Here is a 64,609-nt window from a genome sequence, read left to right on the forward strand (position 1 = left end):
GTCTATACCTACTCTGTAAAGTGTCCTGAGATAACTTTTGTTATGATTCGACACTATAAATATAATTGAATTGAATTGAATTGAATTGAATTGAATTGAATTGAATAATCCAAAATATCATCAGTAACTAAATTGCTATTTTACTAATGCATAACAACAAATATTTAGGAGACAGGGTCGGAATCACCAGAATAATGACATCATCTATTCTTTCATCATATGGGCAAATGTACTGGCACATAACATTGTAAAAAATAAAATAGTTGACATTACTCATTTGTGTTAAAGAATAACTACTTTGTTCCCGCTCCTTCAGACTCTGGATGGCTTTGTGTTTGTTGTTGCCTCGGATGGAAAAATCATGTACATCTCTGAAACAGCATCAGTCCACCTCGGCCTGTCCCAGGTAAGACCCTTCTCCTTGACCTCACTCGTTCTATTAGAAATAAAGTGTAGCATGTAACATACGACATGTGATAGACAAATGGAATAGCCTTTCATTTCTGCAAGGATCCAATACATTTAACTTTTGGTTGGTTAGTTGGGATGTAGCTGATCGCTACACGACTCAGGATGTTCATGAGCAAATGCTGTAAATGTGTGTGCTGCAGGTGGAGCTAACAGGAAACAGTATATTTGAGTACATCCACCCGTCAGACCATGATGAGATGACAGCAGTGCTGGGTCTATGCCAGCCCCCACACCATCACTTCTCCCCAGGTACTTAAAGATCCTCAATCTCCTTGAAACAAGCTTATAGACAGATCTTTGTTTGCCAATTTCCCATGTTTCCTCGGTTAATGCAAACTAAACTGCTAAACTACTTTATATGCTATTGTATGTGTAGGGTTAGCTGTTGACTTGATACATTCAGTTTAATACACATTTCCACAGTGCTAATTATATCATTGTTACAGTCATATGGAACTTTTTTCTTTCTTCTAGCCTCCTTGTTATTTTCACAGTTTTGCCACCACCGCTAATGAAAACATGTTACTCAACAGCTTCTCTGGAGAGATATTTAGTCTTAATGAAGCTTTGTGTTCTGTGACGAATAAGAACTTTGAGGGCTTTTGTTTTGGCATACGCTGCTTCAGTTTCTACAGCTCTTTTTAAAAATGTGTTGAGTCTTGCTAGCTTACATACAGCATTATAAAACTTTTCAAACAATATTCTTGGATAAGTACACAGAGTGAGTGGCCTTTAAATGATGCTTCAGAGGCCTGGAAATGATCCTGGTCAGCTTTTGCTATGGTGCTGGAGTAGAGTTTCTGGCTGATTGTTCAACCTCAGGAGGAGGAATACTGACTCAGACACTGAAGCAGTTTTTTACAGCTTTACGTGTGTACTTGTGACTCATTTGTAGGTTACTTTGGACAAAAGTGTCTGCCAAAGAAATTAATATAAATGCAAATGTGCAAGGGTAAAGAGATGTTTCGAATTGTGTCCAACTAAGTAATATAGCTTTATGAAAGCATTAAGGCTGTATTCAACAGAACACACTGTTCTGGTAGTGCTACTAGTTTGGGCTTGGCTTGTGGTGGCAGCAGGGTGAGCAGAAGTGTCTCTATTGGTCCCCCCTTACTACACTGGTACAAGACAATATACTAGAACATGTGAGTAACGCTTCTGTAATGTGTGTTTGTGTGACAGAGTACGAAATAGAGCGCTCCTTCTTCTTGAGGATGAAGTGTGTTCTTGCTAAGCGAAATGCAGGACTTACATGTGGGGGATATAAGGTAGGTGCAGCCACTGGACTGTCATTTACTCCAACACACATGCAAAGACTCCATTTATGGTAATTTAAGGGTCTGGAAGTGATTTCATTTTATAAAGTAATACATTAACAAGTCATTCGTCATTGGATGGCTACAAATGTTGGACATTCAGAAGTATTCAGTTGAACCTCAATGAAACTAGAGCTGCTGTCAGACCTTTGTCCCATCACTTTAATGAATAGAGCCCCTCATAAGCATTGCAAGCAAGCAGTACAAATACGTATGATTTGAAGAGCTCTTTTCCAAAACGAGATAAAAGCCAAATAAAAAAAAAAAAGGGTTTGTCATGCCACTTTGCTGTATACAGAACCTATTCACTGCTTCATCAATGTTTCATGCCAAATCGCTATATTTCCCTGTTTAAAATGGTCCGCAAGATGCAGTTCCTCTCCAAACCGCGACCAGCACCAAACCTATTTTTAGCCTAAACGCGATATGTCCTCTCGACCAATCAGAATTCAGTGAGCATTCTATGCGATCCAACATGGCGGCGCTCTGAAGCGGGAGAGTTTTTTGTTTTGTCCGTCCGTTCAACATGTTCAGACCATTTTGACAAGATAAATTGAATATTAACCAAATGTGTGGGTCTGGGTAAAAAATGTAATTTTCCTGAAAACTATTAAAATGGATTTATAGCGTTTTGGAAAAGAGCTCCTCATTTGTACTGTGCAACAGGTGAAACAGCAGTGACTGACTAGAAAGACAGAGAGAGCACTCCTGAAGGAAGAATGTGCGTCATCCTGCGGTCTTTCTGCTTCATCATGTCAGGGAAAAAACCTTAACCACAAAACCTAGGCGTTTGCAAAGACATGCCTATTTTGGTTTGAGTCTGCTGTGATGCTGCCACCAAGGACAGCAGAGCTACACTACGGCTGAAGCTATATTGTATTGGGGCATCTAGAAAGGTTAAAATTCCTGAGGTTGTTAAATGAGATTGTGATCATAGTTGGATAATGTGGCAGTAGCTGCACAGTCCAGGGACCACTGTTAGTAGTAGTTGCATGTTGCAGGGACCAGTGAGCAACCATAGTTCAAATCCATGTGTGCTGTTGAACAAAGTGCAGTTTGTTTATCAGAAAATACCAGGCTGTGTTTCAACTTTCATTCGGAATTCCTTTAAATGTGTAGTGACATTGGTTTCATGCTGTTTCCAGGTCATCCACTGCAGCGGCTACCTGAAAGTGCGTCAGTACATGATGGACATGGCACTGTATGAATCCAGTTATCAGACTGTGGGTCTGGTTGCAGTCGGTCACTCCCTGCCCCCCAGTGGGATCACAGAGATCAAACTCCACAGCAACATGTTCATGTTCCGGGCCAGTCTGGACCTTAAGCTAATTTTCTTGGACACAAGGTAGGAAAGATGCTTAACTGAGTAGGTGGACAGAGAGATTACTCCCATCATATCATGATATTTGTTGATCACTGTATGGACTTAAAATCATAAAACAATCACATCAACAGAAAAAAACATTGTAATTGCAAATACACCCAACACATACATGCGATAAAATGTTCTAAGTACAAAGAAATATATACGCAATGTGAAATAGTTAGCGGTTTTAAAATGTGTGGACTGCTGGATTGTTAACTAAACATTATGATGCACATGAATGCATATGATGCACATGAGTTGTCCAAATCAGCCCCTGACTGTTAGCTTGTTCCCTCTCTCCTGTGTGCTGGAGCCAGGGTGGCAGAGCTGACAGGCTATGAGCCTCAGGACCTGATAGAGAAGACTCTCTACCACCACATCCACACCTGTGACGTTTTCCATCTACGCTATGCTCACCATTTATGTGAGTCATCAAAATCCTTAGTCACACTTGGGTGGGAGGGTATGTAAAAGTTATGTGACGAATAAAAACCAATGATGAATGAACATTGCAATGGCCCAGAAAAACTGCAAGTTTGAACCTCATAACATGACTCACAGGGTCTGCTTGTAGAAAATGGTGGTGGTGGTAAATAGCATCACCGAGGAGTGGACCAGACATTCTCTCTCCCATTCAGCAGTACCAGTGAGCCGAAAGATGATGTAAGCCACCCTGGATTGCTCAAATGGGAAGGAGGAAGGTTGGAGCTAAAACATACTTGGTTAGGAGAGGCCGACAAGCCCATGGTGCTCTGGAGTAGCGTTTAGGTGTAGAGAGCTTGGGCCTGTACTGTCATGGAGAGCTACTGAATCTGTTCATGAATGGACTGTTCCGACAGTTCTTGGCATATCGAGACTGAATCAGCTGGGTTCATACTGGCCAGATTGTACTGTAATGTAAAAAGCAATCTTGAAGCCAAAATCATGACTCATAGGCTAGGATAAAAGTTCAAGTTTACTTGAACAAAAACTAAGGAAGGGTCAAAATCAGGTAGGCATGCAGAACAGGCAAACTTGTCCAGAAAGTCCATTAGGCAGAAAATCAACCATCTCTGGATCAGGCAGTGGGTCAAGCAGGCACAATAAAGACTGGAACAATAGGGTAGACACATCTGGCAATGACAAAACAAAAATGGGCTGGTATATGTACTGTAAGACTAATGGAAAGGAAATGGGGAACTGATGAGAAAGTGGGCGGGGATGGTCAGGTGATGGAAATGGCGAGAAAAAACAGGTTACTGCAGAGCAGGAGGGAGCAGCAGGATCTGAAATGACAGCAGAGTTAGTATATTGCAGGGAAAATACAGCAGGCAACAGAATGAATACACAGCTGGCTCAAATTGTGACGGACTAAGTATGTCTGCAAGGTGTCTTAATGTAGAGTTTTGTGAACATTTCAGGGAGAACGTGAGAAAGTAGATTCAAAAATAGTTAAATTCTGCTGTCGTCATGGCACATGTCTGTGAATGCAATACTTTATATTTAAAACACTGTGATTATTGGCTGCATTGCAATGTGTCTAAATGGCTATTATTGTCAATTTAAAAAAAAAAAATGAAATGGCATTGTGAAAACAATGTGACTCATTGTTTAGCTGTCGAGTCCACAACTTCACAGTCTTGATTCACTCTCATTGCTTCGAAGTTGTTTTCAGTTGCAACAGGCAGTGTTTTTCAGAGAAAAAGTTCACTACCTGCTCAGCACCAACCAGCTGACACATTTAGAGACACGCTAGGGAGCATAATGGAGCATTTAGAAGCTAAAGAGCTAGGTATTTCCTTCAGGATTTTGTAGAGACCCAAACAGAGCTAAAAGACAGTGAACAGTGGCCAGAAACACAAATGAATGATAATGCTATTCCATAACTATTGGATGTGTAAGTAAGCAACTGTTGGCTCTCAAGTTCATCATATAATCTAAAAAGATAGTATGTTAATGTTTTGTTCACTGCAGGTTTAAAGTTACAGTCTGTTGAGAAATGTTTCTTTTGCTTCTTTGAATGACTGATGCATAATGCTGATTATAAAAAGAGGCCCTTCCCGTGTGACTCAAAGGAGCTGGTGTCAGTTTTGTCCATTTTTCTCTTTGATCCTGATCTTTGTGTTCCCTGTAGTACTGGTGAAAGGTCAGGTCACCACTAAGTACTACCGCATGTTATCAAAGCACGGAGGCTGGGTGTGGGTGCAGAGCTACGCCACCATCGTCCACAACAGCCGCTCCTCCAGACCTCACTGTATTGTCAGTGTGAACTATGTCCTCACGTGAGTAGACGCCTTTCACCTGTAATTCTACATGTAAAATCTCCAGTTAAACCAGTGCAAAGATAAACAGTGCCTGCCTGTTTGTATACAGTGACATAGAGTTTAAGGAGATGCAGTTATCTGAGGACCAGAGCCGAGCCTCGAAGCCTGGTGTCAGTCTTACTTCCACTCAGGACCACCGCAAACAACTCAGAACCAAAGCTGTCAAGATGAAGACCAAACTTAGAGCTGCTCCCTACCCTGAGGTGGGACTTCCACTTGGCCTACTGAATAAACAAAAGGTGAATGTTTTCACACACTTATGATGGGAAATGTTTTGTGCTCCCATCTTGAAGAAAATTATTTATTGTTAAGCATGTAATTCAGATCTTGAGGATTTTACGTACTGCTGGAAAAAACTTGTATATCTTCGTTTCGTGTTTGTTTATGATTGGCAGCAGGCTGCTAGCCTCTTCCAGCCAGACCATTCAAGCTGCTCCCCACAGAGGGGGCTGTGGAAGGAGAGATCCCCCTACACACTGACCTCTTGCAGGGAGAAGAGCTCAAGCTTGAGCCCGGAAGCAGGCCAGGTGTCCTGCAGCCCCACTTACAACCTGACCCTGCACTACCCCTACAATCACCGGCATCTGGATGCTGAGAGTCAGCTGCCTAGCTCAGGTCCATCATCTCAGCTGGCCCAGCAGATCATTGGCTCCCTGCACAGCAGAGGGCCTGTTGGGTGGAACATCAGCAGCCCCCCAGAACCCAACAAATACACAGGTACCCTCTTTATATAACAAAGTTTAAGTTACCACAGTTACACCTCATTTAAGTGCAATTGTACATTCTGTAGATGTGTTTCCTGCGTTAATTACAATTTGTTTAAGCTTGGCCCTCAATATGGAAAACAGCTCTGGTATTTCCATTACGCAAAGGTGGTGATACTTTTGACCTAAACTAGAGGTGTAGCTTACGGTATAAACGGTATAAACGGTATAAACGGTATAAACGGTAGGAATTTGCGCTACGGTATTTTGCGCTACGGTATTTTGACTCTACCGCGTAACCAGCAGAGCAGCTCTGACGTAACCACACAAAGCGTGCAGATCCGGCCCGTGAGAAAGTATTTACTGGCCCTATAAGTAGAAGCCTATTTGAAATAGTAATTCATGGCCGTAGTTGCCGATGTTGACTGCTGTCCTCTTTCACATCTAAGTGCACAGTCTCAGCTTGTCAAATACCGGCACACTGGGAACATCACAGCGCTCCCGCTATGCTCTTCTTTGTGTGTTTTTGCATCACTCCTTTTCACACCTGTTGTTGTTTTGCAATTGTTTCCCTCTATGGTTAAATCCATGGTTAAATTACCAACACAATGTCTCTTTCTACTTTAAAGAAACGATAGGTTGACACAGAAAAAACGTCAATTCGACAGTGAATAGACAGAGCGTTTTTTATTTATAACTGTCACTGTGAAGCCTGTGTGTTTACTCTGCACGAATGGACAGTACATTGATGTGAAGCAAAAATCTAAATTGGTAAAGTAACTAGTAACTGAAGTTATCAGTTAAATGTAGTGGAGTAAAAAGTAGAATGTATCCACTGAATTATAGTAGAGTACAAATAAAAAAGTAGCATGAAAAGAAAAGTAAAAAAGAAGAGCCCAGTTATTCAGAAGCATTTCTATAGAAATTTTAAGGAAAATGAATAAACCGTGATGTTATACTATTATCGTCTATGCTTCAACTTATACTGTGATTAAACATTTTAGACCATACCGTACAGCCCAAATCTAAACAACTAGACTCTGAACTACATGCCTTTCCAGAGGAAAGTAATGTCCTTCAGCCACAGCAGTCAGATAGTTAGACCTACTCAACGTACCAATGCTGAAACTGTTGTGGGTGACATTGGTAACTCACCTCATAGCATGCCATCTTTTTAGATCTCTCCAAGGCTTTATACCTTACTGTTAATCCATACTGTCCTCAGCTAAATCAACAGTATGGTCAATTGTGCAAGCCTCATAACAACCATAGACTGCATAAAATACGGACCTATCTCTGTGATGTCACCCATAGGTTTCAGAAGAGCCATTATAAAGCTCAATATGTGTGGCTTCGCTCGTGCTCCCAGCTAATCCAAAAATGGGCAAAGAAGTGGAGCGTGGGTGGAGCAGAGGTGGGCCACATGAAGCCTACCGTCTCTGCTACCCACCTGTCACTCAAAGCAGCCAGCCCATAATTATGATAGAATTAAAACTTTAAGTCTTAATCTAATTTAAACAGGTGAGTTATTAAAAATGCATCCTCCCTGTACAATAGTCATGAAAAGAAATTAGCTCTAGAGACCAAAACCTCCTCTGCTGTAAAGTTGGGCATTTTACCATGTTGGTCTATGGGGATTGACTTGCCTTTGGAACCAGACTCAAGTGACCATTCCAGGAACTGCAGTGTTTTTTTTTAAGCAACTTCTGCCGGTTGCTGCTTTATAACAACCCATTTTTTTGTTTGATGTAAGGCGTTGGCCTCTAGTGGCTGTAGTAATTATCACAGGAGCAAACAAGGGACTAATTCTGAGCCATAGATTGGCTTAGAATTAGTCCCTTGTTTACTTCTGTGATAATTATCCTTTTCCTAACCCAACCCAAGAAGTTTTGTTGCCTAAACTTAAGTAGTTCTGTTTCGCAATGTTAACCACTTGCTTAAAACTGTGTCAGTTTCACAACGTTAACCAGAATGTTCAAGTGATACAGTCGTGATTAAAATGGCCACTTGGTCATGTGTTACAGTCACATGTCTAAAACCGTGCGGCTGTTTCCCAACGGTTAATGCAACAGTCATATATTTCGTTTTGGGAGTTTACGGCAATCAGCCTAGTCTGTCGTTTAGCCCGTAAGAACCGAGACCTATTTCCCCTTAAAGGACAATTATGGGGGGAATAATACAGACTTAATTTTGACGGCATATCAGCGTCTCTGGGGGTCTATGGGGCAGTGGTCTGGCCCGGACGCTCTGCTTCTGTATGATGACTGGATGAGCTGTCTGAGGCAGAATCTTTTTTTGATTGACAGCTGAATGAGCGAATCAGCCATCTTGAAGAATAAACATCAGCGGAGCATTTTCCAAGTTTGTTCTGAACTGATCCGGAGACTTTACCGATCCCCAGAGACTTTGTCTTTGTTAAAAACGACTATCGTTGTGTTTGGAGACTCTGTTCTGCGGTTTCTTTCCCCAACGAACAGCAGCAGCTGTGGAGCTTCTCCCCCCGTCAGGATCACTCAAACTCTCAGGCGGTCACACTTCACAGTAGCCTGGCGCAGCAGCTCCAGCTGGGCCAAGGCCGTTTAAGCAGCCTAGCTCTGCTGCCATTGAGAGGACACTGGTCAAGTCCCTGGAAAAAGACGCCTAGTTGGTACGACACGGTCACAGATCATTTTCTTGAAAAGGAACGAAGGGTAGAATTTACATATAAATAACCAAACACATTTAGGATGTAGGCCGGAAAAATGAGCTGGTGCCACTGAGAGGATTGTCTATTTTATAATAATCATTCTAAAATATTATATTGCAAATTCAACTTTATTAAGCTTCACTCAACTTCTGTTCTTTGTCCTGTCATCAGCATCGTCTGTCGATTATTACCTTTACATGCACTCTAGTCCCTTTCACTCTTACTTACTAAGTGTGGATCTGTTGCAGGTAGGTCTGGATACAATTTAGACAGACAAAATCAATGGAATTACATCTCACATCAACAACTTAAAGCTGGCAACTAAACATTGTTGCTAACAAGAAGCACGTAAGCCATATTTCAATGCCATATTTTATTGTTTAGGGCATTCTGGAAAGCCACATAACGTACATGACTGTGGTTTTCAGATCTGTTTGCTTGGGTGGGTGTTTACACTTAGCCTTAGTGTCAGGGGTGGAATGCTAACTCAATGTGGATGTCAAGCCCCAACACAGACAATAATAATGAGTCGTCTGTTTATACATAGTTTGGCAGACAAGGACATGGACATGGATACAGACATCATTACACAACTTAAAAGATATATCTGTTCGGATATCTGTAGACAAGATTCATCAACACGGTGTCTGCCATTTTATTCAAAAACATCTCTGAACACTGTGTGCTCCTGATGCTGCCACCTCTCTCTTTCAGCAGAAATTCTGCTGTAATTTCCGCTTCTGAATATTGTTTTCCTCATCAGGCCCCATGCTGGCAGCTGACCGTAGGTACCCTGATGAGATCTACCATGATTGCCCCGGCAACACGAACCCACATTCTACCAGCAGGCTGAAGGAAGAACCCTACGAACATTACACACTGGTCCACGGGGAGGTGTCTGAGGTTCGTCCACATCCCCGTCCTCATGCCATCAAAGACAGTAAGCCTTTAAGCCAGGAGGTCCAACTTAACACAAGAGGTGCTGAGGGATCTCGAGGTGACCGGGGCATTGCCTGCCCTTTGCTCAGCGGCCTGGTACTGGGTAAGGCTGAGCAGGGTGGTTCGCTGCACAGTGTTGGCCAGCCTCTCCCTGTACAGATGGCGCTGGAGCAGAGGAGGAGGCTCTGTATGATGGAGGCGCCCTACAGCCACCCAGGTGCAGGATATCCGCAACCTGCTGACAGCCACCAGCAACACGGAGCTGCTGCGGAGCTGCAGCCCAGGTCTGCTGAAGAGGACAGGAGAATGTTGATAGGGATGGGGGTTGGGGTGGGACTTCCAGCACAATCTCCATACATGTCTCTGAACTTTCATAAGGTCTTGGGTAAACACAATTCTTTTAAAGCCCCCACTTTTACCACACTGAGCCATATAACAGACAGCCACAGTTACCACGGTAAAGAGACGGCCTCTTACAGCTGTAACAGCCAGAGCCCCAGCTCCGGCTCGTCACCTGAGAGCCACAGAGAGATCCCACATTACATCGGCACATCCGTAATCATCACAAACGAGAGGTGACCCAGGATCTCAAGAGACTCTTAAGCCATGACTCTGCCTGCCAGGGTCATTTATCTTCGATACATCCATTTTACACTCCTGTACAATAGTTTGACATGCAATAGGACGTTACAGCTGTAAGCTTTTCCCCCCCATGTTGTCCATCTTATAAAAGATCAACCTGGACATGTTTTATCGAATATATATGCAATACAGCTTTTGCAGGATTTTTACTCACATTTTATAATAATATTATTATTATTATTATTATTATTATTATTATTATTATTATTATTATTATTCAACCCAAACTTAGGGCCTAAACATTATATATCATTTGAACCTGATTTTGTTCTCAAAGAAAAAGCATTTTTTTAATTGTAATTTTTCTATACATGGAAACACCTTGTCTAACTTGGTAGTGAAAATCTGAAGTGTTTATATTGAGTAAGTGTGTGAGGATCTCAGACAGGCTGTGCATTCGGAAAACACACCTTTCATGGAATGTAAAGAGTATCGACAATTTTGTGAGGTGGAAAGATTTGGATGATCAATTCATGATCATTTCTTAAAGAACCATATCATTTCTGGCAAACAGCAACAAATGTGCACCTCCTGAGCTACACCCAGTGTGGTGTAGCTGTGTACACGATAATGTGCAGCCTCAGCATGAGCAGCAACAAGCCTCCATTTCAGCAGCTCTTGAGAGAAAAATCTCATTTTAACAGGCATAAATGATGAATTCAGGAAGGATTTTTTTAAATGCACTATTTATTCAACATTATATATTTATTGCATAACTTGCATTAACACTCAAAATATGGTGCAATAGAGTGGGCAGCCTCGAGTGTGTTTAGCATAACGTAAGCTAGCAGCCCCTAGAGCAGGGTTGTCAAGAACCAGCCCACCAAAGGGTCCAATCAGGCCCACTGGAGAACTTTGAGAAGTCTGAAAATCGCATTGAAGTCATTGATTCCATTTTTTAATGTTCCTTTTTGTCCACTGTTGGCAATGCTGTCCTAATCAGAGTGGCAGGTCCTATGCTGTTAACAGCATTATAGATCCTACATAACTACAGGCTACACACTGTCAAGCCTAGGCTACGGTTCATGCAGGAGCCACCGGTGGAAAACATGTTTGTCCAACAGGAGAAAAGTGGTTACAGAATATCTTGTTTCCAAGAAAATTTGACTGGTTCTGTTTCTTCACAGAGGTAAATGGGAAGCCAGTGTGCTCGGTGTGTTCAGACCTTTGAGTCCTCCAGAAATACTCTGCACTACGATCAGACTCGTTTCTTTTTCAACCCTGACAAGAAAACAGTTGAAAACTGACACATTGTTGAAATTGCACTTATTTTTCTTAAGATATCTCACTCTGTTTTGTAAATGTTCATCAATTGTGGACATTTTTTAGAATGTACTTGTACTTCTTCACGCTAAAAGAAAAGGGACAAATTTGGGGTTGTTGTTATTTATCCATTGTTATGTAATTGTTCTGCTGGTCTAGCCCACATGAGATCAAATTGGGCTGTATGTGTCCCATGAACTAAAGGGAGTTTGACAACCCTGCCATAGAGGAGGAAATATTCTGTGACTGATTGGCATATGGATGTTGGGATTGGTATCATGGAAACATGTCTTTCACTACTAAAATAAAGCTTATTTTAAAGGGAAATGATGGTTTATTACAAACTGGGTTTTAGTTCTATAGCTTTGGCCATGAGTTCTACAACACTGCACTCACCAAGCAGAGTTCTGCAAACACATCACTAAAAAGAAATCAGATGAGGGTCAAGAAACACAAGGTTTTGGCTGACATGAGGTGTCCATGTTTGTTCAAATTTTTAGTCACTTGTGGCGAATAAGGTGCAAAGACAGATTCAGTGTAATGCCACTTTCAGAAAAATGTGGCAGTCGTAACCATGACTCAAACATAGACGCATTTACATAAAAAAACTATTTTAAAAAATCCAAGATTTAACACTTCTTTTTTTGTTTTGGAAGCTCTTAATCGAACGATCATTTTATTTTCATGTTTTGCAGCTGTGAGCAGCTCCTCCATCTCCTTTCTGCTTTGCTTTGGACAATACTGGATATTAAGAGCACACTCAAATTCAGGTGTGGAGGTCACATGAGTTGAATGAAGATCAACTGTGTGTGCATAATCGTGTTGACACCTTGAATCCATACGTTTTAGGTTAAATACAGGTGGAAGGTTCAACAGCTGTTTTCAATTTCTTAGCAAGAAACTTAATAAAATACTAAATATTGACCTAAAGTGTGCAAATTATCATACAATCAATTATTTATTTTAATTTCATAATCGTTCCTAAAGTGTAATTCTGGCGTGAAATCATCCCAGGCTTTTTCAGCCATTACACTGATCAAATAAGCCACCGCGCCATTTTTTTCATGTATAAACTATTAACGGAGAAATCCCGGACAGTCGCTTACAGCCGGACGTGGCTAACACTGATTAGCTTGGGGCAGTACGGTGAAGGCATTAAAACGTCTTTTTTAACCACTAATACTGCTCAAAATGACAGCAAACCTCTGCCGCAGCATGAGAAGAGTCCCTACACACAAAACAAAGCACCAATGGGCTCCGTCCTTTGGGATTGACTTTATTAATCCACTTGAATGGACTTTACAGGGGCCAGTAGGTAAGTCTTTAAAACAGTCTTTTAATAAACTCTGGGTGCACTAACTACGTTGTTGGTGCTTTGTTTTCTGTGTAGGGACTCTTCTCATGCTGCTGCAGAGGTTTGCTGTTATTTTGAGCAATATTAGTGGTTAAAAAAGACATTTAAATGCCTTCACTGTACTGCCCCGAGCTAATCAGTGTTAGACATCCCGGATTTCCTTCTTTAATAGTTGTTACACGAAAAAAACTCTCATGGTGGCTTATTTGATGTATGTAAGTGCCGAAAAAGACCATGGGATGATTTTGCAATCCAAATTATAAATCCAAGATTCAGTTTTGCAAAATAATAACAAGTGGTTGAATACTTTTCCTGTAATAAATATCTGGATGATCTTAAAAACTGGTTTCACATGCACAAACATATACTTACATTATGCTAGATCAGTCACTGTGAGGTCATTGTAATTTAAGACAAAAACCTCCAAACTAACCGTAAACCGTGATGACTTCCATATTGCCGTGTTATGTCTGAGGTACAGGGAAGAGGAGGAGGACTGAGGTTGTAATGAAGCACAGGGCTCCGTCCACTTTCAGCAGTTTGCATGTTTCCTTTGACATTTTCACTTCATCTGTGGAGGATGAGCCAGGAGGCCCAGGTGCTGAAGACAAATGAACTGTCATCAAGTAGCTGTGGGACAGACCTCAGAGAAATAATACCCCTCCCACACACACACACACACACACACACACACACACACACACACACACACACACACACACACACACACACACACACACACACACACACACACACACACACACACACACACACACACCACCACCACCACCACCGCACATACAAACACAAACAGCATGGTGTAAAGTTGCAGCAGAAAATAAATGAAATGAAAAATGAAAACCTCTCCTCCGCAGTTTGCACTGTTTGACATAGGCACTCTATGGGTAAGGTTGCTTACTTGGTGTGATTATTTTTCCTTAATGTATTTGCCATTTGGAAAAATAATGCTTCTAAAATGTGTTAATAATTGAATATGAAGTTACTGGAGTGATGTTTGTGAGGAGGAATTCTGATGCATTTAGATGAAGCATCTCTTATTCACCCATTCACACACTCACTCATTAATGGCAGTGGGCTTAACCACTGTGAACACTCTAGGGTTCATTGTCTTGCTCAAGGACACTTTGATACATGAACAGGAGGAAGCAGATTCAAACCACCGACCCCCGTCCCATATACTATTTGTTGCATTAACCATTTAGGGGTTATTTATGCCAAAATCTATATGTGTGTGTTTCTGGTGATGTCCTCAATTTTCATTTTTCACCATTATCCCATCAGGCACTTGTACATGTAGGAAGCATCAATCTCTTATGGTCAAACTGCAATAACATCATTTCCTGAGCACACGCTTGGGATAATGTGATAAGTGTGTGTAATTGCATTTCAAGGATGCTTCATAAAAATGGATAATCTGATCAAATGTTGAGTGAATATCTGCCTTTTTGTCCATAATCAAACAGGTTATTTACCTTTTATGCAATCTGTTTACATTTTTGGACATATAATGGAACATCTAAGGTCATTTAAGTTACAGGCTGTATTTGATAATTAACATCATTTCCATCTCAACCATCACATTATGGTCTGCACGATCCACATCCAGTTAAAGTGTAACCAAACCACATGCAATGATTCCAGATTGCTCCTTTATTTGCATTTCAAGTGTTTTATATACTGTGCTGAAATAAAAAGAAACCTTCCCAGAACCCACCTCAGAAAAAAGCCAAAGCCGAAAACATGAACAAGATATTGGCAAACCTAGTTCAGCCTTTAATACTTCAAATGTATGTATAATGTATTTAATAGTTTGTCAGAAAATTTAATTCTGTCGGGTTGTTATGTTGTCTTTTTATTTCCTTTTTCTTAGAACAGCTGAAGAGTGACAGAAACAAGGGGAGAGAGGGGGGATGACACACAGAAAGGGCTGAGCATATATGGGGCGCACACTCAACACAATGAGCTAGAGGTCGCCCCAACTTTGGGTATTTGTTAACAATAAACAGAGCATATATCTTCAGAAAAAAACTTAAAATTCAATTCAGTTGGAAAGTCTTTTTCCTGTCACTTTAGGTCTGCTCTGATTGGTCAGCATTTCCAGGTCTTCCACATCTGTGCTCTGGATGTCTCTGCACCATCATTGCAGCCGGGGAATGACACCCTGCAGCAGCGACACATATAGTTGTGCCCTAATAGCGTATGGAAGTCCTGATGGCTCGTTTAAAGGCACAGTTTCATACTTTTGATGCTTCATGGAGATATCACTTTTCACAATATGAGACCTTTAAACTAATTTACTGAAATATGATACGAAATTTGATGTGAAATAAGAGGTGGTGTGGTGGTTAGCGCTGTCTCCTCACAGCAAGAGGGTTCCTGGTTAAAATCCCGACTGGGGCCCGTCTGTGTGGAGTTTGCATTTTAATTAATTGATGACTCTAAATTGCCCGCAGGCGTGAATGGTTGTTTGTCTCTATAGACTGGTGTCCTGTCCAGGGTGTACCCCGCCTCACGCCCGATTGGCTCCAGCCTCCCCGCGACCCCGGTTGAGGATGGATGGATGATGTGAAATACCACCAATACCAACTGTAATGGAACGTAAAACACCGTAGTACTATGACAAAATTAATGAAAAACAATGAAAATTAATATATAACAAAAACATAGAAATGGGTCAAAATCAGCCACCTTCAACACTTCAACAAAAATAAAATAAAAACCTTCTCAAATATACACCACTGCAGTGGAATCTCTGACTTTGTGTGTCTCTGTACCTGAACACAGCTCATACAGGTAAGGTTTTGGTTATGTCTGTGTATCACTGCCGTTTTGCTGCCATTACAGGCGAGGTGGGTGTAGTCTAGGGTTTTTATGACAGGAGACTTTAGTTCGAGGCTGTTTTGTCCGGCAGATTGTACTGAAAGCTCTTGCCTGTAGCTCTGGCTGTGATGCATGTGATGTAGGGATAAGAGCTGCCCTCCTCCTTGCACCAGTGTTCAGATAGTATCCAGTGTTGCAGCTGTTAAACACTGAGGTCAAGCACATTTCAGGCATTTGTAATAGAACTGTTCAGGGGCTGAGAGAGTTCCAGGTAAAGAGGACAATGTAGGATTGTAGTAAAAGCTTCAAGAAGGCCAGTGTTCTAATCTAATCTGACACACAGAGTGGTGAAAAGTATCCAAGTAAATCTACTCAAATGCTACTTGAGTATTTCCATTTTATGCTACTTTCATACTTCTACTCCATTTCAGTTCAGAGGGAAATCTCATCATTTTACCGCACTATATTTGTTTCACAGCCAAAACTACTGGTAACTTTTCAGATTAAGATTTTTACATTAAGGAACATTTGATATGTTTATACAAAACAAATATTAATTAATGATTAATAATAATGATTAAAACAGTGGTTTCCAACATTTTTGGGTTGAGATTCTTTATAAAAAGGGAGAGTCTATGAGTTGATAGCAGTTTTACCAAAGAAATGTTTCCCCTCCAAACGTTTCAGATGGTTTAATATAAATAAAAGTTTGAGGCCCAAATAAGTCAATATCCTTTATTTCGTAAAACAGTAAATACTTACATTTATGAGGCAAAATCATGTTTTTTCATGTTGTAGTGTTATATTAGTATTAATAATCTAATCAGTCACTTAATTTTTTACTTTAGATCATTCTCTACTTTAGTAGGATTTTAAAAGCAGAAGTTATAGTTTTAAAAACAAGCATTTTTACATAAAGGATGGGCGTACTTCATCGCTGTTGGAGGGCAGATGCCAACAGATGAGGACAGTGGAAAGAGAGAGTGTGGTGTGAGGTGTGAGGTGTAAGGCTCCGTTGTTGGCAGTTGAGGGATCCAGTGTATGTTACAGCCTGTTCAGTCCACGAGACCTAACAACAAATCATTTTAACAGGACTGCTTGTGCCATGGCTACATGTGTTATACATCAAATACTGGCCAGGCATTAAAGTGTTTTAATTATGTTACTACGACATGTTAAGTTATTATATTTTCATAAGAACAGTTACCACTGAATTCATAGTGTAAAAAACCTAAAAAAAAAGAACTTGTGACATTAAGTGCAACAGTTATTTTACTGGCTAAACATTTTAATAGAAGATGGGCATATTATCCGTTTTATTTATGTATCTATTACGTCACACACTCTTATTTCATTATCTTAAGTTATTACATTATGAATTTCTTAAAATCCTTTTGATTTCAACCACGGGCATACGAGATGTCTCTTCATCGGCCAGGCAGGCTGTAATGAAATGAGCACATCACTCTCCAGAGACATTCTTGTGACCGTAATTAGAAAACAGGAGAAACACAGAAATGTGTACAGTGATATGCTTAATGTGAAAATGCATAAAGTGCTGTGTTCAGTATCAGATTAAAGTGACTGGACCTGCTAGAGAGCCTGCTTTAATGGTCTATTTGAAACATTCGTACATTTCCCTTTATGGACAGATTTAACTCATTCTAGTTGGTTCGTCTCTCAGCCCTTGAAGCCTTTTAACAACGTAGAATTAACTTTAAAACATGAAATGGACTGTGTCTTCACTCTCACCTCAATCACATAAAAAGTGTTTTCTCTTCAGGGAGACGTGACCAGTAAACCCACCTACTGCCCCATGAGGAGCAGTGATAAACACGCTCCTGTCTCAGCTTTGTTTGGAACGTGTTGCATCCATCAAATTCAAAAAAAAAATGTTTGCAAAAAAACAATAAGATTTATCAGTTTGAACATTAAATATCTTGTCTGTGTAGTGTATTCAATTGAATGTAGGTTGAAAAGGGTTTGCAAATCATTGTATTCTGTTTTTTTTAAACATTTTACACAACATTTGAATTGGGGTTGTATATACATTGCTGTTTTTTCAGGTTTCTCTTTCAGTAAAAATGGCAGAATTTTACATAAACCTTACTGTTCAATTTTTAAAGGCGCCGTTCGACTTTAGATTTTATTGTATTGTAGATACGAGGTCCCATTAGTGAGTGATGAACTTGTTCTAGACTTTGCAGCAGGTGTTCCTCTCTCCCAGATACTGCTGTATCTTTTTGACAATCAGGATGTTGTAGACCGCTGTGACCAGGTAAGTGAACAGAAGCTGGTTACTTCAAAGACATGAACAACATATTTTGGTCAAAATCTTTATTTTGCTAAAATTAGCAACAGTGTGACAGTGAAACCAGGTTAGCTGTTTTAATGAGGGGTACAAGATGTATTGTTCCCACAAAGTAGTACAGCTGGTTCCCTAATGGTTTGAACAGATGGTCCCGAATCAGCAGGTCGTAATTAAACTCATGTATGTGCCAGTGACCCATCAGTGACGGAGATGTTACAATCACTTCATGTCTTCCAACAAATGAGCCCAACTGCTTCAAATGTATGTCAGGTTAACATAAAGAGGCAAAAATACTCCCGCTTTAAACTAGCAACATATTTAGTGATGTATTAATCAATTAGAAAACCCAGATACAGGCATATATTTACATAGAATCTTCTGTCAGTCTAAATAACTCAGTTATTGGTTCAGTCTGCTGAAAGAGATGATGATTCTGTATTGTGCTCAGTTTGCCCCTAATGCTGCTTAATGACCACCAGGTTCTTCAGCATGTCGAAGGAGTTCCCATCGGGCTCCAGTGAGACCACGCCCTGCTCCTTGTTGTGCACTTGGAGGAAGCCGTTTTGGTCCAGCCCCACCACCTCAGCCTCCAGTCCGTCCTCGCTCCAGAGATGCACCCTAGTCCCGCTGAGGTCAGAGCACAGAGAGCCACTGTCACAGTTCTGTTTCATGGTTCATGAATTTACAAAACACTAAGACTACCCACAAGCTCCATCGCTTCTTTCCTTAACCCTCATAAACAATAGAAGCCAACTTTTATTCCAACCTCTCCGTACTGCTGACTGACGTGTGTCATGTGTTTCACTGCCTTGACTCCATTTCCTACAGACTGCATAATGTTACCACCACTGACTGACTTTTTTTTTCAACTAAATAAATCATTTACAGGTACAAAAGGACAATCACAGCAGGTCTCTTCTCAGTCACTTTCTGAAATTCTCAACTGTGCTTAGAAGTCTCTCCCTCTAAGTGAGTCGTGTCTAGTTGGAAACCCTAGATTTTGGGAACCCTAAACTTGTGAGACACGCTTCCTGACCACCTACACTAACCTTAACCATTCAAGTTCAATACCTAACCTTAACCATCTTGCAAGATTTTAACTAATCTAGGGTTACCATCAAGACACGACCCTCTAGTGTCTGTGTGCAGCTTCGTGCAGAACAATAAAACATCTAATCATCATCTAATGTTAGAACATGTTCTTGTGTAATCAAATCTTCTTAATGCACGGCTTATGGAAATCTAAAACAAAATATGTATATGTGTATGTTTCAGTCATGAATCTGCCAGGAGAGAGTATGTATCTTTGCACACATGTACATTTAACACACGGTTTCCCTCCCAATGGCATGTGTTTCTTTTAGTGTATTTGTATATGCACATTACTTTCTCATATAGTAATCATTTTTAGAAAGCAAGGTATACAGATTTTAAATTTAAGGAAAAGTATCACATCTGTATTTGCATTCAGCAGAGAGTTGAAGGATCGGAATTGGTATAGAATCCGTATTGGAGGGAAACAGTTGCATCTGTATATCCCTTGTATTGATAGCTAAAACCTTATACATGTACCACCTGAATCAAGTTTCTGATTCTAAATGAGAAGTAAAACCTGAGCACGAAACCCAGTGGGGGTGTCAGCAGTGCTCACCTGTGAAGCCATCTCTTGTAGTAGGTGGGCAGGACAGCGTCTGGGCCCCCTTGTTGGAAGCTGCCGATGAGGCCCTCCAGGCAGCTGACGGTCCGAGCGATGAGCTGGGCACAGCTGAGCGGCTGCAGGCTGCAGTTCTGCTGAATGTTGTACTGCTGGATCAGGTCATTGATGCACACTGTTGGGTTGCTGTTCGTCACATTGAATCCACAGCCTGTAGAACAAACAGCACAAGGCTGTATTTGACTGGTGTCTTGCAAAAGACTTATTATTATAGACAGGTGTCAGCACGCTCAAAAACTGATCGCTTAACTGAAGTGACAAGTTACAAGAACACTTAAAAAAAATCACCTCAAAATGACCATTTCTATATTAATAATTCTCCTTGCCTTGAATTTACAAAGTAAACTTTTGTGGCATAACTCCACAGTCAGTGCGTTTACATGCACAGCAGTAACCTCTTTGTATGCTCTTACCCTGGTTAAGTGAATAACCGGGTTATACCAGTTCTCGCCGTATACATAAGCCTTGAAGAATAGGAAAAACGATGGGAATAGCTCGACCTCTGGTACAGTAGGTGGTGCTCTGCCAACGTACAACGGATGGGAATACGGCTTTTTCGTCATCAAAATCACAACAACTTGGAAAGCGGGGACACACGGATAACTTTTCGACAGAATAACGACAGAAATGGGTCTTAGTAGTAACGTTACTTGCCATGGCAATGTCCTCAGTCGGTTTAAAAGTTAAGCTGTTGTTTTTGACCGTGATGCTTCCTGGTTTATTCTATTTCCAATTTCAACCGGGGTAAGGTGTTTAAATGGCGTTTGAGAAACTGGGGTATCGCCTTAACCCGAATATTATCATGTTTTTACACTGCATGTAAACGCAACAAGTGAATGGAGAATCCAAAAGTGAAGTAAATCATTTAAGAACTGAAGAAATAGAGGTCTACGTTTAACAACAGCAAAACTAATGACTTGTTGTCATAAAGTTGTGCTGTTGTTAAACAAGACCCCTACTTCAGTGAATTAAATTTTCTGCATGAACACTCGCATAATAAATATACAAATGGTCATTTTGTGGGTGGAGTATTTAAAGCCTCCAGTCTCATTGGCTGCGATTAAGGAAAGATTGTTACCTATGAGCAGATGAAAGGTTGAACCCATTACAGTGGAAGTCACCAGCACTCCTCCGAGCTTCATCAGGTTACTGTAATAGATGTCATTGGGCCACTTCACCCTAAGGTCTATATCCTGAAGGTTGATATGTTTAAACATCATCAATCATTAGACATTTTCATTCAATACCCATCACACTTTGTAATGTAATATGATATTTTACTACCACAGACAAATAGCTTAATGATGTTTAGGGTGTATCCAGATGTACAGTATACGGGACAAACAGAGGTTGTGTAGTAGGGCTGCCCCCCCAAAAAAAACACCAGTAGCAGACCAAAATTTTATTGGTCGCAGGAAAAAAACACAAAAACATTTGGAGCCGTTTCTTGTCAAAATGAAGTGAAAATCTATGTGACTGAAGGCGGGAGGGCTTTTAATTTGAAGGGCCAGATACAGAAAGTAGTGACACTCACCCACTGTCAGTTTTTTTTTTTTTTTTTTTTTTTAATACGGCAGGTCCCTTGGCTGTACATCCTGGTTAGACAGTTAATGATTAACAGCCAATCATGTCGGGAAAGCCTTCTAATTGCTCTAAATGACGACCACTGGTTGACCAAGAAGATCCTTGGTCTGGGGCAGCCCTAATGTGTAGGCTTATACAGTCTGACAATATCTGAGTGTTGAGGAAGCTGGTGTAGAGAAGTGTACAGGCTAATACCTGGTATCCAGGAAGTGTGCGAACAGCCTCTACCACCGCCAGAGCAGCCAGATGCTGCAGGAATGGAATCCTCTGTCCGAGCCTGGAGCTCAGCTCAACCTGGACCGTCAGAGTGAACATGGCGCAGCCTGGAGGGCTGAGCCAGGCGTTCCTGCCCCGACCTGCAGCAGCAGCAAACACAATTGACGTACAAGAGGACACATGACATACTTCTGACATATGAAGAGGAATAAAACCAAAACCAAAAATGAATGCAGCGAAAACTTTGTAAATACATTTGAGGTATGTGTTATTAGTGTGCATACAGGTTTACAGTGGGCTGGGGCACTGACCTCTGCCCTGGCTTTGTCGAGTAGCCACAGCTATTAAACCCACATCCTTTGGTAAGTGCAGAGTCAGCCTGAAGGGAGACAAGAATGACAAGACATACGGACATGTTAAAACCTTCTTTAAAGGCCCTTAAAGGTGACTGAAGTTAGCCTTACTCTGTGTGCGTGTGCGTGTGCGTGCCATCATGCCAAAATGTGCTCCTGGAGACACATAATGTAGCAGGCACAACCACAGAGGAGGTTTTGAGTATTTTACCAGGTCAGTCTGCCTGTGGCCAGATTTTGTCACGCGATAACACCTCAACTACATAAGAGTACAGTCACAGAAGGTTACAGGTGTGTAGTTAAGATCTAAATGGATTTCGAGTTCAAAGATGGGTGTAGTCCGAGCACGGGCGCCCGTTAGTATGGGGGTAAGAAGGATCACATATCCAAACTCTACATTCAATAATCTCAATTCAGATCTAAAAATCCAAGTCAAGTAAACAAAATCTGGTCCCTCAAATTTCCCTTTCCACAATATCGTGCTCAAAGGCCAGCTATGTGTGTTTAAGTTAGGGTGATGCAATCAGCTAGATCGTTTCTCAAGAGAAAGACTCTAGAGTTCATATGATTAGTTGATTAATCCATTAGTTCATGAATTGACAATTAATCAGCAGATTTTTGGTAATTGACACCACATTTTTCAAAGATGTTGTTTGGACAAAATAAGATACTTGAGGATATAACCATTGTGCTTTAAAAAAACAAAAAATAATTTGTGACGAATAGAGAGGTGAGCCAGAAGGCAAAGCTCTCGATCTTTCGTTTAATCTTGGTTCCTACCCTCACCTATGGTCATGAAAGCTGGGTCGTGACCGAAAGAACGAGGTCGCGGGTACAAGCGGCCGAAATGTGTTTCCTCAGGAGGGGGGCTGGAGTCTCCCTTAGAGAGAGGGAGAGAAGTTCAGCCATCCGTGAGGAACTCAGAGTAGAGCCGCTGCTCCTAAGTGTTGAAAGGAGCCAGTTGAGGTGGTTTGGGCATCTGGTAAGGATGGCCCCATGGCGCCCTAGGGAGGTGTTCCAGGCACGTCCAGCTAGGAGGAGGCCTCGGGGAAGACCCAGGACTAGGTGGAGAGATTAGATCTCCACACTGGCCTGGGAACGCCTCAGGATCCCCCAGTTAGAGCTGGTTAATGTGGCCCGGGAAAGGGAAGTTTGGGGTCCCCTGCTAGAGCTGCTGCCCCCCCCCCCCCCCCCGCCCCACCCCTGGATAAGCGGTTGTAGATGAGATGAGATGAGACAATTAATAAGGAAAATAATCTCCAGATTAATAGATAATGAAAAGACTAATTAGTTGCAGTCATGACATATCAATCTGAACTTTTTCAACCATTAAAAGAGTGAGTGGTGCTTCATGGTTGAGGAAACCCTCTTTGGCTGAGACTATACAGTTGTACAGAATGGCAACTCATGGCATTCATTTTACTTAACAGACCAAACTTGTCAGCTACAGTAGTCGTCAAAGCCAGCGAAGATGGTCACTGAGTAAAACTTTCACCCTCAGTGTTTCTTAATAAAGTTAATACAACTTGTAGTTTAAAGTGCAGTTGTATCGGCGTGATGATCATCCTGCATGGTTGTAATTATTAGCACAGTGTGTCAGTCAGTATTTCATCAATGCTCATTTGAGAGCTGGGGGCTGAGTTACTACCAGAAACCAAAGAGAAAATGTTTGCACATTCTCTCATCTCCAAATGCAATTAAAGCTGATCCAGTGAGCCAAGGCAACTGCCCTCTATTGGCTAGCGAACAAAGATTGTGAAGCTGCTAAAGCAAGCGAGCAGGGCCTTTCTGCTATTGTGATGCAAAGTTGGTCAGTGGTAAATCAGCTTAAGCATGGTCCCAGTGTGAGGGTGCCTCAACTCTGTCCAGATAGAGCTTTGTAACAGACTTCTCTAAGAACTGTTTATCAAAGGGATAGATGGATAGCTCAATCTAGATTCTGAGCTCAGGGAATCTTGATGTGACGGGCTTTTAAACTTTGGACTGCAGACTAAATTAGCAATGACTTAATAAGGCTTTAGGCAGGTTAAGTACAGATGATTGATTATGGAAAACAAGCAGGAGGGTTGAACATTTGTCTAGTCTGTCTTAATAATAATATTCCTACTACTTTACAATGAAAGTGATGGGAGACAAAACCCACAGGCACCATTCTGAAGCTTATAGGCTACAGCCATCCGAGTAAGACCAAACAATCTTCCAAAGCTACAGCTAGAAATGTTTTACTCTCCTCTCAGCAGGGAAACACTCCAAGGAAAAACAAAGAGGGTATTTTATACTAAAATGACCTTAACTTTGGAAGATACCCACTTGATTTGATTAACGTAGACTGCAGAAGCCCATTAGGAAGAGATGTTTTAATGTCCAGTGTGAGGCATGATTACAGCAAGCGAAATCTTTTGAAAAATGTGAAACCATCCTTTAAGATCACCTGTGAAATGGTTATTTCATAACAACACTATTTGCAAATCCTTTAATCTATGCAAATATGTCAACCAGACGTGTATAGCTCAGGGCAAATGAAAACATGTGGGGATGTTCTGAAAAAAACTCACAGCTTCAGGAATTTGTTCAGTGACCTGAAGCTGATTACAGTGGACGTTTTGTGTAGCGCTTCTGCAGCCAAGAAACCGCCAACATGTGCTCACTAATGAAAAAAAAAGATTTTAAAAACAAAACCCTGGGTCTCTGCTGTCAAAAACCCGTCGTCTTTAGCCTCAGATGGAAGGAAGTCATCTTGAAAACTGAATATTAATAGCCTATTACATATGCAACAAACTGGGAAAGACTAGAAGAAAGGGGTATTTTTTCTATGATTGAATTATGTGGCAATTCTTTATAATAGAACATCAAATATTTCAATAAGAATTTATAAACACACAATTGGGCGGAGGTGGAACAGCACTCTCTTTGTGAGATTCGCCATATTAGCTAGAGCATGACCCTGCTGAGGGTGAGGCTGGTTAGGAGGTGGTTAGTCCCTGCTGAGGTTGTAACTGGGGGATGCTGCTGTTTGGCAGGACCACCGGAGAATCAGCCTGATCCGTGACTGACAGGTCTCTGCCAACAATCAACCCCCGTAGAGAGCAAGACTGGGGGCCCAGCTGGCTCTCTTGATTCCTCCAGCTTCAGAAATTAGCTTTATATAAGAATAGCCGGACCTAACAAGACAAGTGAATCCACTGCTGACCACCTCTCCTGATACTGCAGTACTGTCTGCACTGAGGGGGGACACAGGATGGAGCTGGGACTACATTTGGGAGGGCCTGTAGTCACTGGATCACTTTCTAAACTGTCATCTTCCCATCTGATATGATGCTGTCACCAGTAATATCATCAAAAATCATCATCAAAATAACATTATGGATTGTGCACTGGACTTCCTTCATGTGTAAAGCATCTGTCCTGACTCAAACCGCTCTGATGAGATATATTTTATAATCATAGGCTGTATGAAAGAAGTAGAAGTAGCTACTGTGACGTCACCCATTGGTTTGTGAAGTACAGTTTTGAATCCTTGACTTTTGCATTTTGGCAGTCGCCATCTTGGTTTTCTGGAGCTAGGGTTGACGCCCTGAAGCATCCCCGGCTGTATCTGTATCCGGTCTGTAAATGTGACCATAATTTATAAAAAAGAACATGATACTGTATTGAAAACTGTTCACTGAGGCAATAAATCCAGTTAGAAATGGACTTTTTCTCATTGACTTCTATACAATCTGACTTATTTTCACTCCCTTGCTGGAAATTAGAAAGAATGCACGTTTAAGGAAAATTTCCGGCCCCGATGTTGCCACTTAGATATAACACACATTTTTTTCGACTGCCATCCTCCGTAGAGGCTTTATTTTTGTTACAACCAAGTGATATGACGAATGTATGTAGTGCATGGGAACATGAAACACAAGCAGTTTGACAATCATGAAGGTTGGGAACAAGCCTTCAGCTTAGTAAAACTTATATGGTGGAGAATAAAAAAAGGACAACTGTAGAATTATTAACCAAAATATCCACTGCAAACAGCTTACAGATTAACGTCCTGCTTCTGCGTTGACAGTCTGTACTGCACTTGTGTGCACACATCCTATCAGCATTTTAAGCTTGTTAAATGAACAGCTTAGGACCCTCAGTTGTAGTGGTCACTGGTGATTAAGGCAGGTTGCCAGTCAGAGTCAATATGACAAAATATCATTGGAACAGCCAGAAAACCCCTACAAACCCCTTCTACTTGTACAGAACCTGCAAAAAGAGATAAACAAGCAAACAGCAATGTACAATGCTCCACAAAGTGTAATGCAAATAAACCATCATACAATGAAAATACATATTAAGTCCCATTTCACCCAACAAACGAGTCAATTTCCCCAGTTTCAAACAGTCTGCGTCAATATACTTGTGTTTTTCAGTTCAGCGGAGACATGTTGGGTTCCCCTTATGTAAACAGAGGGAGACCTCAGCTCACAAGTAGCAGCTTTGCTACTACTAGAGATCTTGGGCTGTAGTCACAAAACATCCGAAGGCTAGGAAGAGGTCCTGACTTGCTGATTTAGGAGTAACTCTTCTACATTTAGCACTCCCAAGTCACGAAGAGTAAATCAGGAATTACTTAACATGGCTGCTGCAGTCAACCTTCTGGAGAGATTAAATGATAGTGAGCTTTTAAAAAGGATATGGCCTTAATGGAGATTTTTTTACAACAGCGCCACTACCCATTGATTGATTATTACTGATTTATTCACGTATTAATATATCAATTAATTCATTTATAAATTAATACATTTTTTATTGGGTTAAATTGTAACACTTTAACATGCCTTTGTGCTTAAGGTTAGTGTTTATTCTGCCACTTTATTTAATGTAATTACAAATTAATTGTGTATGTTTTGTGTTTGTCCAGATTTTATTTTGAAAGTTAGGCCAGAAAGTTTTGGATTTTAATTATTTCCTGTTACATTAAAATAACTTAGAGGCACACTGAAATTACTTAACAAACAACCACACACACATATACAGTATATAATTAGCTATATGCCGCTCTGTGTAGACGTTTGAGTGTCGCAGTTTTCAGTGCTTGTGCTCGTTGTTGTGCGTAGACGTATTTTTTTTGTTTTCATAAATGGCCACATGCTGTTAGCTGCAGTGGGCTAACTAATGTTATCAGTTGACTTCTCTGTCATGCGCATGCGTAAAAGTAAGAGTCCCGGAACTGCTGGTCTCTGGTACTGCAGCCGAATACTACTCGTGGCATGCTCCGGGGAATAGACGACAGGGACAATGAATGGATGGTTGATGAACAAAGGGAAATCCGGACTGTGTGTGTGTACAGTCACACACAGCATCATGCCCTCCAAAAGGTGTTGTGGCGCCTGGTTGTGCACACACTTAATTTTTAGAAGTAGCCACATGCTTTGCTTTTATTTTCAACATGAACGGCTGAGAAGACTGGCCGAACAGGTTCGACTAAATAAACATCTGTACGATTTTTCATGTAGAGACCACTGGGAGAGTCGGATGGTCTTATATTTGTGGTAAGAGACACCACACTGGAAAAAGAATAGGCATTTTGCCCAAAGTTGTGGAAAACCCTGAGATCGCTTTGTTCAAGCTAAAATACTTAATTACTGACTGTAGTATTAATTGTAGTTAACTGATGTCTATCTTAGTGCCCGTATTCTAGTATTGGTATATGATTGGTTTTAAACAACTAGTCCTACTGTACAGTATGTGTATTATATTACTGCTCTGGTGGGAATATGCTGAGACTATACTGTGAACACTCCAGAGCAGCAGGTCAGAGAACCAAGTCTCCAATCCTTTAAATTGGAAAGTGCCTCATTCAGAAATGAAAATCCTCGGCCAACATGTGAGTCCCAACATGCAAAGTAGCTCAAATTCATTTCTGGAACTCAATTATGAGATCAGTAACAAATCATGCACATCTTCTGTCTTAACACTTTAATGCTCTTACACACTCAATGGGAGCTTGTCAATACGGGAGGAGGAGGAGTGCTGTGGTTATGTGTCTTAATATGTTCCTGTGTACTCAAGTGATCTCTACATAGGCCAGCTCAGGGCTGGAACGACAGGGGCAGTTGCATTCCTCTAGAGAGTTAATCTCATTTTCAAAGCACATGCAATGATTTTACAGGGCCACCACAAGCTCAGCGTAAAAATATAATTCATGTCCATACAGGGATGCAAAGTGAGGATCATAAGCAGTTAATCCACACAATGACAACAAATTAAAGAAAGATATTTCAGATGTGGGAAAGAGGGAAGACTAATAGACCAGTTCAGACCATGTAGTGATAGGTAAAGCCTACAGACCACTGTTCCAAAACACCAAGTGAGCGGGGTGCGCTACAGATGGACACACACTACACCATGACATGAAGGAAACTATTGCACATCCGGTGACACTCCATCAGCACGCACACTGGAAGAGCAGTTGACAGCATGTGGTGGTTGCACATTACAAGATGCAGACTGTTTGTGGGCTGGCTTCACGAACCATGTATTTTTGGATTCTCTATTTACCATCCTCAAACACAAATATGCCTCAATAGCTCGTGAAAAAATGAACAAGAGAAAGAAAGAGGAATTATTATATTATTTTCTCATCCCATAAAACAGCCAAATCAAGAATGAATGTATCCCACCAACAAGCATTGTCTATGCATCTGTGTGCCATTGAGCTCCGTTGTAGTCCAAAAACTATTCAAAACACTGTTGGTCTGGTTGGCACTGTACTTGATTTTGACAACATCCTGCTGCCCCAAAATATTCACTTGAGCACCAAATGTCTTTTTTAATCCGCCACTGAAAATGAAGCTCATGGCAGCAGGAATTCAGAAATGATTGAGAGAAGGACTAAAACTAACACTGTTGACATATTTACAACTCTTCACATTCAGGTACTGTACTGCTAAATGCAGAAATGTACATAGTGGAAAGATCCACGAAAATCGTTGCAAATATGAGCATATAACTCATAGAGGACTCTCTCATGAAGTTGTTGCATTGTTCAGCAGCAGCAGTGAACCTGTTCAAAGGCGATCATGATGAGGCCCTGCCAGATGAACACAAGGTTCTGGCTCGCCCCTCCAGGACAGGGAAAAAAAACAGCCAAGTTGGCTAGTGGCAGCCCACTTTGAGATAACAGCCGCGCTAAAGTGGATCATCTGAAAACTGTAAACTAGAGAATTATGAAACATAGGATGGACTCTTGACATGGACACATTGTGCTTCACCAATGCTTTCCAAACAGCTTACAGCCTGCTTATTCTTTTGACGCTTTGCAATTATGGTTGGGGTTTGATAGCATTAATGTAAATTAGCGACATTTGATATGACCTTCTGCAGACCATGTTTGTCTGGTGAATTTTGACTGGTGAAAGCTCCAGCTAAAAATGAGAAGGTACTGACAATATCTATAAAAGCCTGTACATGATAGCCTACTCTGTCATTAATGTGGCTGCTGAAGAACAGATGCTCCACTTCTGAATACATCTAGTGGACGTATAAACCTGTGACAGAGCTGTAACGGAGCTGGATGCTGTGGATATTAGGTGTTAAGTCACTCACAACATTGTGCAAAAGTTTTTTACTCACATTCGCCCACTGTTATTGTCACTCACAAGTGAAATGCTCATTCAAACTAATGAATGAATACCTCACTACGCAGAACAACTGTGCGCCCAATAATCCATGTAGTACAGAAGGTAAGATAACAAAGAAAAACAAAGGTTCCATAATAATAGCAATTTGTATCATCCACAAAAATACATTTTTGTATTTTACTGTCGTTGTCAGCACCTGGATAGTGCTAATGGTACAGTTAGCACACTATTTATTTTGGAGTTCAGTCAAAGAAGACTAGCTTCTAGAAATATTTTGTTCAAACTTCAACATACCATAACATTACATTAGTGGAGCACCAAACTCCAGCACTGGCAAGCGAGCCAGCCAATCCAGCACACACTGCAACACATTAGGTTGAAGAGAAGAATTCAGTCCATAGCGAGTTTCATTTCAAAAGTCCACAGCGTTGTGGATAACAATGTATCACTGGAACAAGCATCGCAGCGAGTGTTTTCCACTGCAGTATGCTAAAGAATAATCGTTAGAGTAGATGCTTCTTTATATCAACGTTATCAGATGTTTAGCCAGCAACAGACTATATTCGCACTGTAACCACAGCACAGCATCGTGTAGCGCCAACACAACCCTGGAGGTTCCTGCCTTCTTGAAGGAGGACATAAACTCATGCTGGAAACACAAGTGGTTGCTGTGCTTCTCTGGGATTCTGTCCCTCAACCATTCAGAGCAGATGGCTGCCCACCCCGGAGCCTGGTCTGTCTGAGGTTCCTGCCTAAGGAGGGTTTTCATCACTACTGTTACCAAGTCGCTGTAGTGGATGTTGTCAACACAACTTGTTGTTTCCTCATGGGGGAAATGTTGGGTCTCTGTAAATAAAAGAATGTCGTCTAGAACGCATCTATATGGAAAGTGTCCTGAGATAACTTTTGTAAAGATTTGATGCTATAAATACAAGTGAATTGAAAAAAGCCAAACTTGTGCTCCCCGATTAATTGATTCATTCTTTGGGCCGTAAAACATGTGTAAATATCACGGTTTCTCATAGTCCAAGGCAGCTTCTTTAAATATCTTGTTTTCTTTGATTAACAGTCCAAAACCCAAAGAAATTCAGTTTACAATGATAGAAAACAAAGATATGGGCAAATTTGAGAAACTGAAACAAGAGATTTTTTTAATTAAATACTACAGCAACTACAATCATCATCATCATTTGCTCTAGTTGTAGTAAGTAGTAGTGTGAAGCTGTGCAATGGGAAAGAAAGAAAAAGAAAGAAGGTGATCAAAAGCCACCCAGATAGAAAATGTAGACTCTCTGTGATGTTACTCTCACTACTGAGATCCATTTCATCTCCTCAGATCACTCTGTCACCATTGTCATCGACTCATTCCAACAAGACCAGAACAAAGACATACAAAGTAGCATATTTGACAGATCGAGAGAGGAGGCATTGTCCCAAGAGGAAGAGCATGGGCCTCTAAATCCCTGCTCAGGACTCTTTGTTTTAGGGGGCAGCTAAGCCACAGGGGTCACCCTCCCAGATACAGCAGGTCAGGAGGATAAACGCCCACCAGCCGAGTCATCTGGGAGAGGAGAAAAGTGGAGGAGGGCCTGTGATCATAAGCTACGGACATGTCACCGTCTTTCTCACACACAGCAACAAGGCAGGCGAATGACACCAAACAAAAAGAAGAGAGTGGGGGCTTTGCTACCCTTAAAGCAGCCTTCTCACTCGATCAAAGCATCAATCTGTTAGGCCTCCTCAAACAGTCCTGATAAAGACATTTCCAACAGCACCTGTCACTTTGGAGATAAAGGCGAGTCATATTTACAGATGTAAAGATCCTAATGCAGTAAAGATCGAATGTAACAGATTCTACCATTGCATTTTCTACTAAATACATCATCTAACTAATTAAATGGGTGGCTTTGAGGTGGTCAGTTAGATATCCTTTTTCTGAAAGCCATTTATCTCCCAAACCGTTCCCCCCAAAAAACCCTCTCACTTCCCAGATTAAAATATCTCAGATTAAAAGATTATTTCTGCCATCGATGCTCATTTTTGAAACAGGATCTGCCGTGCATAAGCGTGTTTGCATTGATCATTCAGCGGCATCAAAGGGGTGATCAATAAGAGAGGACAAACTAATCTGTAAATGTGATTAATTGAGCTAATCCTGTTTACTGAGGGACAGCAGAAATTATCATTTCCAAATAGCACTATTGAAAGTGATCAATGAGAGAGGGCTGCTCCATTACCACAGGGCAGCTGAGGCACCAATAAATGACCTTGCTCTGCTGACTGCTTGTCTGGTCCAGGGCTGCCTGGTCTGGCAGAGGTTCTGGGCAGCGATACACTGTCATCCATTAGACTGACTACATGTCTTAAAATGTCCAGTTTCTGTGCTTCGGGCCAAAGTAAGTCTCCTTCTATTGAGGTCCTGCAGTTTCCATCACAGCCTCTTACAGCTGCAGAAAACAGGCTTCTCTCTGCTCTGCTAGCATGTAGATGCATTAATACTGACTGCGGATGTAGCCCATTTCATATGAGATGTTCTCAAGGTTATGTTTTATGCCAGACACATTAAAAAAATAATAAATACAGTAAGTACCAACTCTAGAGTTAAATTTCAACATATTTCTTTCATATTTTTCTCAGACTTTTCTAGTGATGACATCTTGTTCCTATATGTTGGCAGTGCCAAAGCACTGACCTACTTTATCATACCTAAATTAAATTCATTTATTCTGCTCACTTCCAGGTTCATACTTGGATTTTGGGTTTCTACTAGAACATGTTGACATGCTTTAATGTTTTTAAAAAAAAACAATTTTTTTCATCCTGTCTGTATAAATATACCTGAATACACCCCCTCTGGAAAAAAGCCCAGTCTGCTCTGATTGGTCAGCATTTCCAGGTCTTCCACATCTGCGCTCTCTGCACCGTCATTGCAGAGAGGGAATGACTGCAACGGCACTGTAGCAACATAGCGTTCTAACTATATATAGTGTAGTTGTGACATCACAACAGTACAGAAGTCCTGACGGCTCGTTTAAGGATTAAGGTTTATACAGCACATCAACCTGCTCTATAATAAAAAAGAAATGGCACTATTATACTTTTTATAATATGGGACCTATAACTTCAAACAGAACAGATTCTATGGCAATCTTTTCCCTCAAAACAAATCTTTGGGTTCAAACAGATAACACTGCTTGCTGACAGGTTGGTGTAGTCTTTGAGAAACTGAAATGAAAACCTGCGTGCTCTGGACCCTGCAGGGACTCCGTGGCCCTTCACCATCACAGGGCTCAAGAGTATAACATACCTTCCACTGGACATAAAAAGTTCAAGTCAAACACTGCGCCATATGTTCCCCAGAATAAGAAATGGGGACGTTTAGGCATCTGCTTACAATCTTTGATAATTGCAGGTGGAGCATGCAAGGTCAATTGGGCCAATTTGATTTTTATGGTTGGACCTATTGCCACAGTTATGAGGAATCCATTTTCTCCGCACCAAACCCCCATGCATGTTCTGTGGTTTGTATTTTTCACAGGAAACAGGACTCTAATTCCATACAGTGTCAGTTTGGATATTGGATTGCTTGTCAAAACAAACAGTGATTGCCAGGTCTTTTGCCCAACAACTGGAACAGCTTTAAGTAGAAGAATCCGTTGTTAGGGTTGTTTTTCTATAGTATGGAGGTGTTACACTGCAGTTACTGTGTTCTGTTTGTGTGACTAAGTCGCAGCAAAGGTGACATTATGACAGTGTTTAAAAAACTGGGTTAATGCCAAAAATACCTTACAAATGTGCAGACTACATGGAAAACAGAATTTGTATGACCACAAGTAGAAGGGAAAATAATCAGAATTGCATTTACATCCATCGCTGCCTCTCTTCCTTTATGCATCGGGGGAAAATAAAGGGGGGAAAAGAATACAAAAGTAAAAGTGGGCCCTTGGGTTTTCATGTCTGAGCCTAAAGCTCTTACAAGAAAAAGTCAACAAGTAGGAAGTGTGTTGCTTCAGGCACAGGGATCAAGTTCAGCAGAGCAGGAAAAGAATCATTATGCTCTCTGGACCAGCCAAGTGGTGTTAGAAAACCCCTGTAGTCTCTTATCCCAGCTTTTTCACAAATAAACACTTCCAAACTAATAACTATCCTTAACCAAACACCAACAGCGTGTTGCTAGCACTCACACACTCACACAAATAGGGCTGAAACTATTGGCTGATAAGTTAGTTGACTGGTAGAAAATCAATCTCCAAATATTCTGATAATTGATTGATTGCCACACATTCTCTGGTTGCAGCTTTATTCATCAGGACTTATCATGGTAAAGTGAATATATTGGATTTAACTGGTAGTGATTTGATGTGTGTTAGAGACACACATCCTGGAGTCTAGAGTTGTGATGGGCTTTTTCATCATTTTTTGATAAGTAAAAAAAAACATTTGATCAAGAAAATGAAATAAAAAAGTAATCATTTTGTTAAGATTGTAAGGCAGGAAACTGTACCTTGTAATTTCTGTGTCATTATATCCATGGAAATAAAGCAAACAGTGGTGTGACTGAAAACCGAATTTTAATCTCTTCTAGATATTCCTTTTTAGTTATTATATAAAGAATAAAATAGCTTGTATGTCTTTAAAAAGGTGGTTGCTAACAAGTGGCTAAATGAGATTACAAACCTCATCACGCAGTAGAGGAGATTTGTTACGGAGGTTTGTTTATAGTCTAAGGTAAGGTTTTTACTTCTAGTGTTCCTATTTAAGCTTCAAAAACTGGTGTTAATTTCTGAAGATTATCTTGCTGAACAAAACATGTAGGTAACACACTTTTGATTACCAAAGAGCGTTTTATCTGCAATAATCCAAAATCGAATGGGAAAATCCCCTTGAGTTTTTGTTGAGGGAACCAGGGCGATGCTAACTTCTGGGTCAGCCTACAAAAATATGTTGCTCCTACAGCACTCTATAACTTTACCTGTTAATTACCTGTGTGCAAAGTATCCACAATATGTAGACATAGTATCAGTGTATATACTGTATAGTATTTGTATTGTCTACTTAATAAATATTGAATTATATGTCATTTTGAATATTGTTTAAACTGACATGAAGGACTGGGTTGTTTTATAATAATAATAATTCAATTCAGTTCAATTCAATTCAATTTTATTATAGTGATGCTTTTTTCATTTTGGATGCCTTGCTTAGATGCCACAATACAAGCAGGTGAAATTAAATAAAACTGTGGCAAAATATTGATTAAATCACAAAACAAAGAATATGTAAATAGGAATTTGAGCAAGCATTCTGTCATGACTTTAGTGACTTTGCAGTTTTTGATTCTTGGTTTCTGTTGATTCAAAAAAGAACTGATGTGTATCTGCAACTTGACATGTAAGAAACAAATAAGAAAAAAAAGGACAAACATTTTCTCAGATGTGTAACACTAGGCCTTCTCTGTCCTGTGATACTTTTTCGCTATACTGCTTTACACCGTATCACCAAAGTGCATCACTGAGATCACGAGTACTGTAATAAATGACCATTATCAGAATATCAGGATAATAAATAAAAACATGGCTTAGAGAAACATTTGAAAAGTATCTTAAAGTCATAATCCATAAGATTTGCGATCCCTTTGATTCTAGCGGCCTCTTTGGTGGAACGATGTAACTGCAGGTGAGCCTGTTCTTTAGCCCCCCATCTTATCAGGTTCATGGTCACTGTGTGTGTTCACTTTTCTTTTCTTTTTGATCTTTTGTAAACTTTATACACCCTCACCTCTCTGTCTGGTCCCTCCCCTATATGTTACACTCTTAAAACCACACACACACACACACACACACACACACACACACACACACACACACACACACACACACACACACACACACACACACACACACACACACACACACACACACACACACACACACACACACACACACACACACACACACACACACACACACACACACACACACACACACACACACACACACACACACACACACACACACACACACACACACACACACACACACACACACACACACACACACACACACACACACACACGTTCCTATTACACTTTGGCCCTTACTACAAGCCTGACTCAGAAGTTGGAAGTTCCCAATTTTGATTATTGTCATATTATCATTAGTGGGTCATATGATCAATCACCATTGTTTTAACTCACTCTTTGATAGATAGGAACTTAAAAGACACTTAATACCAAATGGAAATCTTATGGATTATAACTTTAAAGGAATAGTTTGAAATTTTGGGAAATATGCTTAACAGGCAACCAGCAGAGAGTCCAGGAAATTGCTGCTAAGAGTCAATAAATAATCCAGCACATGACCCCATACAACACCACAGTGTGTTGTCCTTTTACACTTTTTATACTTCAGTTTCAGCACGGATAAAACTAGAGCGATATATGTTTCTGTTGGACAGAGCCAGGCTAGCCTCTTCCCTGTTTCCAGTCTTTGCGCTAATCTAAGCTAAGCAGCTGCTGGCTGTAGCCTGGTTTTAAACAGGAAGGTGGTAGCTTCTCCTCTGACTCTCCACCAGAAAGTCAATAAGAGTTTTTCTCTAAATGACAAGCTATTCCTTTACTTATGCGTATAAAACCATTTGGAATGACATTTCCACAGCCAGCACTGAAACCCCCTAACTGTGATGAACACCCACTACTATAGACCACTATGTCTACTACTATGGACCACTATGGACGGTGTTTGAAGGGCTTCTGAGTGTGAAGCCGCTCACTAAAAAGCATTGAGATTCCAGTTTGGTGTGACCTTGTGAGAACACTATTCTCTGTCTCAGTACTGGCTATTATTAGCCGCCCCCTGCCAAACAAAGCATTAATACCCTGGACAAACACACAGTCTGCCAGCCATTGAGCCTCAGCTTCAAGTGGCTGAACCTGTGTTTTCATCAGCTCCTCAATTTCAGGCAGCGCTGACCTGCATGCACTTCGCCTTCAAACCAATTCCCTCTCTGGCTATTAGGCCCTCTCAATCCTTTATTTATACTCCACATATAAGAAAAGCCACAGTCATTGTCTTTTTAAAGGACTCTAAGAACTGACTCATCTGAAATCCATCATCTGTTTGACTATTTCATTAACGACATAAACCTATTTTTCAAAGGAGATACTATTCCATTAACATCCTCAGGAATATTAGGAGCAATGAAGCTGTTTATCACCACGGCCACTTCTGCTAACTCTGAGTGGATATGAATATTCAGGCCTATTATATCAACAGAGAAACGCCATACTAGATGAAAACAGGCTCTGAAGCTTCCCACCTCTGTAACCACTGACTCAGCATTTTACTGGTGTTTACATTGTTCACAACTGACCTTGTTTTTAACAGATCTATATTATTTGCCTGGTATCAGACAGACCTGTCAACTATTTAGGCTGTGGAGTGGGTGGATTCTCAGGTCTGGACCCAGGCACCTATTTCATATCATTCTACCATACATTGCTCACTGTAATGGTGTATGGGATGTATTTGTTGTGTATATTTTTTGTATTACTGGCATCTTTGATATTTTGTGTATATTTAAATTGTGACTGGAAACTGCAGGTGAATACATCTAGTTACTACTCACACAAATAAGATGAATACTGTATATTGTAAACAGTGTTCTTTGTGTATTTTCTCCTATTTATTTCTTTATACCTGATGTTTCTGGAAAGCAAAGTCGTATTGTTTAGGGAAAATTGGTTTGTCTGTGGCATATGATAATAAATGCTTACTTTTACTACTGCAAAATGTCACCACTGTCATAGTGTGCACAAGATTGCTGGATTAATACTGTATATAATTATAATTAGAACTATAATAATAATTATTACTATTTTTATTAAAGAAGTGTGATTTGTTGCTAGAGATGCACCGATCCAATACCCGGATCAGATATCGGCTCCGATATTGACTAATTAGCTAATCATTTCTGTTTATTAATATCATACACAGTAATACAGTTACTAGTCGCTTCAGTTCTGTGTTTGCAGCAGCGGTTAGGGTTTTATATCACATTTCAAAATGTTTGCAGTGCACTTTACATGGAAAAGATATTTATTTTTTCTAATGTAAACTTTGTTATTTGTTAATAAATAGTATTAAGTACATTTATATCTGTGTTAATTAGTTCCCTTTTTTTAACAAGGCTAAATGTTTATGTAGAGCCTGATGCCTTCACTCACATGGACAGGTTCACGCTTCATTCATTCAACAGTAGGATCGGATCGGTGTCAGGTATCGGCCGATACGCTCAGCACAGGTATCGGATTGGATCAGAAAAAACTGGGTCGGTGCATCTCTACTTGTTGCTCCTCATGAGGGTATTGCTGGGTAAATATTGAATAGAGTAATAGAGTGTGGTCTTTACCTACTCAATACGTAAAGTGTCTGGAGATAATATGATATGATTTGGCACAATAAATAAAATTGAATTGAATAAAGCATCTGCTAAGAAAATGAGCCAGTTCATTGATATTTCAGGTCACTTGAGTAACTATATACGCCTGATATTTTTCAGTCTGCATCTTTTCATATCTTCTTTAGATTAACAGAGAAAATCTGTTACAAGATATTGTCAAATTGGACATAAGACATTTATTAAATAATGGAGCTGCTGCTCTGGAGAATTTTTATCAAAGTCTTCAGGTTTACAGGACACACTGATATCCAATTTATTAATAGCTGATGGGGGATTAAGTGGGGTCTGTATTTATTATGCTATATTGTATTGTGTATCGCAATTATTGATCATCTTTACACTGATCAAAGAGATGATCTTTTTATCAACAGAAAGTAGCTATATTACAAATGTGTAATATTGCCTATTGTGTGGAAATGATTTTTCACACTTTTATATTCATTTCTATTGTAAGATTATATTCTGTCTGTTCCCTGATTATTCTTTTGTGTTAATTGTGCTCTCTGTCATGTTCTGCTTTAGAAAGATGCTATGCTAAAATGCAACCAAAACAAATAAACATTTTAGACTATAACTAAAATCAAATCAAAATCAGGTGGAAACTAGAATAACCACCTAGTGGTTATGAGGATTAACTCTTGAGTAACAGTAACAACAAAGAAAACAATTTGTGAGGTCACGGTGACCTTTGACCTCCAAAATCTAGTCAGTTCATCTTTGAGTAAAAGTGGGCATTTGTCCCAAATTTGAAGAAATTCCCTACAGAGGTTCCTGAGAATTTGCTTTCAAAAGAATGGGAGGGACGAGAGATTAGTCGACTTATCGATTAAAAGTAAAGTAATCATGAACTATTTTGATAATCAATTAACAGCTGGAGGTAGTTCTTCATGCCAAAAAGGTAGAAAATTATGTTTTGAGCCTTTCAAATATGTAAATATCCTGCCGTTCTCTGTTTTTTGTCATATGAAATCAAAAATTAAATTAAAAGACGAAGACATTTGAAGACACCAGTGGACTTTTAGAAACTGGCATGGACATTTTTCACTATTTTCGGACATTTAAAGAAAAAGATCAATTAAATAATCTAGAAAACGATAAGCATATTAATCAGAAATGAAATAATCATTAGCTGCAGCCCTACAATGGATCCTTGCAATGCAGGTTTGTTAGAAATATGTATTCTCCAAGCCCAAGCTTGAATTGATTCAGTGAGTCCAGAGCCACTGAGCCACATTATAAAACTGTAAAAGTGTGTCCCTTTAAGGCAGTGAGTATCGTTTAACAAAAACATTTGTTAGATAGCATGTGGTTAGTATGTGGCTGCTAAAAAGACACTAAACCCACAGAACACAAACTGTTTCACTGCTACATTGTAACACCACAGTATGAGTGAGCACAAAGCAAAAACTCAGTGCTTTGCTCTGTTAGCTCCCACTAGCATCCCTCTAAAACTGTTTCAAACTGTCAGTTCTACCAAGAAGCTTGATTTTCTTTTTCTGAAAATAGTCAGTATCAGACTGAATACTTAATAAACACAAACGCTTGAAGAAATAAAACAGACATTCCTTAATAATAACATTAATCAAGGCTGCTCCAGAGGGACATCTGGAAACTCAAACATTAACAGTGAAATCAAACTGCAGCAACAGGTTTGGGGTTATATGGCCTACTCATTCACCCTGCATTAGTTTTTGTATAACCTTAATGACAACACTGTCTGTTCCAATCAGCTCAGCGCAGCTCCACAATCCATTTTTCAAACTTTATGACAGTTTTAATTGCTCCCACCTGCCGCCTGATCGACCCGCTCAACAGCCACTTTTACTCACGTGTGGATGCAGACAAAGAAGTCTATTAGGTGCAACTTGCCTTTGCTGCAGTGAGGTCACTTAGGCATTAAATTAGTTCCAGCCCGTCTACCCTCCCGACACGCACACACACACACACACGCATGCACGCGCACACGCACACACACACACACACACGCGCACACACACACACAGGATTTGATGCTGTATCGCTATCTTTTTTCACCCTCACTTGGCTGCAGTCAACTTCATTTTCATTAAAGAGGCACTTTGTTGAGTGAGCATCTGAAATGCTCATGACATCATGCAGCATTGTTTTCCACCATTGTCTGACAGCATCCACCTGTAGGCTCTTGGAGTCTACCTTCTCCAAGAGTCAAGTTAGTGTCGACCAGGTCGAAGCCTGAACGTCAAACATTAATGCGGTATTTATTCTACATTTACATAGTAATCTATTCTACAAGGGCAGGCTGACTGAACTGATTGTAGGTGTGTTTGAGTTATTCGAGATGCTGCTCCTAATTAATTTTTTTGGTGGTGGCGGTTAAGGTGGGTGTGTGAGTACACGCGCACGTACACGTTTGTGCGTGCACTTCTAAAACCTTTGAAATGCCACACCGCACAGGTACATTCATCTGCCTCTTTTTACATCCACACCTGTTATGTGCACATGCTCGCGATGATTCTAACACGACACACATAATGTATGTTCACACACACACAAACACACACACGTGGGACTGAGTATTTCAGATTAGGAGGTTGATCTGTTCCTTGCTCTGGGTTTTTATTTTACTTATTCAAAAGCTGTTTGATTTCAGCTCAAATCATTTTTTTATCAAGATTATCAATACAATGCTGTGTCTGAATATATTTTGTGTAGAAATGTCAACACTGAATTTACACTGATCATAACTCGAAGTGGGGGATCAAACTGCTGCCCCAAGCACTGGCAGTCAGTATAATTTAAAGGAAAAAAGTATCATATCTCTCGTGTTTTCATACTGCTTTTCAAGATTCCTGTTTAGATAAGGATACAATTAAAAATTAAATAAATAAAAATATCCCTATCCAAATTTTGGCAGATGGCTTTTCTACATGAAGAGCTCTTTCACAATAGTTGTTCAACTTCAACAACGTTCAGACCTCATTCCCGAGCAGTTTGGAGCAAGGGGAGAAAGTGGAGATGAGAGTTAGTTCATTAAAAGCAGAAAAAACCTGGAGGAAAGTGCAGAGTAATGCTGTGAACATTCTAGGAGGGCTGCCCCTCAGCATGTCACAATGAAACAACTACACTTCCAGAGTTGATTCTGTGTTTTCAAAAACTAAATTGACTCTAAGCCGTAAATGCATACGCATGGGACTAATATTGAAAACAAAGACCTGTATACTCTTTTCTGTGAGGTAGAAGCACCTCCAGTTACTCACAGCTACCAGAGCTTCATGGTGATCAACACAAGGCCAGCTCAGAGGAGAGAGGCCAGGTGCAACACAAACACTCCAAAAGTAACAAACAACAATTATGTAAAGCATTAATTATGGAAGTGCAGTTGACAAACTCCTAAAACAGTAAGCATCTTCTTGTGTATAGTAAAAAATACATGTTAAGTGGTCTTTGTGAATGAATGGTGCTTGATTCACGGCATGAAAAATTTTCCCAGTTGGCAACAGCTTTGCGTTCTTGACCAAACGACAGTGAGTCAAACATGCTCGCAAGATGCGGTATGGATAAAATAAATATCATGTGGATTTTGAACAATCAAGTATAAAAAGTGTAAGTAAGCTGAACTAGTTTATTTGACTAGCTGTGGGGAGCTGTGCTTTAGAGTGATGAAAGGCACTCTGTAAGGTTACAGCTGGTTAGCCTGAGCACATTGCAGCAATCAAGTGTTGCGTGTCTGTTTGGTCACAAAGCCACCATTTTGCCTGTGAGAACGCGCTGCTGCCAGCCTCAATGTACTTTCAAACATTAAACAGGCTCAGAAGAACATGTGTTACCCTTGCAGCAGGTCCATGGTAGACGTGACGACCTCAGCATACAGCAGGGTGCGCCCCAGTAGTTTGGTCTTCAGGTTCTTGTTGTAGGTCTCCATACTGAACTGGGCCCAGCTCTGGGACTCTGAAGAGTCAGTGACCAGGGCCAGAGAGCCATCGGGCAGTGAAGGACCATCCTGGAGGTCAGAACAGGACATCATCTGGAGGGAGGCCTTGGGCAATGCGAGGAGGCCATTTTTATCTGCACGTGTCTGCAGCCAATTCAGGAAGCTGGCCTTGGCCTCCTGTGAGGAGCAGAGAAGGAAATAAGAACATCAGTTATTTATTTTATAAGAAACTTTATAGCAATTTCTCCACAGACAAATCGTCACTTACAGTTTCTGCTATGTTATTGGATGTACGTGATAGCCGCTTTTGCATTACAATATTTCATAGGCCTAGGCACCTAATATGAGGGCAGTATAACCTAGTTTAAAGGCCCTGGATTGTAAAAAGTGAGATTTTCTTCACTCTCCGTTTGGTGCATTTTGAGGTGAAAGTTTCAGTAGCTCTGTGCAAGCTGTCCTCATTCATAGTTCATATACTGTATGAATTACATTATTACTGTAGACATTATGTCCAGAGCAAAGAAGGAAATTCGGTGATGTAGAATAAGTGCGCTACAATCTGTGTAGGCCTTTTTTAGTCTAGCAGATCGAGTTGACTCAAATTTTGAATGTGTACAACTCTCACGCCCCCCCCCCTTCAACCACAGAGCTCCTCTGCTCCCTCCCATCGAGTGCTCGTCAGTGCGTGTGCACCACATTCCTGTAAACGCGGCTGTGTCTTCTCTCATCAATAAACGCCATGGAGTATAACACCGAGGTAGGCTGGCTTACTTACTCATAGATAGGAACTGCTAACGTCATTTAGCCTATGCCTAGCTTGAGGTGTGTGCCTGTGATATTGTAACATGCGTGAGGGGGGATCTGTGGCGTGTGCACTAACTGTGCCTGAGAGTCAGCCCTGCGATGAGTGGACAGGATGACTCTGGCACGGTGGATTCATGCAAAACTAACAACAGGCTCTACGTGCAGGTAGAGGTGTGATTTTTTTTATTTTTATAAAACTGGATGATTTATGTTGTTCTATTGGTGCATAGTGTCGGCTTCAGTGTATATGATCAAACAATTGTTGCCGACTGGGACTTTAATATAAAACAGGTTGAGGTGCTATTTAAATACTGTGAAAGTATCAAGATGTTCAATCCACAGAGAAATGCCCATCGTCTCTATATATATATTTATATATGTGCATCAAAAGCTTAAATGTGGAAGACCTGGAAATGCTGACCAATCAGAGCAGACTGGGCTTTTTCTGTAGGAGGTCTTAAAGAGACAGGCGCTTAAACAGAGTGTTTCAGACATAAGCTGAATACAGGTATATTTATAGACAGGATGAAAAAAGAATTGTGTGTTGTTGTTTTTTTAAACATTAAAGCATGTAAACATGTTCAAGTAGAAACCCAAAATCCAAATATGAACCTGGAAGTAAGCAGAATAAATGAATTTCATTTAGGTATGATAAAGTAGGTCAGTGCTTTGGTTTCCTCACTGTGGCTGTTGGTTTGATTCTGGAGACGTAAATCTTTTTGAGTAATTATATAGTTTAGCTGGGGACTGTTTTCAGTGTTCATGGTAATAAAGGAGCAGGTCACCCAGTGGAACCCACTCACTTATGTGTTTTTAATCGTTTTTGGATGTCATGAAGCTCTGTGGCAGCGAGGAAAAGATGTATAAGGCTTACACACATAATACTTGTGAATGGACACCAGCCTTCACTATTCTTTAATATGTGTTGACAGAGCAAAATGCTTTATCTGCTGTTATATAAAATGAAATTGGGAAGTGCTTAATTTCACTAACTTTTATATGAAGTCAATGTATTGGGTTATATTAAGGGGTTCTGCCACTTAAATATGGCTGTTATTGTTATTACTCAGCCGTATAATCATGGATCTTCTGAAACCGCAGCGAGCAGACACATATTTAACTGGCTTTCCATATCAGGCACCATCTCTCATTCCAAGCTTTTAAAGAGACATTTCCTATTCAGAATCGGCTATCCAAAAGAAGAGTTGTAATGGATGTGACGGATTTTTGCATTTGAAACAAACGTGCTGAAGGAGATAATCAGCGTGTGTGGCTAATCAATGACATGGTGTAATTAGGCAGCGGTCCCAGTCTGCTCTGTTCCACTCACTTCTCATTAATCAGGGTTCTTTCCTGTGTCCTCACACCCACAAAACATGTTGCCTTAATGTTTACACTGTTCTTTCTATGGTGAGTATATTACTGTGTTATGGACTTCCTTCAACTCTCTTATTAGATGTGACTCATTCTCTCATTGTCTGTTATTGTATGTATGTGATGTAATTATGTGAAACCCTTTATTGTGCGATTCTGTCTGAAATCTACCATTTAATTTAATTTGATTTGACATCAACATGAAGTCATCCTCATAAGTCATAACAGGATATGGTTTGCACTCGGTATGATACGATGGTATGATGCGGACATTTCACAGCTGGATCCTTAACTCCACAGCCATACTTCTCATCAAACCCTGTCACATGATGAGCATGACAGATTTGTCCCAGTGTCAGACATCTTTGTAAGTTTGATACATGAAGAGTGTATCAGCTCTATTTACCGTATGTTACAGCAGAAGCAGCGAAACGGCCATACGCACAACCGATGTGCATGTGAATCTGCTCATGGTTGGTGTTACTTTTCTAAATAAATAAAGATAAGGACAGCACTCCACGTTTATTGATTTATTCAGTTACCACACGCACGTTTGGGAACCAGCCGCCCTACCTCCGCATTAGCAATTGAAAGGTCTGTGTGGCAACTGAATAAATCAGTAAACTCAGAGTGCTGTCCTTATCTTTATTTATTTACGTATACTTGTGCTTGGCACTCATTTCTCATTGTGACGTCAGTGCGTTACAACCTATTTTTAGTGTTCCTTTTTTGTCTTTTGGAGTCATTTTAGATTTTAGTGCTCAAATGTCCATGGGAATTTGAGTCATTTTAGTATTGGTCATCTTTTATTCAATGAAAACTCAATATTTTTATCTCGTCTTAGTTGAAGAAGCCATGAAAATCTAGAACTAATCTAGTTTTAGGTCCTGAAAACACTTGGCATAGTAGTCTAATTTTAAACATTTCACTCTCAATTCACTAACATAAAGTGCTTCAAGTTTAGAATCCAAGATTGTTTTTTGGCTTTAATGCCTTTATTTGAAAGTACAGCTGAAGGTAGATAGGGAATGAGGGGTATCAACATGCAGCAAAGGGCCACAGGTCGGCGTCGAACCCGGGCTGCTGCGGTGAGGACTCATCCTCCGTATATGGTGAAACCGCCCTACAAAGTGAACTACTGGGCGCCCCTTGAATCTACTTATTAAAGATAAAACAACAAACTGGCCACAAACCGAGGGTTACAGGACTCAGAATAAGGACAAGGTGTCTGGTGTGATATCAAAGAAGATAACATACATCAGAAACATGTTTGATTACCGTAATATATTCATCTGAGATTAAACCAAATAGCAACTGCTATTAAGAAAAGAAAAAAAATAGTATTACTACTCAGAAAAAGTGTCCCACCTGAACCAATAACAATTGAAAAAGTATAGTCTACAAATAATTGGAACAACACAAGACAACAAGATCTAAAGCCAATGCAATTCACACTAAAGGTTAAAGCACAACACATTTGATGAACCATTCTGATCCCTGTTCCAGTTACACACTCAAAATAATCAATGCGTCTTTTGACACGACCACATATTCTCTTTCTTAATGTGTGGAAGACAACCTGAGTGCATTAGCGTGTACTGGAGAAGGTTTCCATCAGCTGCAGAGGCTCCTACAGCTACTGACAACAGCACAGTGTCTCACGCACAGGTTGGTCTTCCGCAGCAGCAGTGGAACTCAATAGCGAGGTTGCAGTAATGTACGGCTTTCACAGAATATCGTGGTATGAAAACTGATGCTTATGATACTGTGAACATTTGCTTATGTAAGGAATTTATTTTATTTCATTAATATTTTCAAAAATGGAGACTTTTTACACATATTTCCATTGAATAAAAAGTTCAGTGTTTCTTAAAAAGAAAACATGCTCTTCTTATAACTGATAATAATAATAATAATAATAATAATAATAATAATCACCACTATTATTATTATTACAAAATTCTGTTAAAAAGTGGTATTCTGAGGTGAAAATATACCACTGTCATACGACTGTAACCCTAACAGTGTCATGTGTAATTGACACCATATACAAAATCCAATATTTTCATAAACAGTTCTGCTCAGAGATTTGTGAAATTGCCCACATTGGCCTAAAAAGGGACGGTAGTAATAGTAGTACTTTTTAAATTGACTAAATATATTGGATTTGTATCCTGACACTATTTTCCTTGCCGTTAGCACTGCTGCAACAGTCCCCTACTGTTTTCACTTCATTCCATCTCAGTATCCAAGCTGGCTAAACAACCTTTTGTGAGGCCACAGCTTCATGTAACAGCCTGGACACACAGCGGCCTCTCACTACTTGTAAGACTAGCGGAGCTGAAGAAGCAGAGATGACGTCTGGACAAATGAGCGGGCCATGGCAGTTTAGCCTAAGCAGATACTGGAGGTGGAACGATACGGTTTTTCTATGGCCCATGCCCATATTTAGAAATCAGGGCAGCCGGTGGACAATTTTTATTTTCTCCTTCCATCTGATCAAATGAAACAAAAATGATAAGAGATTAGATTGATAATCCATTTTTAGCAACTATTAAAAAAAAACCAACAGAATAACAAGGCTAGTATTTTATTATCAAAAGTAATTTCTTCTATAATTCCATAACAAACTAATTTATTTTGAACAAAAAAACATTTGGGGAATTTGGGGAAATGTTTAGAGTGGCCTAATACATGATAGTTAATAGTAGTAACAGTCCAGTATCAGAACTGTCCTGAAGCATGTGACACTGTCTAAGTGATTGAAAAAAGAAATATTAGTAATCATAATAATAACAACTCTGTTTACTCATATTACACGCTCTACGTGCACAGACTGAGATGAGCGTACACTAAACTAAGCACATGTGCCTGCATGATAACCCACTTAACCTGGTCATGTGTTGGCCAATGCAGATCATTTTTAAAAAGCAAAAATCAGCCCCAATTAATCGGTCCTCCTGTAGCAGATATCAGATAGAAATGTAAGGCCACTGACCATCCACTTTGGTTGGGTGAGAGTAGGAGTTAAGGCAGCTTAAAGGTAAGTTAGGTCAGGGCCAGAGAATGGGGTCGGCTGTCATGGGTCCTATTATACTTAAGACGGCACAGCCTGAGACCTAATACATCGTTTAACATAATGGGCAATGTTCACCCAACTTTTGTCTTGAGATCTCTTTATAACTGTAACTAAAGACAATAACATCTATCAACTCAAACAAGTTGTGACAAACAATAATCCTCTGCACTTCTGAACCAATCCTATAATAGTAAAAAAAAAAAATCATTCCAGTCCTGATTCTATTTAACTCAAGAGTCCACTTCATTTCCAGACAGAGGGAAACGCTGATTTACCACCTCACAGCAGAGAACAGGAACACCCACTGAGCAGTGATGGAAGTCAGCCGCACTGATCCCCACCACACTGAATGCATTAGTGTGTGCTAGAGAGGGTTTTCATCACCTGCAAAGAGTCCTGCTACTAGACTGACTACGCCAGAGTGTGTCAACCTTACAGCTGTTGCAGGGACATGCTCTAGTGCTGTGTATGTTACTGCAGGCCCACAAAGCTTTAAAACTACTCCACTGACCTGTTTCTTTCCTAAATGGAGAGATATTGATCAAATAAAAAAGTGAGATTTGTGCCTGTGGATAGTGCCTGATGACTAGTCATATTTCTCCATAAATATTGTACACGATCTAATTCTACAATCTGCCTTTTACATTGACATTTGTGTGTTTTAATGAGAATGTGACTAGAAGTGTTGCCAATATGACACCAGAATAAACAGCATTGTTTTTCACAGCCCAAAAACTAAAGACGCGCTTTGCTGTCATTTACACACACACACACACACACACACACACACACACACACACACACACACACACACACACACACACACACACACACACACACACACACACACACACACACACACACACACACACACACACACACACACACACACACACACACACACACACACACACACACACACACACACACACACACACACACACACACACACACACACACACACACACACACACACACACACACACACACACACACACACACACACACACACACACACACACACACACACACACACAGCTTGTGTGTGTATAGTTTATCATTTATTTTAGTTATTATTTTAATGTAAAGTTTCGCTGGCAGGGCACTGTTGAGCGCAGCATCCTAGCACTTTGGAGCACTGCCTGTGGCTTTTGTTTCTATGACAACTACATTAAAGATAGCTGGGTAGTTAAACTCAGAGCACAAGGTGACGCTTTTTTTGTCTGACCAATAGTCCACAACCCACAGATATTCATTTAAAAAGGAGTTCATAGATGACAGAGATTAGATCTTTGGGCCTGAAATATGTTGATATTTGGCACATGAATAAAAAGAAATCTGTAAAATTCTACTTATTCAGGTAAAGAGCTGCCAACCTGCTGAGTGCAAGAAGCAATGTGTGTCAGCAAGCACAAATGGAAACCTCTACCACTCATACTTAAGACCAAAATACCAAGAGACAAAAACAACCTGACAACTTTAGGACTGAACAAAAGCTACTGGAAACAATCCGAGCGTAGCACACTCAGAGCAGAGAGGCCACTCTACAGACGTGTTGAGGTACATGGCTACCAGCTCTCCTCCCCAGCCTACACAACAATCTGGAAACGATTCTGCAGCCCCCAATTTCCATAAGCCTGCTTCTTGTTGAGATGGGGGGGTGGTGGCTGGGGCAGCAAGGTCAAAGGTCACACAGCAATCCAAATATACAACAATGAAGAAACAGCTCCAACTACAATACTACTAGTACCAATATGAATTCAATATTGATTGCTTTTTAAAGGAGACCGAGGTTCTGTGCCAAAACAGAACACTTCACTTCACTGACAGCAGCCAGTGGCAGAGCTGCTTTGAGGAATAACTCTGGTCCTTAATTCCAGTATCTCAGCCGCCTGGAGCTCCGACTCCCCCTAGTGGTTCTACCTGAGTACATTCAGCATCAAAACGCTGTCTTCCTACTCCATGACGATGCACCACCCCTGACAAACTCCCTCAATCTTCTGAGACATTGCAAAAGTAATGCTGCCATTGTCTTTTTCCTCACACATCCATACAATTGATGACAGCTTTAAATGCTATTGTAAAGGGTTTCTGTGCACAACAACAGTGATCCTCCTGATGTTACATTTATTTTTCAAGTTGAACATGATTATGTATCTCAATCTGAGGATGATGCATTGTAACAACAATTTCCAGAATATGTTTTGCTTTATGGCCAATTCACCACCTTTGACCTTCACTGTGCAGACATTAAAATTTAAGAAAAGTTTCTCCGTGCTCTAATTAAATCTCAGTTTAACACCTGGATGTACCAGCATACCAGGATTTTATGACATCACAAATCACGGTCCAGTACGCAACATACATGGGATATGGAAACTTGAAGCCTCCGGGTCACAAAGACTGAGAATGGACTTTACTGTGAAGGAGATATCTTGTGTCCATAGTTTAACTTTTGGATTGAATCCATTCACATACTTCTGCATTCTTCAATGAGTAAGGAGTAGAAAACTTTGAGCAGGGTAATTGACCTCTCAACACAAACTGGACATGAGACAATGAGACCCAGGCTATTACCGAAGCAGCTTAAAGGAAAAGTCAGCTATTTTTGGCAACTTTAACTAAGAAAATATCAATTATATCTGCACACTTCAAATGACCTTTTTTTTCCCGATTAATTCCAAACTTATTTTTTGTGGTTGTTATTAATAAGAGTGCCTCTTAGACGGAACTTCAATGTTTTCCAAAAATCAAACCGTGTGGTAACCAAAGTGAGCAGCACTGGCTGCGGTCAGTCACTGAGCTGGCTGATCAAAGACTGATTTACTGCCCTCACGTTTGTATTGGCCGTCCGTACACAGACCTGCTGTAAGCCTGCTGCATATATGCTCATATATTTGCATACATTTAGGACCTAAATTGTTTCCACATGTGTAGTGTGCAGGATATCTATCCTGCAGCTCATACAATTAACTTTTATACAAACAATCTGTTGCTCACTGCATGTGTGTGACTGAATAGATGAATGAGTGAGTGGATGAATGGTCAGATGATGGATAATGATGATGATGAACAGATATTTGTTCTCAAGGAGGGGCAGAATGTCACCAGAAATGTAAGGACACAAGAAATGTGAATTGTTGAATCAACAATTTCACATTCTTGAAAGAAAGAAAGACCATCAACACATCAGAGCAGTCTCATACAGGCACTTCATCTTTTGTCTATATACTTAATGTTACAGGGAATATTGGGACATGTTGGCTTGGACCAGTATATAAAGGATGGATGGCTTGACAGCTCCCTGAAAGTCAAGCCAAAACCTCACAACTTCCCCCTGGTGGCTGGCTGCAGCATAGATCTTAAACCCTTAGTTAGTGGATGGGACATGGGTCTCTGTAATTTAAAGCCCCTGAACACCCGCACGGGTGTTTTCAGTTCTTCTGGGTGATTAAACCTCTGCTTGGGTGGAGGTGGGCGGGGATTTGACGAGAATTAGATGGGAATTTATGAGTTCAGAAATGTCCATCTACCACTAAGAATGATAAAGGTGTACTTTGTCCCGCCTTAATAGGTGAAACAAAGCTTACAGGAGACTCAGGAAGATGTCAGTCAATCACAGTAGACACTGCCACACAGTCCTGAGAAGAGGTTTAATCAACCAGGGTAACTGAAAACACCTGTGTGGGTGTTCAGGGGCTTTATGTTTCTGATAAATTGGTTTTATTAATATTCTGATGCCACAAAAACAGAATGAAATGTCATGATTGACAGCTGCGAGTGACTCACGATCAGTCGTGCAAGTGTATGGGAGCGACTTCATTACCCCCCCGATTACTACTGTACAGACTGTGGTTGCAAAATAACAACATGGCAGTCCCTGCATCAGGGATATTACTGCTTCACTTTTTTTTTACAGTGGGAGACAGTGGGGCTTCGTCCATCTTAATATACAGTCTATGGTGTAAAAGAACCACAGACTTATCTTGTGTGACCGATGCCTAGTTGACTAGACTGACTAGTACCGTGCTGGTATCACTGTGACCTGTGGCCTTATCTTAATCTTTGGGCCTGCCACAGGACTGAGAGATGAGCAGTGGGGGTGTTACCTGAGAAGTGGCCAGCAGGTGGACTGGACTTGGGGCTGGAGTCTGGTTCAGCTCACAGCTGAGGCCCAGGGAGGTCAGGATCTCTGTCAGGACTTCATAACGCAGTGCGTTGCTGACCTTCAGTTCATCAAAACCTTTAGATGGCAAATTCTGAGAGTCAGGAGCAATTTCCAGGTGAGCCTGCAGACAGGGAACATACAGCATGTCTAACAACCTTTGATATACTCACCATCCAGTCCCAACAGTAACTAAAAATATTAACATACATTTTACATTAACATACACTTACTATTTAGACATACCATCACAATATATAGTCAACACTCACTCCCAGCCTGTGTTAAATTGAAGTAATTAAAAAACTCTTTTTGTGCCACATGCATTCTAATGTGTAACTTAAGCTAATATGAGGCTTCAGCAGTTAGAAAAATCAAGTGGGCATTTTCTCCAGAACAAAGCTTCCTCTTTGCGCTGTCATCTCTCCTCTGCAGCTCAGCATGGAAAGGAAGAATGACTACATCCACTAAGAAATGTTTTAATGTAATGTCCATGTGGGCACCTGACTATTGTTTTGTAAGAGAGACTGAAAACGCAGCATTGATGGAGCTCAATGGCACCTGACACCTGGCTGCTGCCCTTGTTGGGACTGGTGATTTTGGCAAGACGAACATTAGAAAAAGATCTGCTGAACTTCTATCGACACATTATGTGTCTAGGCTACATTCTCTCCCACCATTCGGCAACTCCGAACATGCCAAAAAATCAAAACAGAGGACGGGGATGAGTTCATGTGTTGGGCTGCCCTATCAGAGGCTCTGATTGACTGTTGCTGCTTGCATCTAAGAACTTATAGAAGATCATATGGCAGCGTCCTACAGGCTGAGACATATTGGTATCGGCATATATGTTGTCAGAAACCGTTTTTAGAGAACATATAATGCAGAAATCGATACTTGGGGTGATTTATAAATGGTGTCATACGGCTATTTATTTATTTTCTATTCTTCATAATATGATATAATATATATTATAATGTTAAATATTCTTTAATAAACTTTTTTGTTTTAGAAAACCGCCTTCTAAGTACCTTTGTAGAGTCATATCTATGCAAAATCTGCTCACAATCCACATGAAAGAGTTGTATTTTCACAAGCCATATCATAAATGAGTGAATTTCCCCCGTCTATCATCTCAAAAATCCCATACTGGTCAGGCCCTAATTCTGAAAGAAGTGTTAATTACTGAGGTCATAGTTATTGCTGTTATTGTACTGGATCTCTTATAGTGCATTTGTAATCATCAACATCCTCATATTTGTAAATGAACTGAGCAAAAACATTAGATACACCTCGCAATATAATGCAGCCCAGTTCATCACCACTGCAGACTGCAACATCAATAATAAACATATACTTACATCATTACCTCTCTGACAGTGGCAATCAAAACTGATAATTATCTTCTTGAGGGTGGGATTTATGACTGAGCTGTTGTATTGGATTGCATAATTGCATATGAGTTTACAGGTGCTACTAAGAAAGTGGCCACTGAGCTGTTTGAGTGTGAGACAAATAAAACTTTGAACCTGGGGAATATTTCAAACAATATTCAGCCCTGTAAACAGCTACAATCATCACTTTCAATAATGACTTTACCTGACAGAGAACAGCTTCCCCGTCGTCCCCTCCGTGGGTCACCCTGACTACAACCATGTCCCTCTGATGAGGGACATCCCCTTTCAGCTCCCCCCAGAGCTCCACTTCCCCTCCTCCTTGAGTATCTCTGATGTAGACCTTCCCACTTGCCAGCACACTCAGTTCCAGCTCTGTGCTGTCCTCCCTGGTGAAGCTCAGCCTGCTGACCTGCCCGCGTTGCCTCTCCCTGTCTTCCAGACAGAGGCCTGCAGGGCACAGGGTGGAGGCTAGCCCCAGGACCCTGCCACCCTGACTCAGGTAAGTGAGAAAACGAGTCTGAAGTTGGGGGGTTAGGGCTTCCTCCTCTGCCAGTACCAGGAGCCTGGTGTTGTCCAGCCAAGGGTCGTTCAGAGCCTGCTGTGGTAGGAGGGGATATATTATGTTGTTCTCCATGTTAATACACTCTGATAAAAGCTGACAAACTGCCTGAAAACGCTCCTGGCATCCACCTGTGTAAATCAGAACATTTGGTGGTTTATTATTACAGTCGAATCCACGGCTTTGCCCTTTGGAATCATGCTCAACATCGTCCAGAGTCTCATCTCCACTATCCAGCCCAACTGAGTTATCATCAGGAAGGTCTGGGATGTTCTCAGCTGAGGCATATTTGACAGACAGGATGGTGCTGTTTTCCAGCTCCAAACATTCATGGCAGCTGGACAGATGGAGGTGGTGGTGTCTGTGGCTCTCCATGTGGTGATGATTCCCCAAGGAATGGTCTTCCGAGTCACAAACAGGTCCCAGGTCCTTGGTGCTGCGGAGCGGCTCCGAACCTCGCCGCTCCTCTAATCTCCTCTTTAGCTCCGGGGTGAGGAGGAGGCTGCCCTTACGGCACTTTAAGTGCTGGTGGTCAACTGACAGGTGACAAGGTGAAAGCCCAGCAACACCCTCTCCAGTCTGGGTGCCACAGGACCACTGAGATGATGTCTCAATCTCTGGACACTTCTTCTCCAACAGCTCACTGATAGTGGATTCTTGGAGGAGGACAGCTACGGGAATGTCACAAAAATGTTCAAAGATGTCATTGGCAGTGTAATATGATGACTTACATTTTTTTTTAACAAAAACATCTTACAAAAATTTATGTTAACAAGGCCTTTACAAGGTATAGATAACAGTAAACTGGGCATGTCCAGGGATTGTTTGGGGCCTATTTGGAGCATAAAGTTATATCTGTGAATGTGTTATTAAACATTTGTCTATTTACACATCCAGCAGATAGCATTAGCACTCATTTACAGTCACAATGAACTAAAGTTCAAATTAAGTTTCCACTGATTGTTGAGAAAAATATGTGTCTCTTTAGCTGCTAAAGCCTCACTACCTTCAACAGCTCCTCTCTGACTTTGTCTGTCTGTTGCCTGGTGCTGCAGGTGTATAGTGGGTCTATCAGGGCAGAAAACAGCTCCCTGATGAGAGTGGTGTTTGTGGGCCATAGAACCAGAACTACAGACCTGCTGATATTTCTCTCTGTTTGTTAAGTGACCTCTTAAAAACCAATATAAAATTAAGATGAAATAAGAATGCGATTGTTACAACTTAACACTTGCTGGTGATCTGATTATTTAATAAATTGACCTTACAAAACAGAACATAATGCATAGCACATTAAATAAAATGTGCCATGGAGGAGATGCATGAAGACATAAGTTAGGTGTTCTGAGGTGGTGATGTGAAAATGCCATTGAATATAAAAGAGGGGAAATATGAAATGTAATTGAAGGCAACATACGGATTATCTTTGAAGGCTTAAGTCCATTGTCCAGCTGAAGGCGATCTTCGATAAAAGCCACCCCCAATCGACTGAAGTTATCTACACTGGCCTGAGCCACAGCCCTGAATGGCTGGCCAGGGCTACAGGCCAGAGGGAGACAGTAGTCAGACCACTTCAGCACCTGCACACAACACATATCAATGGTTAGCTGACTCCGGCACTGATGCATAAAGTTCAATTTCTTAATATGACAACCATAAAATGGTAGGATTTTTTGTTGAAGTTGCAATAAATGTATCTACAACCCCAATTCATCAGGCTGGGATGTTGTGTAAAACTTAAATAAAAACAGAATACAATGATTTGCAAATCCCTTTCAATCTATATTCAATTAAATACACTACAAAGACAAGATTTTTAATCTTCAAACTGATAAACTTTATTTTTATTTGTTTTAAATATTCAGTCATTTTGAATTTGATGTCTGCAACACGTTCCAAACATGCTGAGACGGGGGAAAACACTATGAGAAGACTGTGAAAGTTGAGGAATGCTCAAAAACACCTGTTTGTATCATTCCACAGGTGACAGGTTGATTGGAAACAGGTGAGTGTCATGATTGGGTAGAAAAGGAGCATCACTGAAAGGCTCAGTCGTTCACGAGTAAGGATGGGGGGAGGTTCAAAAACCAACATTGAATGCCCGTGACCTTGGATCCCTCAGGAGGCACTGCATTAAAAACCGACATCGTTCAGTAAAGGATATCACCACGTGGGTTCAGGAACACTGAAGAAAACCTGTAAGTTAACAAAATTCTACATCTACAGGTGCAGGTTAAAACTCTACCATGGAAAATGAAAGCCATAAATCAACTACACCCAGAAACACCACCACTGATATGGCTTTCAAAAGCTTTATTACAGTAGGCTACAGTTTAAGTACATTATAAAAGGTACAAGAAAACAAATCAGTTGTTAATTCAATTCTCAATTTTTTTTCTTTTTCTAAAAAAATTCTTTAAGAAAAAACTGATAACTGCTACCGTTAAAGTACCAGATCGATAAGCAGTATCAGTAAAAGTAGTAGTATGTATGTATGTATGTATGTATGTATAGATGTATAGATAGATAAATGCTGACAGGTACATACAGGTTTAGAGCAGCATATGCTGCCTTCCAGGCAACGTCTTTTTCAGTGACGTCCCTGCTTATTTCGGCCAGAAAATGCCAGGACACATTCTGCACGTGTTCCAACAGCGTGGCTTCATAGTAAAAGAGTGAGGGTACCAGACTGGTCTGCCTGCAGTCCAGACCTGCCCCCCATTGAAAATGTGTGGAGCATTATGAAGCGCAAAATATGACAACTGTTGAGCAACTGAAGTACATCATACATCAAGCAAGGATGGGAAAGAATTCCACCTCCAAAGCTTCAACAATCAGTGTCCTCAGTTCCCAAACGCTTACTGAGTGTTGTTAAAAGGAAAGGTGATGTAACACAGTGGTAAACACACCCCTGTCTCAGCTTTTGTGGAACGTGTTGTTTGCAAAGTGGTGAACCTCTCCCCATCCTTACTTGTGAACGACTGAGCCTTTCAGTGATGCTCCTTTTCTACCAAATCATGACACTCACCTGTTTCCAATCAACCTGTTGACCCGTGGAACGATCCAAACAGGTGTTTTAGGGCATTCCTCAACTTTCACTCTTTTGATGCCCATCCCAGCCTTTTTGGAACATGATGCAGACATCAAATTCTAAGTGAGTGAATAATTTGCAAAAACAACAAATAAAGTTTATCAGTTTGAACATTAAATATCTTGTCTTTGAAGTGTCTTCAATTGAATATGGGTTGAAAGGATTTGCAAATCACTGAATTCTGTTTGATTCTTATTTACGTTTTACACAACGTCCCCACTTCATTGGAACTTGGGTTGTAGGTGAACTTAATACAGTGTCATTTAAGAGTTCCCCTTTTCCTCTGAGCTCTTACACAACAGTCGACAATGTGACATTTTAATATCTCCTTCTGGGTCTGTATTTATCAAGTGTCTCACAGCTCCTCTGAGGAATCATCTACCTCTAGGTGATCTACACTAAGTTGCTGCTTTACCAAATAAATTATTATATTATATTAGAAAGTAGGATGTTGTGCTGTAGTTTTCTGACAGAAGCAGTTTGGAGTTCCCCCGCCCAAAATGTATGTGTATGTTTCACATTCACTTTTTAAGCAAATAACATAGGTAACTATGTTATACATGCAAACACATGCACAGTTTAAATCTCAATGATACTAATTGACCCATATTTAACAATACAGTACATTTGAATGAGACCCGGAATACTATGAATGGGAAGGGACTTGTGTGACATAAACATGTGTATACGCAGGTTAAAAGATTAGGTAGTTAGCTGCTCTCAGGACTGGACTTGCCATATTGAGCAGCAGGGGAATTCCAGCTGATCAGCCCGGACTGTTAGGCCAGTGTTAAAAATGGCAAGTGAAATGGGTCGATCAAAGCGAAAACAACACAGGATAGAAACGCGACATTCGGTGAGTGCGTAGAGAGCATATGGCTGAGTAATGTGGAGGAAAAAAAAGGACGAAAAGAAGTAATGGAGATGAAGGGGAGCGCATTAAAAGTAAAAAGACGAAGAGAAGTAATGGAGATGAAGGGGAGCGCATTAAAAATAGAAGAGCCCTGCAGGAAAGTGACACAAAATGCTACAAAATTATAAGTGAGCTCACGAGCAAAGGACATGGTTAGTGGTTTATAAAAAAAACGAAATAAAACAACATGCGAGTGGAGCAACCCTCAGCCTGTCATAATGAAACAACTCGTCCTGATTTGATCCTGTTTTTTTGATTCATCACTTAATTAATCATGCTCTGTAGGAAAGCAGGCAGGAGATGCATACACATGGGGATCCTATTGAGTGTCACTCAATATACGGTATAGACCTTTTCAAAGATGTAAACATAAGCATTCTAAATGTGTCCCTATTTACTTCCTGTTGCAGTGTATGTGAATGACATCAGCAGCAAGGAAGTTAATAAGGACCAAGGCTGTTGCCGCAAAATGGAATTCCAATAAAAAAGGTGTATGCTTTCTTCTGTCAGGTGGAACTGACTCCGGTTACTCAGAGCTACAGTCCACTCAGAGCTACAGTCCACTCAGAGCTACAGTCCACTCAGAGCTACAGTCCACTCAGAGCTACAGTCCACTCAGAGCTACAGTCCACTCAGAGCTACAGTCCACTCAGAGCGCAGAATGTGATCTGCTGTGAATGTGCAGTTCGTCCTGGGCTGACCCAAGTTTCCCAGGCTGAATAATTATTCCAGCCCTGTCTGCTCTTTGAATGTGCCTTCTTGTCGCTGGCGCACAGGTTCTTCTGGGCATGTGCATATGCAAAGATGCTGCTAACATACCAGCAGTATAAACAGGTTTAAATGACTTGTTTAGCATTTTGAGTGTGTGTAACTTCCTGTTCTACTGTACAAAGGTTGGATGTGTTTTGCCACCGGGGGGCGCAACGAGTACTTTTTTAAATGAATAATGCAGCAGCCATCACACTGACTCTCGTCTCATCTTAATGTTTAAAAGTTAGCTATCAGGATGTTACAGGAAGTTTCATTCTGACTGGTACAGTTGGATACCATTTACAATAACCTTAACAGGTAATAAACAAAGTATTACTGTGAACTCATTAGTATGAGAATATTGTGTCATGGTACTACAGAACCTTTCCTTCTAAATGTTTTTTTTATATATACATTATGCAGTTCATCTATTCACTATACTACAACAATGTATATGATCAAATAAACAAGATAGTATTTAGAAAGCTGCAGTGAAGTACAAATGGAAAATTATATTAAAAACACAAATATATGAAATATAGATTCATGGTATTAGGGGATAATGATGTTGGGTGTTGGGCCGAATGTGCCTGCTAAACGCCAGTTTTTCTAAACTAGAATGATTTTTCTGAGAATATGATCTGTTAAGCAGTGTGTGGTGCCTACTTTCTTATTCGATGTGTGAGGAGAATGGTAGCCCACTCTGTGTCCTGTGGCTTCTATGATGAATGAAATATTCTCTATTCGTGGACCACAAACCAGAGAGGACCCCAACAGCACAGTCCATTTGCTGAGGTCATCACATGCCTGGGGACAGCACAGACAGCACAGAAAAATAACAACTCCAAACACTACAAGACTGTTACACATTGATTAGTAGTTAGTGACAGGAGTCATCGAATGATTTGACCAAAGGCCCAGAATGACATCAAGTCCTGTAGAAACTGTAGAAGCAGGGTTAGAGTGACAGTGACACAATGACATCCGGGCTGCAGATACGTTCATATTGAAGACACTGGCTCAAAGTCTCATATTCAGTTCAGTATCAAAGCAGTGAAGTGTCAATGCCAACACTGTTGAACTTAGTAAAGAAGTGAATGCAGGACATGGTCCTTTAACAGAGTATCTCTACTCTGTGGCATTGCTTTTTCAGTGAAGTAAAAGGTGAGAGTGCCTGTCGCACCACTGTCTGGTTCTGGGTAAATGGTGGACCTGATGACAAATGTAAACAAGGCTGTGACAGGCCCATGCACTATCACCACACACTGTGTACACACCGTGTCGTGCTATAGCTCACGTATCTAACCTGAGGCTCTGTGACATAGACAGCCTTGTCTCCCAGCTGAAGGAAGACGTTGTCCTCGGGTAGAACCGGGCTGTGCTGTCGGCGTGCGGCTGTATGTGGACCGGCCGGCGATGCTGTGGCTGGTGCTGGGGCCGAGCTGGAGCAGACTCTGAAGCTGAAGCCGAAGCTGCTGCTGTTCAGTCTGGACAGGCTGTTGCGGATCAGCACCGAGTAGCACTTGTGAAAGCGCACCCACAGATAGACATAGCACAGCGTTATGAGCATCTTAACCAGCGGACACGCAGGGGGGCATCGCGACGGCTCTTCTTGACGGGTGTTCACCTTGTCCACAGCAGACACAACATTGTCGAACTTGGCTGTCAAGCTAACTGCTGCGACTTCTTCTCTCAATGTAACGGCGGCTGGTAACACACGTCCAGGCGCATTACTGCCACCTATAGTGCACTCTGTGCCGGTGCTACTCCTAGGCTTCGTCCCCTCGGCTCCAACGAAGACACCAACAAGATGGCGGACGTCTACAACTCATAGACTGTATAAAAATATACAGTCAATGAGTAGTCAGTCAGTCTATTAGAGACTGTATTCATCCAGGACTCCCTAATAAGTGCCCTTTTATTTCACTTTTTAACTTTCAGAATAAACTTTTTATATATGAACACAACACCAGACAGCTACAGTACAATGTCAATGTATGCTATGCCCAGATACTGTACATGCAATTGGTCCTACATTTTTACAGCCCTGGGATGTACAATGACTATGATTTAAAAGGTAGACTGGAGGTAGGTAGGTAGAGTGAGTAAGGACAGGAAACCACATCCTTGAGTCACTTGATAAATCCATTTTTTTCAAAGCAACCATTTTAGCAAACAAAGCCTGCTGGGCCTCTGGTTGTCCTGTGTCACAGACTGTATGACAGAAGATCACCCAGTCTCTCTAAAGTCAGCGACGGTCACCGTGACTGCGTTTGATTGGCCGAGAGGCTGCGTGAGGTCATCAACCGGCGGGTCAGAGACTCCAGGTCCCCAAACACTGAGAAACACCGTTTGCTGCTGCTGAACGAAACTAAACACAAGTGCATGTAAGTGATCATTTCACCTCTGGATATTGACATGGGGTCATATATGGGGCACTTTAAGTATTGTCAGGAGTTATTATTATTTATTTTACCGGTCTCACAATTTTCTGAAGATAACAGCTATATGAAGAAATAAAGTTAGCTAACGTTAGCATATTATTAGCATTAATTTGCTAAATTATTGAGATTAATTGTTATATTTAGATGTATTCTCAAGCCTGATGGACTGTGTGATGAGGAGCTGTAGCTAATACACCACCCACGCTCAAGAGTTTTTGACAGCAGGCTACACATGTTCATAATGCTTGGGGGAGAGCTGTTAAACAAAGATGGCGACCTTGAAGACAGGATGACACCATCTTTGATAGCAGTGAAAGCAGAAAAAAAAGAAAAATACTATATGCTTGAATTAAATTTGGCTTAAAAGAATCTGCTTTTAAAATCTATTTGACCACTTCTAAAAAAAAAAAAAAAAAAAATTATCATATCGATAGCTGACTCCAAAGGTTTTTTGTTGTTCTTCATTCCTTTTCTGTGTACTTACCATTTTTTGTACATTTTAATTCATGTTAACATCATTTTACATTAAAAATAAATGTTATGCATTGTTTATAAAGAAACCCTATAACATGTTAGATATGTAATAAATACATGGAACCTTTTCAGCAGAACACTTGTTGGGGAAAAGCACCATCTGCTGACAGCTGATGAAACAGGATGACTGCCCTGCCTTTCCCCTGTCCTGTGCATATGGGTGTTGTTACCACTGGAGGGGAACACGCTCAACTGCACAAATACACTTTGGAGAGGAATCTGACCAAGCTGGAGAAACTGCTGAATAAGGGTATGCAACTTAGTTACTGTAATAGTACCAATAATACAGTATATATTGTGATTGTACCAGTAATACAGCAGTCATACAAGTAAAGATCAATTCATTACAGTTCTTAAATCAGACACAATTCATACATAATGTGCAAAACAAAAAATGGTCTCAATGTTTCCGGGTGTGTTCCAGGTGTTGATGTGAACTGTGTGAATCACTTGGGTCAGACTCCTCTGTTCTGTGCTGCTCTGTTGGGCCAAGTGAAGGTGACAGAGATGCTCCTGCACTATGGAGCTGACCCCAACCAGTAAGTCTGGGCCTGGTACCCGTTATCTACTCTCATGAGACTCTATAGAAATAGTGTCTACCAGAGATTACGACTGGTGACTTGGACTCAATTCATGAATCTGATGACTCGTCTACTCAGCATATGAAAAGACCTGCAACTTTGACTTCAACAACAGTAACCTATGATTTCACTCAGACTTTAGCCTTCTGCCTTGGAATTGCTTAATTCCTCCTCAAGCTCAAAGATTTAAAGTTCTGTCATAAAAAAAGTGTACAGTGTATTGACTCTTTATATTACTGACAACAGACACACTTTGAATCAGTCAAACAGCAGTCTTTGCACAGGCAGGAGGAACGTGTGTTTGGCAGTGCACACCTGCACAGAATCCCTTTCCAACATTAAAACACTCCATTTATTAGACTTCTAAGTTACATTTTTTTGCCTGTTTGAATGACAGACTTCTTGAATGGCAACCGTGATGTTCATTATGTAAGTTACATGCCGAAAGGCCAGAATTAAACATTTTCCTGTTGTCTGGTTTATGACCTCTTTGCAAGCTGGTGTCCATATTCGGCCAAAGATCTTTGTGATGTAAAAATAGCATCATTGTGTAACAACAATTTAATATCCTAGGTGGACGGTACATTTTTGTATTGATAAAATGATATCAAACAGCAAACCCTGGTCCCAAGAATAATATACTTGTAAATTGTATAAAAGGTATTTAAAAGTTATAAATATGAATTTAATTAATTGTCAATTGCAAAACATTGACTTAGACTTGTAATTTCTTACAACACAGAGAATTACAGTCATCAGGTGAAAGCAGATTTATATGTAATCTGGTTTACGGGATATCCAGCTTTCTCTTCTCCTTAGGATATCTCTGCTATCTATCGCCACTACATTAAGAGCTTATCATGGCCCAAGACGATTGTTAGGGTTTAAAGAAACACAAACAAGTCTTTTTTTCCTGTGTCCCAGAATGAAACGCTGGTGTAGCCAGACCATGCTCCAGTGCTGGCACAGCACTGTGGAGGTAGGTCTGGCAAAGCAACTGAAGCCATGAATTAATAACTAAATGATATAATCAACTTTCTTCTAGTCGCTGTGAGGATTGGAGCACCCCAGTTCATGCAGGCGTATTCTCCTGTAACCCTTCAGTGGTGAGTGGCTTGCTGGATGCAGGAGGAGATCTAAGACTCCATGATAGGGAAGGCAGGACGCCCTTTGACTGGCTCAGGTCTGTGAAGCAGGAAGGCAGTGCCAAGGTAAGCTGAGTGAGCATTATGAACAGAACTGACTTGGGTACGTAAAAGTAACTTGGTGACATTTATTCAGACATGAGACCAACCTGTTAAATAACCATCAGATGAATGTAACTGTACTTTAGCCCCTTTCAGATGGGTTAATAGCTGAAAGGGGCTAAAGTGCAGTATGCATGCTAAATTGGCTCAGTGTTCTTAATCAGTGTTTTGTTAAGGCCTGGAACTCAAACTGCTTCTATTTCATCAGATGCGAGACTTCCTGGAGAGCTGCATGTCCTCTATGCACCAGTTGTGTCAGAGCCCAGCACTCTACTATAGCCAGTCCCACAGGTCAACATCCGTCTTGTTACACCCTGCGTCTTTGCTGGATCGCATAAAAGCACGGTATGTTGCACAAAACACTGTGTTAATCATACATCTATACCCCATCATATTGTTTCATGTTTCAATGTCTTTTTGCTTTTTTATCCAGACTTTTCTTTTTTTTTGGAGAGCATTATGTCATTTGGTCAATGCAAATGAAGGAAAGCAGATGTGTGTACATTAACAATGGGCCTGAAAAGATTCTCTAACCAAAAAAAAACTCTTGTTACACAAATCATGCTGATCAACAGAAACCAAACTAGGGCTCTACCAAGCACTCAGGCACTATGGTGAAGAGACACTGCTGAAGCAAACATCATAGTGCCCTCATTTTCCACACCAAGATGGACCATGTGTGTGTCCGGCCCACATCCAATAGGCTGCAGTGTCATCTCGCGGCCAGTGACATCTCAGCTCTGAGTACTTTTGTAGTGGTTTGAAGTTTAGTTTATCTGCTGGCTCCCTGTTTGTACTTTCAGATATCTGCATTATGTTACTGCTTCATGTCTGCTCTAGGCTGCGTAGGAGTCGTGTTAAGTTACTGTTGACGGAAAACCCAACATTTCTTTATTTTGCTGTTTCACAATAAGAGCTTATAAGGGCTCCAGAAGAGCCAGAAAAAAGTAGGCGGGCGGGCAGGTGTTAGATCTGTGCAAAGCACTAGAATAAAAACACTGACACATCACAGACAGTATGATAGTAACATCCAAAACACAGATTCACTCTCAGTGGTTTCTATTGCAAATACTTTCAAAATACTGATGTTTAAAAATACAAAACAGCCAAAATACAGAGAGCTGCCATAGAGTTGTAGCCATGAGGAGCCACGCCACTGAAGACACACCTTCAAGTGGGTAGCCTGTTTTAGTGGAGATGCAAATTGACACAACAAGTCAAACTGAGTCAAGCCAAGCCAGCACATGTGCTAAGAGTTGAGCTGTCCTCATCCCTTAAATAGATTGGAAACCAGCGTTCTGTGTGAACTACATAAAACTTAATGCAGTGACCTACACGCTACCTCTTCCTACTATACAGATGATGTGATTTAATACAGGAATTCTCGCCAAAATCTACTTCTTTCCACAGTTGTAGTATACTTTTGGAATGAATATAAATGAAGTGCAGAGCAAAATCTGTAATGAAAATCAGGCCAGCGGTTTCAACAATTGTCTTAATCAGACCTAAAGGCCTAACTCCCCTAAATCAGTGTGTAGAGCACCGTTGTTCCAGCAGATAGAGCACTGAATGAACAAGACTGCACTAATGTGACATGAGTGTCCAAGACCAGAGGTGCAAAA

General features: G+C 40.7%; 2 protein-coding genes across 3 annotated transcripts in view; one reads left to right on the top strand and one right to left on the bottom strand.

Annotated features, from left to right (window-relative positions):
* Positions 1–10,364, top strand: part of sim2 (SIM bHLH transcription factor 2) — a gene marked incomplete at both ends in the record, with an annotated part of 21,139 nt that extends 10,775 nt beyond the window's left edge. The window contains 9 exons of the mRNA XM_083926834.1: positions 317–406; positions 612–720; positions 1,654–1,739; positions 2,933–3,132; positions 3,471–3,577; positions 5,267–5,414; positions 5,506–5,659; positions 5,852–6,173; positions 9,610–10,364. Of these exons, the coding sequence (XP_083782960.1) occupies positions 317–406; positions 612–720; positions 1,654–1,739; positions 2,933–3,132; positions 3,471–3,577; positions 5,267–5,414; positions 5,506–5,659; positions 5,852–6,173; positions 9,610–10,364 (1,971 nt within the window). The remainder of the gene's footprint in view (positions 1–316; positions 407–611; positions 721–1,653; positions 1,740–2,932; positions 3,133–3,470; positions 3,578–5,266; positions 5,415–5,505; positions 5,660–5,851; positions 6,174–9,609) is intronic.
* Positions 10,365–18,303: 7,939 nt separating this feature from the next.
* Positions 18,304–59,830, bottom strand: hlcs (holocarboxylase synthetase (biotin-(proprionyl-CoA-carboxylase (ATP-hydrolysing)) ligase)). Of its 2 annotated transcripts, XM_083926435.1 has the most exons (11): positions 59,488–59,830; positions 58,848–58,988; positions 54,845–55,007; positions 53,074–54,101; positions 51,419–51,598; positions 41,949–42,229; positions 22,022–22,089; positions 21,690–21,850; positions 20,989–21,103; positions 19,848–20,061; positions 18,304–18,823 (listed from the first exon to the last, which is right to left on the bottom strand). In XM_083926435.1, the coding sequence occupies exons 1-11, from the start codon at positions 59,749–59,751 to the stop codon at positions 18,652–18,654; spliced, it is 2,787 nt and encodes a 928-aa protein (XP_083782561.1). In that variant the 5' UTR covers positions 59,752–59,830; the 3' UTR covers positions 18,304–18,651. The 2 variants fall into 2 exon arrangements, with proteins under 2 accessions (XP_083782561.1, XP_083782562.1); XM_083926436.1 differs by lacking the exon at positions 58,848–58,988.
* Positions 59,831–64,609: the final 4,779 nt, after the last annotated feature.

This window comes from Echiichthys vipera (genome assembly GCF_963691815.1).
Source record: "Echiichthys vipera genome assembly, chromosome: 14".
NCBI lineage: Eukaryota > Metazoa > Chordata > Actinopteri > Perciformes > Trachinidae > Echiichthys > Echiichthys vipera.

Excerpts from the sequence above, each read along its gene's own strand:
- hlcs (XM_083926435.1), bottom strand. The coding sequence starts at position 59,751 with ATGCTCATAACGCTGTGCTATGTCTATCTGTGGGTGCGCTTTCACAAG. Across the intron at positions 55,008-58,847 it reads CTCACACATCGAATAAGAAA|GTGCTGAAGTGGTCTGACTA; the intron begins GTAGGCACCACA and ends TGTTGTGTGCAG. Across the intron at positions 21,104-21,689 it reads GCACACTTCCTGGATACCAG|GATATAGACCTTAGGGTGAA; the intron begins GTATTAGCCTGT and ends ATCAACCTTCAG.